The sequence below is a fragment of the Brachypodium distachyon genome, chromosome 1 (assembly GCF_000005505.3).
Source record: "Brachypodium distachyon strain Bd21 chromosome 1, Brachypodium_distachyon_v3.0, whole genome shotgun sequence".
In the NCBI taxonomy this organism is placed as follows: Eukaryota; Viridiplantae; Streptophyta; class Magnoliopsida; order Poales; family Poaceae; genus Brachypodium; species Brachypodium distachyon.
In genome coordinates this window covers 35,985,001-36,038,963 of record NC_016131.3, presented here as the reverse complement: position 1 = coordinate 36,038,963, position 53,963 = coordinate 35,985,001, and the positions used below count along the sequence as shown (strand labels likewise).

The 53,963-nt window shown below is 45.3% G+C and overlaps 2 protein-coding genes and 2 long non-coding RNA genes across 5 annotated transcripts; 2 read left to right on the top strand and 2 right to left on the bottom strand.

The window, feature by feature from the left end:
• Positions 1 to 289: 289 nt before the first annotated feature.
• LOC100833020 lies at positions 290 to 4,732 on the bottom strand. Its single transcript, XM_003560664.4, has 3 exons — positions 3,699 to 4,732; positions 2,726 to 2,851; positions 290 to 2,297 (listed from the first exon to the last, which is right to left on the bottom strand). Exons 1-3 carry the CDS (start codon positions 4,173 to 4,175, stop codon positions 612 to 614), a joined length of 2,289 nt encoding a protein of 762 aa, XP_003560712.3. The 5' UTR covers positions 4,176 to 4,732; the 3' UTR covers positions 290 to 611.
• Positions 4,733 to 8,153: 3,421 nt separating this feature from the next.
• Positions 8,154 to 8,666, top strand: LOC112270195. Its single transcript, XR_002962577.1, has 3 exons — positions 8,154 to 8,290; positions 8,381 to 8,479; positions 8,563 to 8,666. It is a non-coding gene; the product is annotated as an uncharacterized LOC112270195 (long non-coding RNA).
• A 19,383-nt stretch (positions 8,667 to 28,049) lies between these two features.
• On the bottom strand, positions 28,050 to 30,264 carry LOC112272496. Its single transcript, XR_002966402.1, has 2 exons — positions 29,814 to 30,264; positions 28,050 to 29,735 (listed from the first exon to the last, which is right to left on the bottom strand). It is a non-coding gene; the product is annotated as an uncharacterized LOC112272496 (long non-coding RNA).
• Positions 30,265 to 46,536: 16,272 nt separating this feature from the next.
• Positions 46,537 to 50,175, top strand: LOC100837459 (nitrate regulatory gene2 protein). 2 transcript variants are annotated; one of them, XM_024454931.1, is made up of 5 exons: positions 46,537 to 47,786; positions 47,899 to 47,967; positions 48,051 to 48,268; positions 48,645 to 48,868; positions 49,203 to 50,175. In XM_024454931.1, the coding sequence occupies exons 1-5, from the start codon at positions 46,829 to 46,831 to the stop codon at positions 49,903 to 49,905; spliced, it is 2,172 nt and encodes a 723-aa protein (XP_024310699.1). In that variant the 5' UTR covers positions 46,537 to 46,828; the 3' UTR covers positions 49,906 to 50,175. The 2 variants fall into 2 exon arrangements, with proteins under 2 accessions (XP_024310699.1, XP_003563814.1); XM_003563766.4 differs by having other exon boundaries at positions 47,890 to 47,967.
• Positions 50,176 to 53,963: the final 3,788 nt, after the last annotated feature.

Sequence of the window (53,963 nt, the reverse complement as noted above, 5' to 3'; positions counted from 1 at the left end):
AGATGCATTCAAATTTAGTCAAAATTGAGACATCCTTTGTTAGACGGAGGAAGTACAACATTTCCCCTTGGTACATACTAAATTCAAGTTTCTTTGAAGCTGGTTTTATCTTGTATAGGAGGGAGTGTCGGCTCAAAAACTCTTGTGCATGCATAGAGCAAGTTAAGAACTGACAACAGCATCAGTAATTTACGAAGGACTTCCTTGATTCAGAAGAAATTATTTCCTACTTCTCGCAGCACTTAAACTGTTTACCGTGAAAGGCTGTGAATCAAAGAAGCCTTCTCGATTGAGCATGCAAAATAAATTTATAATTAATTAGAGCTTAGCACTATACAAAATTACAACATGTGATTACCAAAACGCCATCTCCACATTCAATAGTTCAATTCTAGCTAGAGTGCTGGATAGCTAACATATGAAATCTACTTAAAAGAACTATTTCCCATGCAGCTTGAGTTCGCATATCCTGTGACCTGAGATGTGCATGAAAGCCTAACCATATTGCATCGAGTGAAGCACCATATGTATCGAGTCCGATATCTTACAATGCAACTCCATGTTGCGGGAAACAATATCATGGAAACAATCTCAGTGTGCCAGTCAGTGTCTCATTTCCTTCTTGTGCTGATTAAGGGATAACCTGAAGCCCTAATTCGGGCATGCTGCCCCTCTAACCTTGCTTGCAGTAATTTTGCCTTGAGGGTGTTGTCCTTTGTTCCTAGGGACTGCGTTGGCGAGGATTCAGATATTTCATGATCTAATGATGCGTGTTGACTCTTCAGTTCTTGAGATGGACTGTGCAGATTGTGTAGACCACCTGAATTAGCACATTCAGATAATTGATAATCTAGCAATGTGTGTTGGTTCTTCAGCTGATGGGCTGGACTTCGCAGATTGAACAGATCACCTGTAGTAGCACATTCAGATATTTGATAATTTAAACATGCACGTTGATTCTTCAGCTGCCGTGCTGGACTGTGCAGATTGTGTAGATCCCCTGAAGTAGCGCCTTCAAGAAATTGACTTGTTCGATGATGATGGTCATGGGATTTTCGGTCTAGAAATGCATGTTGAGGAGCCTCTATTTTGATCTTCAACAAGTCATCATGCAATCTTCGAGAAACTTGGGTCATAACTGTTTCATTCTGTTCATCTATGGGATAAATTTTGTCACCATTTCGGGAGCTGATTTCTGGTGTTGAAGCATTCCGCTGTGTTCTACTACTGCTTGACTTTACCTTGTCTTTTTTTGAACAAGGTCTTGCGCTTGAGATGCTTGAGCCCTCTACAGATACACCATTGGAGAAGTCCAATCTTCGCATTGGTGAATACATGGAGCTTGTGACCGTTCTCTGAGTTCCTGCAAGGTCATGATTCCTCACAGCACCTCCATGCATGTTCAATTCAAAGCAATGCAAGTCGCTAGAAACAGAATTGCCATCATCATCTTCGGGTAACCGAGGAGCACTAGTGGCTCCATTTAAATGAACAGATTCAAGGGACTGTCGACACAAGCTTGCATTTCCCTTCTCATTAGCAATATGTATGTTAACCCCATAGGAGTTACTTGATCTTCTACCATGCAGAAAACTCTGTATTTCACTGCTCAACCTCTCCGTGATTGAGGTTTTCCCTTCTGAATCTCCCCTGGCTTCAGCATTTTGCATCTGCATTCGTTCATCGAGCCATGCTTCCGAAATATGAACGACCAATTTATCAAACTTCTGTTCATATTGCTTTGCATGCCTTTGCTTTAACACCCTGACTTCTTCTTCATAGTTTCTGATTCCTAATGCAAACTCGTCACAAAGATCTTCCAACAGTCGAGTTGCTTTCTGCTGTTTCTCCAGGTCCTTTACAGCCTTGAGAAATGCTGTCTTCATCGCAGATAGCTCTTTGCCTAGCTTCCTGTGGATACTCTCGGAATGTTTCCTCAGATGTCTCTCAGCTTCAAGTTCGCCTTGCAGTGAATACAGGGATGCTCTAAGCTTTTCTTGCTCCTTATTTTTCCGAGCCATTTTGTCTTCGGTGACTTGTTTGACCAAAGAATTCGTTTCGTAGTGATATTGCTGCCTCTCTTGCATAAGCTCTTGAACATGTGCCTGCGTGTTCTGCAATTCCAATTTCAATCCTTTAACTGCTGACACATCAACCGCGTGTTGTTCTTCCAAGCTCCAAATGCGATTTAGAACTTTCAATAGCTCTGTTGACGTTTTAAGATTGCAACCTGTCTCCCTAGACCTATCTCTGAAATTCAATGAGCGAGTTGGACTGACGAGGTTTATGGTAGCAGCCTGTTCAATGAATGGACAAAAAAATACAGTTACGAAAAATATGATTTCTCCAAGTAATGTTTATCACCACGACATAGTTAACCAATAACATGCCATTGGGACATTAGCGACAGAAAAAAACATGCGTAATCAGCAGCATGCAAGCTTACAAAGATAAGGCCAGGGCAAACAAAAGGTTTGTTGCCAAAGTGCACCAAACCAATTTTTTGGCCATAGCAGAAAGTTTGATCTTTGTTTGGGTTGTTGCATATTTTTTGGCATGCCGATGCTACTTTGCCAACTCTACAACTTTGGACAAAAAGCCAACTCATGGGCAAGCAAAACCTTGACCAATATTTTGGCAGGCCAAATTTTTGGTAGGGAAAGCTCAAACCAAACAGGCCAAAATTACCGAGATGTGACTAAAGGGAGGAAATGTATGTGCATACCCCAATTGAGCTAGTGTAACTTGCGGGAGAAAGAGTCTGCCTTGAATGACATCTATCTTCATGTAACTTGTCATGTTCCATCAACGGTGTTGAAAGATTCCCAACACAACCACCTGAATTCTGTGGCTGAAATGTGAGACAAAGACGTAAGCTACAGATTTCAGAACGCATGGCTTCGTAAAATAATAAAGCATCAAGATGTGACAGTTCCAGTGGAAAGCATGACTCTCCATCAAAGTTTCATTAACAAAGTTCAAAATGCATAGCTTTGGAGAAATTGTCATGTGACACGGACAATTCTATCGCTGCTGCAATTGCTCAGAAGAAAACTTCAGGGCAGTTAGTCGCAAAATAGCCAATGTGTAGAGCCAAGGAACCACATGACACTAAACATGCAAAGGCCGTGTACTTCACCATCTACCACATGCCCAATTCATGTCAAAAGATGTACAAGCTAACCATCAGTTTAAAGGAGGGTCCAAGCATTACTGTCACAGCATTAGGACGAGCCTTTTAATTGCACACTGCTTTCAGTCTTCTTGACTTTGATATGATTCCACGAAACAAAAGTGAAAAGCAAGTCCATAGCATGTAGACAGGTTAAACGAATAGAAATCCTACAGTGGTGCTAATCAAACTACGTTGTGCTTCGGTGCTAATTTGATCTCTGCCTCGCGAAGAGCTAAACAAAGAGATTATTGTTCTTCATGTTGCTGTCACATAAAAGGTACTCCTACCATTTTAATTTCTATCTGCAGCACTGACAAGTGTATAAAAGAGTAATTTCAACATCTCAGAACAGTGATCCACTAAGAAATTCAATGGTAATGACGTTGGTCGCATAAATTATCCAAGCTTACATTATGCAACCAATGTATGAAGTTAGCAGAAAAGGATGGAAAGGAAAGGAAAAGAACAAAGCACGACAGGCTAGCATGTTGACCCGGAAAAGCAGAGAGCGTCGAGCACTCACCCGATCCGCGTCATCGTCGTGGCGGGGCGAGGCGGCGGCCCCCCTCGGCGCGCGCCGGCGGATCCGGCGCCCGGCGCCGGCGACCCTGATGACGTCCTGGATCTCCCAGAGAGTGGCGCCGAGCTGGCGCGCCGACGCTGCCGACGAGCTCCTCCTCCCCGCCGCCGCATCCACGCCGACCGCCGGCGACTCTTCCGGCCGCCGCGGCGACGGCTCCAGTTTCCACGACGGCGACGGCGTGGCGAGGCCCGCCCTCCGCCGCGCCCGCGCAGCGGCCAGCCCCCGCCGCAGCGAAGCCGGGGTGGTGGTGGTGGTGGTGGCGGCGGAGCCCGCGGCGTCCGGTTCTCGCGGCGGATGCGGAATCTCCGCAGCGTCAGCCGCGGCTTTCGGTGGTAGTAGCTCCCCACCGCCGCCACTCTTCATGCCGCATTTTAGTAGCAGCCCTGCCGCTGCTGACGCCGGTGGCTCCACTTCCATGGCTGCGAAGTTGTAATCTTCCTGTGCGCTGCCCCCTTCCTTCCCCTGCTTTTTCCTCGTTCTTCCTAGGACCCTCTGACTCTGGATGGCGGCCTCGTGCTCTGCTGCATCCTCAGCTTCCTTTTTTCTTCGTGCTGTCTCCCAATGTACAGTCCTTGCAGGAGTATCCAGTAGAGAGAGGAGAGGGGGAAAAAACGTTGTTTATTGCGGCAGTGTGAAGTGAAAAGTGAGTAGCAGCAAGAGAACCAACGGCGGTAGCCAGAGGAGAGAAATGATTTTACGCCGGTGCCCATGCTGACCCATTGATGATTGACCTTACCCTTGGCCCCGTTCCTTGGATCCGTGCCTGCCTGCACGCTGCACGGCTCCGATTGGGCCACCGGAAACTCATCTCAGGACTGGCTTGTAGCCAAGCGATCGATCACATCAAAATGCAACCCGGGTCGCTCGGGCCGGCGCACTTTGCCCAAAGGCGCACGGAACGTCTGTTCCATCCATCGCTTCTATGGCCTGCGTGAGGCCAAACCTCCGGTGCCGCGAACTCGCCCCACCGTGCTAGCCGTCCGTCATGGTGCTTCGGGCGAGCGGCCAGGAAAATACAGAGCTGGGAGAAGGCGGTGCCGTTGATGTGACAATTTATCTAGCCTGTACGGTTTTGAGTGGTTAGTGGAGCAGGATATTTTTTTCTCTCTCCTCTCTCGCTCGCTCGTCTCCACTTTAGCTCTTTATCGGAGCCATTGTGTTCGTGCACCCGGCTTCTCCTTGTTCTGGTCGCCGGCGGTCGTTCTGCTCATTGATCTGCTCCATCCTCGTTCTGATCGTCGGCTGCTAGTCCCAATGCTCCACCTTTTTGCTTCCTGCGGTTCCTGGGTTCGGTGAGGGTTCAGCTGCAAATCAGCTAGCGTTCGAGAAGATGAGTGAATCCAAGGTACGTCAAGTGCGTTCTTGCGAAAATCAAAATGTACCAACAATTTCAAGAAAACAAATGTCTTTCACATGTGTTATTGCTTCTTCGTTCTGCTCAACTGCAAGTTCATTTCGGATGAACTTAACGTACCTCCCCTCCGTTTCCCTTTATGTTTTGTGCTTCTTGTTCAATTTTGTTCTTCCTCGTACTGTACATTCCCCTTGTATATGGTACTTATGTACCTCCGCTCCGTTTCCCTTTACGGTATGTACTTCAGTACCTACATGGTCTGATTCATAAATTTGTTCCTTTCCCTTCTTCATTTTTGTTATTTTTCTTGCTGTACATTCCCACCGTATTTGGTACATACTGTACATCAAGTACCTTGCTCAACGGACATTCACATATGCCGTCACTTTGGTTACACCATGTATTTTCTGCAACTGTTCATGTACGTTCATGTACATTCAATTTCCCTGTGCTTTAGTATGATTGTTCTAACTCATGTTCTTCATCCTCTACAAGCTTCACAGCTCACTGCCATTAGTAGTAATCTTATGAAATAATGTTCCACAACTATTTCACAGGAAACTGAACTCTCGGATATGTACCAAATAATGCTCTTTCACGATGAATTATGTAACAATCTTCCTCTGCCTCGCAGGCGAGCGATGATGCCACCGAGTATGATAGCAACGAAGAAACTCAAATCTCTTTGAGCTCCAAGTCAGCTACCTCTAGGACATCAGCCAAGACTTTGTATTGGATTATCAAGAAATTTAATGACGTAAAGAGAGAGAGTGTACGGGAGATAGATTTGGTGGCACACTCAATGTGCCGCCGTGGAACTCTATTAGCAGAATCTTCAGCACTTGGTTACTTAAGAATGTTGATTGCACAAACTGTGCAATAGTTGTCGATGCCATACGTGCACTTCCATTTGGACCCATGGATGTGAACAGGGCATTTGGTATACCATGCGGAACACGTGATGTCCTAGGGCCAGAGACCAAGATATCTGAAACCGCTTTGGCATACATCCGTGAGCAAGCTGGCATGCCAGGAAACAAGATCAGCCTCAAGGAAGCTGAAAAAATCATACTCATGGAGCTTACGCCCGAGAGTACCAGATTGCAAAAGGATGCTTTCAAAATGGCTTATGTCATAATTCTCATGGTTCACATGCTGTCACCGTCTACTAAGTATGACCACGTTAACATTGATTTCCTTGGTGCATTGCGTTGTACTGATGAGATCGGAGAGTATAACTGGTGTGCATATGTCATCAAAGGTGTAATTGATGCGGCTAGGAGAGTGCAGGATGACATTGCCATGAAAAAAGTTGTGTCCAACATAGCTGGTTGCCACATTTTTCTCCAGGTATGATCATGTTGGTATTGTTATGTCATGCCGTCAATAATTCTTGCTCACATTCTGACATGAAAGCTAATATAACGAAGGTACACTATCTTGACAATCTGTTGCTTGGGGCACTTCAACCAACGAAGAATATTTTCCCTCGTTGCAAGGCATTTCCAACTGATGTAGTGAATAAACTTATAATGGCTGATACTAAACCCGAAGGCGGATTCGGTTTGAAGCAGGTACCATGGTCTAATCTATACATCTCATGTTCAACAAACATAAATATATATGTGCTCACATACCACTTTTCTTCCACAGTTCAATGCACGAGGTACATTCCGTCAACCATATGCACCAACTCCTGTGCCGGGAAAGACTCCGGGTATCACAACAAGTGCAACGACACCTCTTGCAATGCCTCATGCACCAGCAAATTCTTCCACCAGTGTTCCAATGAGTGCAGCAACATTGCCACGATTTCTTCGAGAAAAGTACCCAGCTCTGGTAACACTCATTTAAAAATGCATTACAGTATATATACAAAATATGATCTCACTAATGCATACATCCTGAAATCTATTATTTCTATACCACTGTAGAGCAATTCAGCACTTGCAACTTGTTTCAAGAAATACAATGCAAACATGACCAGATCAATGCATGAGAGGCATGCAGCTGAGAAAAACAGTACACTAGAGCAGAATTTGTAGCTTGCTGATCAAGTCTTTGGATTCATTACTTCTTCCCAGCCGGTACCTCAATCGTCTCTGTCCGGTGCTCGTAGTGAAGGTACGTGTCTTGTACTGCAATGTACATACTTCTGGTTAACCCTGACCGCAGGCACCTTCTCGTAGCTTCTGTGCATAGTTCCATCAAGAGCCCGAAGAATGAACAACATGTACCCTCTCAAAGTGAAGGTACAACACATCTCTCTCTCAATATCTATCTGTTCGTTACGTACGGCCTAACGTACCCGCGTTCTCAATTAGGTGACAGCAAGGATTGTGGAGCTGAATCAACCAAGAGGTGCCCCACTGAAATAAATGATCCAACCATGAAGAAAGCTAAATCGAACGCGTCAGGTACATGAAGAACTGCATTCATGTACTTTGTGCTCGCAATTTAGTATTTAACGACAATAGCTTCGACGTTAGATACTACAAGATCCTCCTTCGAGCACATGGATTTTGATCCGCCTACATTTGATCTTGGGATCGACACAAAGCAAACTCTGGCTGAACGAAATGTGACATCACTTGCAGCTTCAAATGATGCAGGTCTCCGAACTCCAGCACCGACCACTCTGACCCCATGTTCACCCGCTGCTACAAAAATGGTCAATGAAACTGTCATGGCAGATTTGATATTTAGGACAGACTACTTAGACTGCCCCGAGAGCAGAGTCTTGTTTGGCCAGTGCTCTATTTCTCCACCAGACAGACGCCGAACTAAAGTTGGACAATTTGCCCAATCTCCTTGGTCAGATGGGTACATACATCCGAAACCAGACAATGATTTAATGGTTGCTCTCATGGACTGGTGTACAGACGCAGGTCCACAGTACATGAACATGTAAGGACTACCTACATTACTTTTCTCACACCTGTTCTCCTGACATTATCTAACCTATAATACGTACATGTTTCTTTCAGCAAATGGTTGACAGTTGAATTACCTCGATTCATTACTCTCACGGGTAGTCATGTGAGGGATCAGCTTGTCCATTCCCACATGTTAGACTTTGAGATGTGTGATCTACTTGTCAGACGGTTAACTCAGCTAGACAAACATGATGTACAGCTGCAAAATGCATTGGCGTCATATGCTGGAAAGTGATTTCTCGGTACGTTCAGTTCTGTTCCCATTTCTATTCCCTTCCCAAATAAAAATTCGAACATGCCGTAACAGTACGATACGTCCTTCTACATATCAGGTCTCTGTTCTTGCAGCAGCTGATGTCACGTCTGCGTTGTCTATCCGAGAACAATTCATTGGTCAGAGTATTCAGTACAACATGTCATCCACTCGAATGGTACAGATTCTATCAACTCAAATGCTGACCAAACACATGGGACCAATTACTGATACTCCTTTTTCTTTTCAAATAATTTCCAGTTCGCAGTTCCTTCATTTGTTAACGAATATTGATCAGCCTATATGTTCGACATGAAGGAGGAAATTATCCATGTGCTCGACCCATTCTTGCAATAGGATTTTACTGGAAAAATGAAAGATCTGCATGTACATACATCAAGTCTCCTTCGTACAAGTTGTTTGACTGTTTCAACAGCTTCTTCGAGAATTGGAATCCTAGGAAGACAGACTGGCCTCTTGTTTTCCCTATCTTGACAAACGACAAATTCGACAAGTATGGTCAACCTTATACACCTACTTCCATATGATGTACCAACAAGGATTTTATATGCACTAACTGCATGATATATGATTCCTGCAGGAATCAGAGTGGGCTTTGTATGCTGCACTGTGTTAGGAATTACAACGGTGATGAGCTAGAACAGGCACTCACGTTGGTAAGAAAACCTGGAGCAACCAACCGTACTTATCTCTATACTGAAGTACTTCACTATTAACTATGGCTTGTGCTAATGTAAAAAGGGTACGCGAGGATGAAGCACTCCTTCCTTTTTGAACTCCTAAATATGGAGAAGAACAAGACACGACTTCCAGTACTTGTGTTGAAGATCATCTTTGAACCAAAAGAGTTCTAATGTCACTATCAAAGCCAGCGGTGCGTTATGTTCTCTCATATTAGTGTCATATATGTCATGGCAGTCAGCACTTTTTAACATGTTTTGTACACGATTGGCAGTTCGATACTTCGTATCACTATGGTTGATGGATGTAGTAGAACTAGAACCTACCATCACTTGGTACTTCGCCACTCTCTACCTGTACTACTAAATCTACAGCTTCCGTTCCTGATGTGCATAGATTTGGTCTAGTTCAGTTGTACCATACAAGACCCAGGGGTTTGTAAGATGAAGGTACCTCTTACTTAATGCAAACGAACTGGTTATTTCGTTTTCTCCATACAGGGCTGCATGGCACTGATCTGTTTATGTTTTGTTTCATAAAAGTCTGACTGATTTAGCACAACGTTCATATGGTGGTACTATGTACCTTCCAAGAACTTACACATGGATAGACTTCTCTCGCGTCTTCCATGTACCTAAATCGGCATTACTTTCGAAATGATATCATGTCATCTGGTTAATAAGTACATCATAATCTAGCCCACTTAATTCTACTCGCCTTAAGACATTATGAAGTGGCCCATGTTTACAGTACCGTAAAACATTTAGTGCATACATAGAGTACCTGGCAGATTGCCATCATCCATACCAACAGTACCATACAGACTACCATTATGCATAGGCTACAAAATAAGTTGCCACTCATGAACCATCAGTACCATACAGAATTCAAGGCTTCAGATGGTACTAGCTCCTTCACTCCTCGCCGGTTCTTCCATTTCTGCTCGTTTCTTCAATGCCTTGCTCATGTACATTTTCTTGGAGTACTTCTGTCTCTGGCACACCCTCACACCCAGAATTTCAACAGAAGAATCTACAGGTACATGCAGAATTATATTTCTGAAGATATAATAGCACAATAGTCCTTCAGTATGTCAATTTCTAAACCTGATAATTCTATGTTTCCTGCCGCCTCAGTGTTATTTTTGCCTTTGTTGTTCTCCGCAGCATTCATGTTATCTTTCCTGGCGCCTGCATCGTTCCAATCTTACGTTCACGACTTTTCATGTGTTTACAGTGTTCAATAAATTCTAACTACCGCCATAAAAAAAACTTACAGTGTGGGGTGTTGTCAAATATAGGTGCTTCAGCTTCACCTTGGTTATCCATGCCCCCTAGTTCACCTGGGTTACGTTCAAATACGATGTAAAATGGTGGGTACCAACATTTCTGAACTTAAATTCTGTGTACCAGTACTGTTCGAACCAATATTTGTGAATTTACCTGAAAGTGTCTCAACTCCAGGAGGTGTGCTGAAGAAGGTATTGATTAAATCATTGACATCTGCAGAATTAGCACTTCCAGAACCTGCGTCCACACTTGGTGCCCCACCAGGTAACTTCTCATCCATAACCTCTGCGGTGCCGTATCTGTTGGAAATATGCCCTAGAGGCAATAATAAATTTGTTATTATCATATTTCATTGTTCTTGATAAATGTTTATTGCTCATGCTATAATTGTATTGATTGGAAACTCAAATACATGTGTGGATAAATAAACAAATACCGTGTCCCTAATACGCCTCTACTAGATTAGCTCGTTGATTAAAGATGGTTAAGGTTTCCTAACCATAGACATGTGTTGTCATTTAATAACGAGGTAATATCATTAGGAGAATGATGTGATGGACAGACCCAAACCTAAACATAGCTTTTGATCGTGTCACTTAAGTTTAAGTTGCTTATGTTTTATTATGTCAAGTATTATTTCTTTAGACCATGAGATCATGCCACTCCCTAGTACCGGAAGAATACTTTGTGGGCATCAACCGTCATCTCGTAACTGGATGATCATAAAGGTGTTTTTCAGGTATCCCAGAAGGTGCTTGTTGGGTTGTATGGATCAAGACTGGGATTTGTCACTCCTTGTGACGGAGAGATATCTCTGGGCCCTCTCGGTAATATAACATCCTAATGAGCTTGCAAGCATGTGACTAATGTGTTTAGTTGCGGGGGTATTATATTACGGAACGAGTAAAGAGAACTTGCCGGTAACGAGATTAAACTAGGTATGGCGATACCGACGATCAAATCTCGGGCAAGTAATATATCGCGAGACAAAGAGAATTGGATACTGGAGTAATTGAATCCTCGACATAGTGGTTCAACCGATGAGATCTTCGTGGAATATGTGGGAACTATTATGGACATCCAGGTCCCGCTATTGGTTATTGATATTTGATCATGTCCACATGTTCTCGAACCCGTAGGGTCACACACTTAACGTTTCATGTTGCTTGGGTTAGATGAGATAAATGATGATGATATCGAATTATGATTCGGAGTCTTGGATGGGATCCTAGACGCAACGAGGAGCTCCGGAATGTTCCGCAGATAAAGATTTATATATGGAAAGTTGTTTTCAGGGTTCTGGAAAGTTTGGAATATTTCCCGGTTTTGACCGGGAAACTTCTAGAAGGTTCCGGAGGGATCCGGAGGGTTCCACCTTGAGGCCCACCTATCCCTGGGCTAAATGGGCCTGTGAGGGAGCACCCTGGCCTTAATGGGCCGAGGGGCTAGCCCACAGGGCCCATGCGCCCAGGAGGAGAGTCCTGGCCGCGGGAGAGTCCTGGCCGCATGAGAGTCCTGGCCGCCGGAGAGTCCTGGCCACGGGATAGTCCTGGCCGGCCACGCCTCCTCTACCCCTATATAAATAGAAGGGGGGGCAAGGGAGAGAGACACCCCAAGCTTTCAGTTGGATCTCTCTCCCTTGAGCCCTCCTCTCCTCCTCTTCTCACGCGCACGGCGTAGCCCTGCCCGTGAGAATATTCACCATAGTCACCACGCCGTCGTGCTGCCGGGATCTCGTCTACCTCTCCCTCTCGCTTGCTGGATCGAGGAAGGAGGAGACAACGTGAAGCTGAACGTGTGGATACCAAGGAGGTGCTGTCCGTTCGGCACTGAGATTGATCTCATTGAAAGTTCCACTACACCAACAACGATCTCGTGATCGTAACGCTTAGCGGTCTACGAGGGTATGGTGTTCATGATCCCTCTCGTTACATACATCTAGTATATATATTCTTGGGTTTTCTTCTCCACTTCTCGTAGGAAATTTTTTGTTTCCTATGCAACGTACCTAACAGTGGTATCAGAGCTAGATCTATGCGTAGATGTTTTGTACGAGTAGAACACAATTTAGTTGTGGGCGTTGATGTTCATATTGCTACCTCCTTTGTGCACTATCGGATTTTGCGGGATAGTGGGATGAAGCGGCTCGGACCAACCTTACTTGTCTTCGCACAAGAGACCGGTTCCGCAATTAACATGCAACTTGTATTGCATAAGGCGGCTGGCGGGTGTCTGTCTCTCCCACTATAGTTGAAATCTGATTTGCAATGGGAGGCCTATATGGTTAATAAGCAATTTGTATATCACCGTTGTGGCTTTTGCGTAAGTAAGAACGGTTCTTTTAGTGCAGCCCCTAAAGCCACGTAAAACATGCAACAACAAAGTAGAAGCGTCTAACTTGTTTTTGCAGGGGCATGTGATGTGGTATGGCCAAGATATGATATAATATATTTGATGTATGAGATGATCATGTTTTGTAATATTTCACGACTTGCATGTCGATGAGTTTGGCAACTGGCAGGAGCCGTATGGTTGTCTCATTAATTATTGTATGACTTTCGTGTCAATGATTTAATCGCCATGTAATTGCTTTACTTTATCGCTAGTAGTAGCAATAGTCGTAGTAGCAATAGTTGGTGGAGGCAACTATACATGACGCCCGAGGACCTAGGCGCCATGCTGGTGATGATGGAGATCATGCCCGTGCTTTGGAGATGGAGATCAAAGGCACACGAAGAGAAGGCCATATCATGTCACATTATTTATGCATGTGATGTTTATCCCTTTTATGCATCTTATTTTGCTTAGTTGACGGTAGCATTATAAGATGATCCCTCATTGTTAATATCAAGATAATAATGTGTTCTCCCTTAGTATGCACCGTTGCAAAACTTCGTCGTTTTGAAGCACCACGTGATGATCGGGTGTTATAAACTCTACGTTCGCATACAACGGGTGTAAGCCAGTTTTACACATGCAGGAATACTTTGGTTAACTTGACGAGCCTAGCATGTACAGACATGGCCTCGGAACACAAGGAACCGAAAGGTTAAACATGAGTCATATGAATGATGTGATCAACATGCTGATGTTTACCATTGAAGCTACTCCATCTCACGTGATGATCGGACTTGGTGTAGTGGATTTGGATCATGTGTCACTAAACAACCTGAGGGATGTTGATTTTAGTGGGAGTTCATTAGTAATTTGATTAGCTTGAACTTATTATCATGAACTTAGTCTAATTGCCTTTGCAAATATGCTGTAGATCAATGGCTCGTACTACGTTCAATATGAATACTCTCCTAGAGAAAGATAAACTGAAGTTCAATGGAAGCAACTTTACGGACTGGTTCCGGAATGTGAGGATTATCCTCGAAGCTGCCAAAAAGGCTTACGTTTTTGATGCAGCACTTGGTGCAGAACCCGCAGCAACTGAGTCTGCTGACGTTAGGAACGTTTGGCTGACTCAATCTGAGGACCACAATGTAGTTAGGTGCGGCCTCTTGCTTGGTATGGAACCTGAGCTCCAAAAGCGTTTTGAGCACCACTCGGCATATGCTATGATTGGGGAACTGAATACTTTATTTCAGACCCAAGCCCGTGCGGAGAGGTATGATGCCTCCGAAAGGTTCTTTAACTGCAAGATGGAGGAGAACAGCTCCGTTAGCGAGCACGTGCTCAGAATGTCTGGGTACGCCGACCGCCTGAGACAACTGGGAATTGAGATTCCTAATGAATTAGGCATTGACCGGGTTCTTCAGTCACTACCACCTAGCTATAAAAGTTTTGTGGTGAACTACAATATGCAAGGGATGGATAGGACACTTCCTCAGCTCCTCGCGATGTTAAAAACCGCGGAGGTGGAAATCGAAAAGGAGCATCAAGTGTTGATGGTCAATAAGACCACCAGTTTCAAGAAGGCAAAGGGTAAGAAGGGAAATTTCAAGAAGGGTGGCAAAACTGTTGCCACTCCCGCGAAGAAGCCCAAATCTGGACCTAAGCCGGATACTGAGTGCTTCTACTGCAAGGGGACTGGCCACTGGAAGCGTAACTGCCCCAAGTACTTGGCAGATAAGAAGGCTGGCAACGTCAAAGGTATATTTGATATACATGTTATTGATGTGTACCTTACTAGTACTCATAGTAGCACCTGGGTATTTGATACTGGTTCAGTTGCTCACATTTGTAACTCGAAACAGGAGCTACAGAATAAACGAAGACTAGCAAGAGATGAGGTGACTATGCGCGTCGGGAATGGATCAAAAGTTGATGTGATCGCCGTCGGCACACTCCCTCTACATTTATCTTCGGGATTAGTTTTAAACCTTAGTAATTGTTATTTGGTGCCTGCGTTGAGCATGAACATTATATCAGGATCTTGTTTAATGCAAGACGGTTATTCATTTAAATCAGAGAATAATGGTTGTTCGATTTATATGAGTAATATCTTTTATGGTCATGCACCACTTGTGAATGGTTTATTTCTATTAAGTCTCGATAGTAGTGACACACATATTCATAATGTTAATGCCAAAAGGTGCAAAGTGGATAATGATAGTTCAACATATTTGTGGCACTGCCGTCTAGGTCATATTGGTATAAAACGCATGAAGAAACTCCATTCTGATGGACTACTTGAATCACTTGATTTTGAATCATTTGATACATGTGAACCATGCCTCATGGGTAAGATGACTAGAACCCCGTTTTCAGGCATAATGGAACGGGCCAGTGACTTGTTGGAGATCATACATACTGATGTGTGCGGACCAATGAGTGTTACAACGTGCGGTGGATATCGTTACTTCCTAACCTTCACAGATGACTTGAGTAGATATGGGTATATTTACTTAATGAAAAACAAGTCTGAGACATTTGAAAAATTCAAGGAATTTCAGAATGAAGTGGAGAATCATCGTAACAAGAAAATTAAATTTCTACGATCGGATCGTGGAGGTGAATATTTGAGTTACGAGTTTGGCACGCATTTAAGACAATGTGGAATTGTTTCACAACTTACGCCGCCTGGAACACCACAACGCAATGGTGTGTCCGAACGTCGTAATCGTACTTTATTGGATATGGTACGGTCTATGATGTCTCTTACTGATTTGCCACTGTCGTTTTGGGGTTATGCATTAGAGACAGCCGCATTCACTTTAAATAGGGCACCATCTAAATCCGTTGAAACGACACCGTATGAATTATGGTTTGGCAAGAAACCTAAGCTGTCCTTTCTTAAAGTTTGGGATGCGAAGCTTATGTAAAAAGGCTACAACCTGATAAGCTCGAACCCAAGTCGGAAAAATGCGTCTTCATAGGATACCCTAAAGAAACAATTGGGTACACCTTCTATCACAGATCCGAAGGAAAAGTGTTTGTCGCTAAGAACGGGTCCTTTCTAGAGAAGGAGTTTCTCTCGAAAGAAGTGAGTGGGAGGAAGGTAGAGCTCGATGAGGTTATTGAACCTTCTCTCGAATTTGAGTGTAGCGCAGCACCAGAAACTGTTCCCGTGCATCCTGCATCAGCTAGAGAGGAAGCTAATGATAATGATCATGAAGTTTTGAATGAGACAACTACTGAACTTCGCAGGTCGACGAGAACACGTAATACTCCTGAGTGGTACAATGTTCGTGTCATGAATGTCATGTTGTTGGACAACGATGAACCTGCGAATTATGAGGAAGCGATGATGAGCCCAGACTCCGAAAAATGGTTAGAAGGCATGAAATCCGAAATGGGATCCATGTATGAAAACCAAGTATGGACTTTGGTAGACTTACCGAATGACCGAAAGGCCGTTGAGAACAAATGGATTTTCAAGAAGAAAACAGATGCTGATGGAAATGTTACCGTCTATAAAGCTCGACTTGTCGCAAAAGGTTTTCGACAAATTCAAGGAGTTGACTACGATGAGACTTTCTCACCCGTAGCGATGCTAAAGTCTGTTCGGATTATGTTAGCAATTGCTGCATTTTTCGATTACGAAATCTGGCAGATGGATGTCAAAACCGCGTTCCTTAATGGTCACATTGAGGAAGAGTTATACATGGTTCAGCCCAAAGGTTTTGTCAATCCTAAGGATGCTAATAAGGTATGCAAACTTCAGCGTTCCATTTATGGGCTGAAGCAAGCATCTCGGAGTTGGAATCTCCGTTTTGATAAGGTGATCAAAGGGTTTGGATTTGTCCAAACTCACGGAGAAGCTTGTATTTACAAGAAATTGAGTGGGAGCTCTGTAGCATTTCTAATACTGTATGTGGATGACATATTGCTGATTGGGAATGATATAGAACTTCTTAAAAGTGTTAAAGGCTATTTGAATAAAAGTTTTTCAATGAAAGACCTTGGTGAAGCAGCTTACATATTAGGCATCAAGATTTATAGAGATAGATCAAGACGCCTGATAGGACTTACACAAAGTACATACCTTGACAAAGTTTTGAAAAGGTTCAAAATGGATCAAGCAAAGAAAGGGTTCTTGCCCATGTTGCAAGGTAAGATATTGAGTAAGACTCAGTGTCCAGCTTCGGCAGAAGATAGAGAAAAGATGAATAGTATCCCCTATGCCTCAGCCATAGGCTCTATTATGTATGCCATGCTGTGTACTAGACCAGACGTGTGTCATGCTGTTAGTTTGACTAGCGGGTACCAAAGTGATCCAGGAGTGGAACACTGGACAGCAGTTAAGAATATCCTTAAGTACCTAAAAAGGACAAAAGAAATGTTTCTCGTTTATGGAGGTGACGAACAGCTCGTCGTAAAGGGTTACGTCGATGCTAGTTTTGACACTGATCCGGATGACTCTAAGTCTCAATCCGGATACGTATTTATTTTGAATGGTGGTGCAGTTAGCTGGAGGAGTTCCAAGCAGAGCGTTGTGGCAGCATCAACAACTGAAGCGGAATATGTGGCTGCTTCAGAAGCGGCACAGGAAGGAGTTTGGATGAAGGAGTTCATATCTGAACTTGGTGTGGTTCCGAGTGTGTTGGATCCCATGGACATCTATTGTGACAACACTGGTGCCATAGCCAACGCCAAGGAGCCGAGGTCTCACAAGAATTCCAAGCATATTAAACGCCGGTTTCACACTATTCGTGAATATGTCAAGGATGGTGACATAAAGATTTGCAAAGTACATACGGATCTGAATGTCGCAGACCCGTTGACTAAACCTCTTCCACGAGCAAAACATGATCAAAACCAAGACTCCATGGGTGTTAGATTTATTACAATGTAAACTAGATTATTGACTCTAGTGCAAGTGGGAGACTGTTGGAAATATGCCCTAGAGGCAATAATAAATTTGTTATTATCATATTTCATTGTTCTTGATAAATGTTTATTGCCCATGCTATAATTGTATTGATTGGAAACTCAAATACATGTGTGGATAAATAAACAAATACCGTGTCCCTAATACGCCTCTACTAGATTAGCTCGTTGATTAAAGATGGTTAAGGTTTCCTAACCATAGACATGTGTTGTCATTTAATAACGAGGTCATATCATTAGGAGAATGATGTGATGGACAGACCCAAACCTAAACATAGCTTTTGATCGTGTCACTTAAGTTTAAGTTGCTTATGTTTTATTATGTCAAGTATTATTTCTTTAGACCATGAGATCATGCCACTCCCTAGTACCGGAAGAATACTTTGTGGGCATCAACCGTCATCTCGTAACTAGGTGATCATAAAGGTGTTTTTCAGGTATCCCAGAAGGTGCTTGTTGGGTTGTATGGATCAAGACTGGGATTTGTCACTCCTTGTGACGGAGAGATATCTTTGGGCCCTCTCGGTAATATAACATCCTAATGAGCTTGCAAGCATGCGACTAATGTGTTTAGTTGCGGGGGTATTATATTACGGAACGAGTAAAGAGAACTTGCCGGTAACGAGATTAAACTAGGTATGGCGATACCGACGATCAAATCTCGGGCAAGTAATATATCGCGAGACAAAGAGAATTGGATACTGGATTAATTGAATCCTCGACATAGTGGTTCAACCGATGAGATCTTCGTGGAATATGTGGGAACTATTATGGACATCCAGGTCCCGCTATTGGTTATTGATATTTGATCATGTCCACATGTTCTCGAACCCGTAGGGTCACACACTTAACGTTTCATGTTGCTTGGGTTAGATGAGATAAATGATGATGATATCGAATTATGATTCGGAGTCTTGGATGGGATCCTAGACGCAACGAGGAGCTCCGGAATGTTCCGGAGATAAAGATTTATATATGGAAAGTTGTTTTCAGGGTTCTGGAAAGTTTGGAATATTTCCCGGTTTTGACCGGGAAGCTTCTAGAAGGTTCCGGAGGGATCCGGAGGGTTCCACCTTGAGGCCCACCTATCCCTGGGCTAAATGGGCCTGTGAGGGAGCACCCTGGCCTTAATGGGCCGAGGGGCTAGCCCACAGGGCCCATGCGGCCAGGAGGAGAGTCCTGGCCGCGGGAGAGTCCTGGCCGCATGAGAGTCCTGGCCACGGGATAGTCCTGGCCGGCCACGCCTCCTCTACCCCTATATAAATAGAAGGGGGGACAAGGGAGAGAGACACCCCAAGCTTTCAGTTGGATCTCTCTCCCTTGAGCCCTCCTCTCCTCCTCTTCTCACGCGCACGGCGTAGCCCTGCCCGTGAGAATATTCACCATAGTCACCACGCCGTTGTGCTGCCGGGATCTCGTCTACCTCTCCCTCTCGCTTGCTGGATCGAGGAAGGAGGAGACAACGTGAAGCTGAACGTGTGGATACCAAGGAGGTGCTGTCCGTTCGGCACTGAGATTGATCTCATTGAAAGTTCCACTACACCAACAACGATCTCGTGATCGTAACGCTTAGCGGTCTACGAGGGTATGGTGTTCATGATCCCTCTCGTTACATACATCTAGTATATATATTCTTGGGTTTTCTTCCGCACTTCTCGTAGGAAATTTTTTGTTTCCTATGCAACGAACCTAACAGTATCAGACGCACAATCATGAACGTGTACTACATTTAATTCATCATAAAGATCAAGAAGACACATGCCTTTCCTTTCCGGTACTTCATTCCCCGAAATACATTTGGTGCTCGTTAGATATACATTATCCGTAAAAAGGAGTCCTAACGAACAAACATTAAATATTACCTCACAACCACAAACAATTGTCTACATTTTCCTATAGATAACATCATTCTTTGGACCAGATTTACATTTGTAGTTGTGGCTTCTTCTGTAACGTATGCCAAACCCAATTTCAGGGCATAAAATATTATATGTGGTCCTGTGCGTGAAACCCCTGAGTGAGTTCTCAAGAGGGCTAGCTCTACCAGGTAACGCAGAATGTGCTGATGGTCCAGCTTCAAACTTTCTCGTAAGGTATGAGGTTCAAAAGTATAAATTGTCAGTACAGCATTATCGTTCAAGGATTCATAATATGTACCAAAATGATAAACAAGTATAATTCATACATACATAGCATGCACCCAATATAGAATCGAACTACAAGTTACTCCTAGAATTCGTACATGCATAGTATGTACTCCCTCCGTTCATAAATACTTGTCATGCTTTTACTGTAAATTTGCAATAAAACCACGACAACTATTTAGGAACGTAGGGAGTACGAAATATAAAGTCCATGTCAGAAGTATAGTTGTTTGTAATGTGTACTAATCGTCATCACCATATAGATATTCATATAATTCGTACGTACATAGCACAATATAGAATCGAAGTACAAGAAACTCGTAAAGTTTGACTTCAAAAAAAATTAATAAAGCATAACTAGAATGGTTGATGTACCTACATGATTCTTCATAGCACTCCTAAGTACATCACGTGCCAAAGTTAATTATATGTACAAGGGAGCATAAAAAATAGTCTAGCGGACGTTATTCTACATACCAGTCCTAAACTTGAATACATGTACAAGGGAGCATAATAAACCTCTGACTGGTACGTGCTAAACATAATAAATAGTACTCCTTCTTAAAGACATCAGGGCCAACAATGTAAGGTACATCACCTTACTACCCAAACGATGCAATGAAACAAGCACGTACCCAAAAAAAATATGCAAAAGCTGTTAAGCTCACCTTCTTGAAGATGCCGAGACGCCGCTCTCATCCACGGATGCCCCAACCTCGCTCCACTCTTCGTAAGAACCTTCGAAAAATGGTGGAGGATGAGCGTCACCTTCCGTGACATCTGTTCGTCCACCGCAAATGTTCACGTGACGAGGATGAGCAGCACTGCAGGAGGAAGACTCTTCCTCCGGCGGATCCATGAACCTGAATAACATGAATGTCAGTGAGCTCGTACCAATATTTCGTCATGAAGCTTACACTTATAAATTATGTACCACAAAGTACGCTACCAAGTTTAGAAAAGAAAAACTAGAAGTTCATGGAACAGATCTTCAATGGGGGGCGGCACAAATGGCTTCCAGTCTCGGGACCGGGAGAACTTGGGATGAAGAAGAGAACTAGAAATTTCTTTCTCCCTCCTCTCTCCGTTCGGTCAAGTCAAGTCAGGCAAGGACAGTGCAGGACAGGGGTGGGCCACCTAGTCTAGTACTTCTGCTCTCCCCACATGTGCTGACAGCCTAGGACGTGACATATTAATCCTTTTCTGTTTTATCCCATCGTTTAAAAACATCTAGGCACGAATCTCAACGCAGGATCGTGGGGTTCTGAACATACGGCGAGATGGCGTTATCGGTACCACCTCCGCGTTCCTGCGTGAGTGAGGTGAGAAAAAGACTATAGAGGGGCAGGCATGCAGTGGTGCTCCACGCGACCTATCGCTTCCTTTCTTTCTGAGACAGTACCAAGTCTGCCTGTGTCCGGCTCAAATCCGAAACCCTATGGCAGCTGTAGTGTATAACCTATTCGTTTCCTCTTTTCCCTAGGGGAATAGAATAAGATTCTTAGGTTCAAATCGTCGATGCAAACAGAGGCATATGACACGGATGAAGACAGTTCTCTCGAACCGCAGAGTTTCAAATTGTTTGCCTCTTAAAATATTTCTCATACTAATACAATAGGGGTCTCTTTGATTCAAAAGATTTTAGAGAAATTTTTAGAGATTTTTTGGTCTTAAGAATTTTTCTTATGGGACTCATTTGATTTTTATGAATGCAAATACTCTTTCCGTTCCTCAGAAGATGACATATTAGCTTTTATTAAGATAAAGGTTTGATCACAAATTACTACGTTAAGATGTGAGTTATATGACATGAAATTAGTATCGTTAGATTCGTTATTAAAAATATTTCATAATACTTGCGGTTTCATATCTTACAAGTCACAAGATTGGAGGCTCCTTCCCGAATCCACAAGCACCACCTCACAAGATTAGTCGCCTTGAGTAGACACCTTCTGGCTAGGGATCCCAAAATCTCAAGAGTAACAAAATCCACAAAGAAAATAAGGAGAATCAACGTTTTGGCTTGGTGAAACCCTAAATCTCAATCTTCTCCTCCAAATCTCAAAGTATAGGCTTGGGGGATTAACTATGGAGGGAGATCGAGGGAAATGAAGTTTTTGTTCTTGGGGAGAGAGAAATTGCCTGTTCTTGGCTTTTGCTCAGGCAAAAGACCAGGGGACGAAGGGGTATTTATAAGGGGTCCCCAAAATCGAACCGTTATGTAATGCGCAGAGTCAGGCCAAAACTTCCGGTCATTCACCGGAACTTCCGCATATTACCGGAAGTTCCGCTGAATCACCGGAACTTCCGCATTTTTTCTCGTAATCACCCGAGAGCAACCGGAAGTTGGACCGGAATTTCCTCCCTTGAAGTTGGACCGGAAGTTCCTCCCATCGGACCGGAACTTCCACCCCTGAAATTCTGGCAGCCTAAAAACTGATCTTTGGAGATTGGTTTCTTCTCCCACTTTTTGGGTAGGCTTTTTAGTGGGTGCAAAATAAGGTAGATATGTGTACGTGAAGTTGATTCACCCATTACCTTCTCATGTGGACTCACTCTTTATAGTACGGAGTTCTTACGACTCAATATAATTAAAAACCCCGCTAAACACCGCTACGCTTCTTTCCTTTTTGAGGGCAACGAACCGTCTTGTGCCATTTGATCTCAAATCTGAAATACTCAAGCACACGATTAGTCCACATGTCATGTTGTCATTAACACCAAAACACTTAGGGATCGAAATGCCTTTTCAGACACGTACACATTTCAAGATTTTGCTTTGACCACCAATTAGACCGACAAAATTTGAATTATGTATTATAAAAATTATACCGTCGGAAACTTATTTTAGACATGAATCTAGTGGTATAATTTTTATAACACATAATTTACATTTTGTTAGTCTAATTGATGGTCAAAGTTGGATCTCGAAATGTGTGGGCGTCTTATATTATGGAATGGAGGGAGTATTTCGCAGGAAATTTTCATCCAGACCAAGCTCTTAGTAGGATTACTATTTTTTCATGCACAATCAAACATTCATTTAATTATGTAGTACTCCGTCCTATACAAATTAATGATAATAATTTTGTCTAGATAAGCATGTACTCCGTATTCAGAATTGGATGGAGTATTCATGATCGCATGGCACTTTAATCCTATATTTCTTCTGTTTTGAAAATCCCACCGATCTAAGAGGCCTGTAAAGCATTCAGAACCTAGCTGCCATAAATTTTGGTTAGGGAACCTTCAAAAGTCTTAACCTCCTAAAAGAAGGATTTAAATGCTGCACTAGGAATTCCCGTGTGATGAGAAAAGCCCCCGTCATTCACACATCGTTCGGGGACAAGCCCAGGCGTGGTGTCTGAACTTATCAATGCATCAGACAAGATCACTAGCTCGGATCAATAAGTGTATGGATACTACACAAGAAAAACACAGAAATGTAAGATTAGATGATACTTAATTGGAGCAAGAGAGAACATGCATTGAAACTTCCAAAAGAAAATTTCCACGAGGTTAGACCTCACGCTTAAATTCCACCGAAATTTGGAGGAAATATTCCTATCCTATGTAATATGATCCAAAGGCCATGTATATATAGGAATTATTCCTTAGGTCCAGAATCCTCTATTTTCATGCAGAATTCATATGATCCAAAGAGGGCCTCAACGACGATGGCTTCTTCAACTTCCGATATCAAGTTTGGATTTGTCAGAAAGGTTGGTTCCATGTGCTCTTCTCCTTTGCGAGGCCAGACCTAAAAACTTGTCGATGGTGCCCTAGTCAGCAACTGAGCAACGCCTTGGACATATTGCAAGGGTTTTATGTGGTGTAACGTGGGTCCCATCCTTACACAATTTATCATCACCTGCGCTGGAGAGGAAAGACACATTGAACACCGGTGCTAAATTGAACTACGTGGCAAATTTGGCTTTGGCACATTGCGAAAGACATAAATGGGACGCTTTCTTTTCCTGCCTGTGGACAGACACGTAGTGTTATGTGGTAACGTCTTGATTTTATCATTTTTGCTTTGCTCTTTTTTTTTTTATTGTGGCTCTTTTTTGCCTTTGGCTCCACTTTAAGGCTAGTGATAGCAGGGTGTGTTCAAAAAGAAAAGAAAAAAAAAATCAGATTTCAGGACGAAGGGCTTACCGTGGAATTAGGTCCCCGCATGAAACGAAGGCTGGAGCGCTGCTTGGCAGTGAAATTCCATTCTGCACGGCGTTGGAACCTTCGTTCATGCCGGCACACGGAGGGAGTTAATTTATACCGGTCGCTATAAATATAGTTGTTGTACTCCACTTACTACCACACCTATGGCATTCCAAAGGTTGGACGTAGTACTATGCATTCAATCTGGTTGCGTGTCGTCGGTGGCGCTACTCTTTCATTCGGACCAGGCCAACACTGTGGCCTACATAATCGCTTGCTGCAAGGACGGACATCTGCGTGGACGGACGCCTCAGCTGGCTACACAAACTATCAATTGCTGCTGCCTCCGTACAAAAAGGAGTGGAACTGTAGGATAGAAGAAGACGCATCACGCTCCTCCTCCTCCCCCTCCTCCTGATCACTCTCTGGCACGTTATCCCAACTCCAACTTCGTTGGCACCTGCAGCCTCAATTCATAGCACCTGCCCTCGAACTTCAACTAGCGATGGTACCAACAAGTCGTAGAGGGTCACCGGTCAGGTATGTGCTTTGGAGAGGCCGCCCATAATCGGCCACCAGAGGCAACAGCTGCGCTTTGGGAAGGCAATCACTGTCACAGCACCATCACGTCATGGTTGAGTTGGCTCTATATCGACGGATCCACCGCTACCTTCCATGCCGGGTCTCCAGGGAGAGAGAAAAGATAGCCCGCGACTTGCGAGGATCCTCATATGGCCAGCGGGGTCAACAGTGTCGAAATGGTGACTCATCGTCACGGCCGTGATCAGGAGAGTTGACTGAAGGAATATCGCTAGGACGCAATGCATAAATGAGGGAGTATTTGATTCGAAGGATATATTTCTTTAAAAATATGACACTTTGATTTTGTATTTTATTATTCTTGTGATTGAGAATTCTGAGCATCAAAGCGTCACCTAGGAATAAATAACAAGATGATGGAAGGGTGCACGAATTTGAGGCTGTACAACTACAATTATACATTGCAGCTCCGATCGACTAGCTGCCGCCTGCCGCCACTACAATTTGGGGTGTTCAAGTACAATTATGATCTCTCCACGTTTCAGGTGCAATAGCATCTCCAGCCGTGTCCCCCGCCGCAAACGGTTCCCATATACCAAATTTTATAAATATTTCAAATTCAAACAAGCACATTATTTATTAAGTTTTTGATTCAACAATTTTATTTTTTGAAGAATGCAACCCAGCAGGTGCATATCATCGATTAAAGACAAGAGCCAGAAAGCTAGTACAACGCCGAAACAGCAAGAACAACGCCTACAAGTGGCAAAAGGAAAGACCACACCACCGACCATAACTAGTTTGAACCAGAACCTAGCCATAACCACCACAAAGAACTGCGCAACAACAAGCCGAAGAGACGATGAAGTCGCACACCGGACCTCAACAACTGCTTCACGCCCGCCGCCAAGCCTCTTGAAGAATAACTGCAACATCAGGACCACCCCGGCCGGACAAGCCCACCAAAACGTCAAGAGAGAGATCGGCAAGTGGGGTAGCAGCAGGCCAAAACTGAGGAAGGAGACACTACTACAGAATCACTTATTTCTGACGTGTCGAAAAACCTCTACGCTGACGCAAAACGGACGCGTCTCTAATCAAGTGTCGGAGATAACCAAAATACTACTGACACCTCGAGACACGTCAGAGAGATGGATTGCGTTCTGACGCTTCTTACGAGCGAAGTGTCATAGCTGAACAAGTGCGAGCCGGTTACTTGCTCGTAGAGGTTACTCTTCTGACACTTGCTCATCGGCGAAGTGTCAGAGAAGACATTTCCTCTGACACGTTTTAACAATACAAGCGTTAGAGAGATTTCTCCGCTGACATATAATTTGCGAAGATGCGTCAGAGAACGTTCGTGCAGTTTCAAAAAAAATTGCACCCACTTACGCTTTTTCTTCACGTGGTCAGCAGCCAGTTTTGATCAAATGCAGGATCAAAGATTTTCATTGCATAGATCCAGGCATACATTGCATTACACAAGATCCAAATTAACATACACTGCATATTGCACAAGATCTAACACTAAGAAATTGAAACATCTAACACAACCGTGCCATAGAGGGTGGTGATGGGCATTCTGCATTGGCGATGGTTATCGTGGCATTGTATGCCGTCGGAGGAAGACGCGCTGAAGTAGAGACAATAATGGTGAACGGCGGCGCAACGACAAAGAGCAGCAACATGGGGGACGATGAGAAGGGAGAGCCGGAGCACAAGAATCGTGGAGGAGGCGATGGGCACGGGAATGGTGGTGGACGGAAGTGAAGCGCCTGTGGGCACGTCAAGGCCGGCATCATTGCCGCATCCTTTCATCCACGGCATCATCGCAGGTCCGGATGGGGAGCCTTGACGGGCGCAACCTGTTGTCCACCGTTTCGTTCTCCGAAGACACCGCATATGATGGAGCTGACCTCAGAAGAGCCGTGAGGGGTGTCCGAGTTGGAGGAGAGTGCGATGTAGTCCTCCGTCTATGAAGGAACTGGCAGCAGAGGTGTAGCCGACGGATGAAGCGGAGGCGCCAATGGACGCCACATGAGCGGCCTCGCCAACGACGGCGGAGCAGCCGTCGGTGGAGCAATCGGACGAAGCGGATCTACAAACCCTCTCAAGACAAAACCTTCTAGACGAACCATGGCGAGGTTGATGGAGGTAAAATATATGAGGAGCTCGCAGTGTATCGTCTTCCTCCGTTTGAGAGTATTTATAGGCAGGGGGCAAGGCTGGGAAACGGACCGGAGGCGGAGGCCATGGACCGGATAAAGAGGTGTATGTGTGTACTTCAGAGGCAGGTCGCCAGGAGCGCCATGGCTATAGGCTCATACTCTGCTCGATTCAACTGAAACACGCTACGTCTCTGCAACGAGTGGCACCCCGTGAACCTCTTTATAAGATTCGAAAACTCCTCTGACGCTTCCGAAAACAGAAGTGTCACTATATAGGTCACTTCTGACACGTCCAAATAAATAACTCCTCTGACGTTGTTTGTGTGCCACACATCAGAGGTGTCATTTTTAAATGCGGTGAGCTCCCGTGCACCCTTTGTCCTTCATCATTTCGTCTTCCCATGCAAACTCAATGCCTTAATCGTTTCGATTTCCCAAGCAATAACTCTATATATGCATATATATATATATATATATATATATATATATATATATATATATATTCCGGCCTGTGCATCCTACAAAGATCATTCAGGCGGCCTTGCGATCGAAAAATATGGCATCCTTCTACATGCAGACGTGGTCTGGGCGACTCGTTCCAGACCTCCTCCATTGAGCCAGAGAGGAGGGAGTTAGACGGCGAAAGCCCTTACCGGAGGCGGCCAGAGCCGGTCACATCAGACGATGAGGAGGTTCGTTGGAGGAAGCGGCGCCGGAAAAACCATAAATTAGCTAGCCGACGCCGTTCTGTACCACGGCGAACTCCGCCGCCGCCTCCCAAACCCGCCACCGACGACAACGCCACCACCGACGCCACCGCCAGCGGCCAGGACGACCTGCCGCCACCGCCGCCGCCACCTCCACCGCCACCGCCTGCATCTCCTCCAGCTCCATCTCCGCCTGAAGCTCCGGCGCTTCCACCACCGCCTCCTTCATCTCCTGCGGCACCGCCTCCGGGATCTCCAACGCTTCCGGTATCACTTCAAGCGCTCCGATCCTTGATCGGTGCACTTGAGAAATGTAACAAGGCCTTGGGGAAGATAACCGGAAGCGTGCAAGAATAATTTTTTTTGTCCCTAGTTGTTTATTTTTATGTTTCTATATGTAATGTTGGAGATGAACTATATTATATATGGGTCGCCCTCTGTACCCCACCCAACTCCCCGCGCCCCTGACAAGCCGAGCGCCCGAGCCTGCTTCCGCCCCGCTCCACCCACTTTCTCTGCATGCAACGTAACCTACATGCAGCTTTTTTTGCAGCTTCATAGGTAGGGATCTCGTAAGATTATGTTTTTGTTAGGTTTGCCCGCCCCTGAGCCTCATGATCTGCAGTTGCCGGGAGCTCACCACGAGTAGTCGAGTACTACCTTGAACACGCAAAAATCATTTACGTGTTTGACTTAACCCACACAAGCTAATTTCATTACATCCTGTACGAGCTGCTAACAGACCATTGCTAGCTCATGACGTCGGGCAAAAGCACACGATCATAACATTGCACATTCATACAAATGCTTAGCAAAATCACCAACAATCAGATTTCCAAATGGCAAGACAATGGCCACAAGCTCTTGAGCAGCCACAATACATAAGGTAAAGAAGAACTCATGCAGTTGGCCCCTCCTAGGCATCAACACAAATATCAATTGTTTGGCAAAAAAACTGGTCGCGCAAGCACAGAATAAATCTCTGTGGCTGCTTGCTTCCCTTTTGGCACTTTATGAAGCTTCATAATTTCGATGTGTTTATTGTCAGAAATTCGAAGATCCCAGAATGGTGTATCAAGCTCGCCAATGCCGCCTCCCAAGCAAAATTGGACAAGAACAAGATCCAAGCAAAATTGAAGCAAATCTTGGCAATCGATGCCAATGCCATCGAGTAGTTCAGTGCCTGGTCCAACTACAACCTTAAACATAGGAATGGACTATTGGGCCAATACAGGAAGCTCTCCTCCTGTAGTTCATGGTAAAGCGACCCCAACTGCAGTTCCAGGGGCTGCGGTCCCAACAGAGCCATGGATGCAGGTTTCTTCTTAGATCTTAGCTTCAGAATTATAATTATAATTGTACCCTTACTTTGGTATCAGTACATGGTTAGAAAAAAATCTGGAACCAAAATTCAGTACAGCAAACCCCTATCAAATAATTTTAATTTATTGCTCTATTGTGCCTGAATCTGAATAAACTGTACGGCGAACGGTACTGAATAAACTGAATTTATAGGAGCTTGCTGTACTCAGATAATTGGAACTTACGTTATAGGAATTTAGCCTGATCTTAGATTACATGAAGTATGCTGAAAGTACATAGTTAGCCTCAATAAACTGAATCTTACATTACAAGATCTTACATTGTAGGATCCTATAAAAAAACTGACACTGAAACTATACATAGTTAGCCTGAATTAACTGAATTGATAGTGGCTTGCTATATTCAGATTTATTCACATAGGTATAGAATTTTCCCCTATCAAATACTTCAGATTTTGCAAGGGATTTTACCGTTCTGTACAGCGAGCTGTACCGCAGTCAGATTTTACAAGCCCAAGTAATTGTAGAAACAATCAAGAATAAACTGATAAACAAAATTGCTAGCGGCAGATGAATAAATTTCAGTAATTGATGTTTCTACTTGTGAGACGATGATTAGATCATGGAAAAACGAGCTTCTCAGGTCATCGTAAAACAAATTATAAATCAGCAAATTTATCCTAACAGTGGGTACCACAGTCAGCAGAATAACGCCTACACGAATCTACCACAAAGGAACATTGTTTTAACAAAAAAAACATTTGTTATCCATCTAATGCATCAAAGCTTTCCAGGGAACTGCAGCTACTGCTGCTGGTGAAACAGATGGCAAGTCCTCAAGGAAAAGAGAAGTCCCATGAAAAGATCCAAACTTCCAAAGGAAGTGTTGCAGGCATTCATTTTGGGAATTGCTTGAAGGTAATCAAATCACAAATGAAAAGAGTAAATTAAAACAACTTCGTTTTCATCTTCACAAGAACTAAAGGAAACTTGATTAATAAACAAATATTCCTCACAGGCATTCTGCCGAACAGGTTAGGTACACGTGTTTCTCACCGTGACAGTAGATGAGGGCGGGCATTCGTGCAGCTCGTCGAACCCGCGGTGAGGGGCGGATGAGGACCGGCTGCCGTGGAAATCGTTGCAGAACTAGCTAGCATCAACACGGTCAATTTCGTCTCAGAAAAATATTCATGGAGCTAACCTTAATGGAAGGCAGGGCTGCGGCTCAGGGAGGTCAGTGCTCGTGTTGCCGGTGCGGGAGGGACCTCCTAGCCCTCGACGGTCGAGCTGTGCCAAGGGGCGCCGCCGTCCGTGGTGAAGTGGAGGGAGAGCTGAGACGAGCTTCGCCGGAGGAGAGAGAGCCACACGGGAAGCTCTTGGCCTGAGGGAGGGAGAGAGGCGGGCGCCGCAGCCGGTGGATGCCTGGGGGTGCACGACGAGAACCCGTACTCGATCTATCAGTTGGGGAAGTTTGACTCCATCAAAGCCTAGGAATGGCGCAGGAATTTGGGGTGTAAAAGTACAATTATACGTTGCAGCTCCGATCAGCTGCCGCCACGTGCAATTTGGGGTGTAGAAGTACAATTATGCTCTCTCCAAGTTTTAGGTGTAAGACGTGGTCGGTGTGCGCCATGGGCCTGGCCACATACAGGCACACACCCTGCATGCCGTCCGCAAAAGAAGTTCCTTTGGCTCGACAGTTTTTCCGCAAAAGACCGTACGTTTGGATGCAATTTTTCATTCACACCCTTCCTTCCCGTCCGGTCTATGCCTTGAATTCAGCTGAGCCCAATCCCCTCCGGTCTCCCCGACGACCCGCCCCAACCCCTAATCCCCATCTTCTCCCCCAACTTCCTCCCTTCCCGATCCAATCGCTGATTCCCGTCGCCCCAGCCTCCAATTGAAGCCCGTCGCCGTCGTCCCGGAGTAATGGCAGCCGGTTCTTATAAGCTTCCGGTGAGCCCTCGTGCGTCCCACGGAATCAGCCATGGCGGACGGAGGGGCGGGCCAGTTCGCCAAGGCCGTCGCGGGCCTCGCGGCTGCCGGCGGCGCAGCATGCGGCCGCGGATCTGGAGGTCCTGTCAGTGCTCGTCCCTCCAGGCCTCGTCCGCCTGTGTTCCTGCCGCGGAGGTTCTTTCGGCCGAGGCAACGCGGGGCCAAGCTCGTAGACCTAGATGAAGACGAGGATGGCGGTGGCGGTGGAGTACCCGGCGATGGCGGCGGCGGTGCTGTAGCCGGCGATGGCGCTGGTCAAGGTGCTGTGCAGGACGGCGCTGGGCATGTCAGCGAGAAGAAATGCAAGTAGCGAGTAAGCTCATCATCTGAACGCATGATTTGTGGATGTTGAATCAATAATCGAGTCTTGGTTTATGCAATAAAGTGGTGATTTATCTTTTGTCTAAAGCTATTTTGAGTGCCCGGTGCACAATTTAGTGAGGATGCTTCTTTCTTTTTCTTGAGAGATGTTGTGCTAAATACGATTGACAATTGACGAACCGTGGATTAAAATTACTCATGCTATTTGTAAATCAAAAAGGAGAAGCTAAATGGCAGATTACATACTGTTCTTATAATCAGACACAACCAGCAGAATACAGAACAAATGTGGACAAATCTGAACCATTACATATAAGAGATTATATAGAAAAGGGTTGCTAGCTGATGGATAATATCAAAAGGGTTGCAGCATTTGTGTTACTCCAATCTTTTGTGTGTGATCAATAAAAAGTGTACAAATCTGGGAACAAAGCATCTAGATGTATAACCCGGTTTACCAGATCTGGGAACAAAGCATAAACTTTATTTTTGGTGGTTTTTTGGGTTCTAGCTGCACTACACCGAAAAACTGACGATATTCTACAGGAACTTGCTATTTCTTTACCAAGGAGCTACAACCTACATCTTCTTGCTCTCTGATATCAAGCTAGGTTCAGTTTATTGTTATTTTGTGCTACCAGAAATAAGTCTGCACTGTACTGATACAAGTAATTGTCAGGCCTATTGCTGATCATAGAAAGTTAAATCTAGTTCTCTCTGTTATACCTGCAGCACTTGAATACGCCAAAAATAATCTTCTTGTTGCATGGCTTGTTGCATCTGAAATAACCAAATGTCCAGCATTACAAAAGTCCAGCATTACAAAATGTTACCACATCTACCATTACAACCTTTAGTCGGCTAAGGTTTGTAAAACGCTCTCATAGAGCTCGCGATCAAAACCTAGAACATTAGGAAGATTTCCTGTACGCTCTAGGCCATCCTTGTACATGAGGAATCTTGTAGCGATTGCCTCCTCCAATCTTCATGGCCTCAATTAGGCAGCTTTGTAGTGTAAGGAAAACCCTGTTGATCTTATCGGCATCATAGGCATCATATTCTTGCTTCACATTGTTGATTAGCTCATCTAAATTGTTAGAGACGAGTCTAGCTGACATGGACTGTAGTGAAGAAAATAGGCCAAGGTCTAAGATATTCATGTCCGGTGAGTTTGCAGGCTGCTGCACGAGGCGAATATCAAGTCCTGTTTGGGCATCGGCATTAGCGAAATCCGGGTCATCACTTGGGATATGTGAGGGCGCATTGTCTTGCTGGATTCATATGGTCTCACCGGCGAGCTCTTGAGGCCAAACCGCCTGAATAGCACGTAGTACTTTCTGGATCAAAAACTGCCTTCACGTTTCCCTTTTAACTTTGAGAGTTCTGATGATTAGTGTCCCTCTTGGACGGTTATCACTGCTCCTTGGTGCTGGCTCCTAAAATAAACAAACAAACGGTTGAGCGAACCAAAAACAAACAAATAAATAAACGTTATGATCAAGTTAGAGTAAATGCTGATGTGCACAATAATTACAAAGAGTTAAAGTTGGAATTCACCTTTTTAATAAAGGGCCAAATGCCTATCTTCCCATCAAAAATGCAAATACCTTCTGCACTATATCTAGGCCTTGCTATTAAAACCAGAAACATTACTTTGCCAATGGAGTTTTTATTTTGCACAGTCCTATGTGGGTCCTCTTCCATTGGCGGCTTGTAGAATTTCATGGTCTTTTGTGTGCCGTTAAACCACTTCTCATCTAAATGGATTATGTTACGCATGTCCTTGAATGTCGGCCTAGTTTGCAAGCTCTGTTGGTCAAACATAGAGATGCAAAACCGAAGCCTAGCCTTCTTGTTTGCTTCCCTCAAATATGGCTTGAGCGAACTTGAATGCCTATCCAGCAAGCCTTCTGTAAAAATCTTATGAAGTGTGGTTTTCTTCACACCCAAAGCTATGGCAAGACTACGTATAGTTCTCCGTTGATTCCGAGGAATGTTAGGAACATCATTGAGGTCAACTAAAATCCTTTTATGCCCACAGTTTTTTTGCTTCCTTGATCTTCATCAACGGGTATGCCTTGTTGACGACACTCCTTCACTCTCCTCCAAAGACGTCTGACCTTGTACACTGAAACATTGAAGAGGTTTGCAACTTCTTTGGTTGTGTTCTTCTTTAATTTCCAATCAACACTTCTTGCTAGCAATTCTGCATAAATGCTGGACCTTTGCAACTCTGTCAAATTCTTGTATTTGCCTTCATCATGAACTTGCTCATTATGGGATTGCTCTTGCTGCACTTCAACATCTTCTTCTGATCCTGTATCATTGAGCTCTTCTTCATCAAATTCAACCTCTACATCACCTGCATACACACCATAGTCTTCCTCGTCAACTTGAAGATCTTCTAGAGCATTATCCATTTCTTGTAGTTCCTCTTCCATGGTCTGGAAAGCACCAGCTTGGTCTTCAAGCTCATTGTCTAAAAGGTGAGGTTATGCGAGTATTTTAATAAGATTGTAATGAAATGTTCAAATACAAATGTGAGTACTTGTTTTACTAACCTGATTCATCTGATTCATGCAGATCCTCTTCTCCATGGTCAACATAATCTGTGTAGCCAACAATTTGAATATTTGAGAACTTATTTCCTATTTCAGGTACTAGAGTTCATCTGATGTTGTTTGTCTTCCCTGTTTCTATACCGCAAAACACTTGCAGTTTAGAAATGGATTTTAGTTTAGAAATGGATTTTGGTATGCCACTGGATTTTTGTAGCTACAACAAAAGAAATTTAAGGTCCAAGATTGTAACGAAACATTCAATTTGGCTAGTTGTTGTACTAACCTGATTCATCTAAATCATGCAGATCCTCTTCTCCATGGTCAACATTGGCCTGATTTTCATCTTCTACGGTTGGGTGATGACCGGCCTGGAGCTCTTCTTGGTGCATGGCAGCCTCGTGTTCATCTTCTACGGCAACAAAAGACACCATCAGTATGTGAAGGAGTAAAAAATCCTTGCATGATCAGCAAGCACCTTACCTGGGTTCGTGTTCAAATCAAAGTGATGACCGGCCTAGAGCTCTTCTTCATGCAAGGGAGGCTCATCTTCATCTTCTACCTCAACCTGTGCTATGTTCAGATCAATTGCCATGGAGAGAGAGAGAGAGAGAGAGAATGTGTGTCTGCGGGATTATTCAGTTGGGTGCAAGTGTGTGGCTTCATAGCTGGTTAAGTCCTTTGGACTTCCAAATTGATATCTGGCGGCTATTCAAATTTTTTGCTAATTGTGATCCGGCGGGCACTGCTAATTCTAATATGGTGGGAGTACTTTGCTTAGGTGTTGGCGGGAAGTAGTTTTGTTGTTTATTTTCTGCCTCATAATAGTTGTGGCATGCGCTGCATTTATTGTGGTTTTAGTGATGCGTGAGAGTAATGGAGGGGGAGGAGGGAAGGAGGGGGTTTCTGCAAAGTGCTTAGTTTTCTTGGGAATCACCAAACGAACAGTTTTTTGCGGAGGAGTAGACCTCACAAGGCAGCGCAGGAGGTTTAGGGTTATGGGACGCGCACCGGTCGGTGCAGCTCATTACGCGGGCGCCCCTCACTTAAGGATCACACTTCACCCTAAAAAAAATGTTTTAGGTGTAAGTGCGCTGTAGTAACATTTTTGCCTCGTCTTTTCTCAAATTTGGTTGGTGTAAAATGTGTTCGCCAGTAATCATCTTTTTATCAATGAAGTACGTGCGTCCCACTGGAACCCGACCACAATACTCACAGTACTCGGTTGAAAGTGTTGTTATCTGAACATAACAGGCTTAACCGTAATACTACCTCCGTCTCATATTAAGTGCCAAAATATTTCATGTATTTAGACGTATTTTATTATATTCCATTTTAGACACATCTGAGTCACTTAATATGTGACCGAGGGAGTAGATACTCCTCGTTCTTCGGTTCATGGCCTCTTCGATTCAAAAAAAAATTAATAGGAAATTTGAAGGATTTTATTCCTTTATAGCTCATTCTATTTGCATGTTTTAAAACCATAGGAATATTTCCCATTGACTAATTTGCATTCTATTCTGAAGGAAAATTTAAAATTTCTTTCGTCTCTATGACAACTATGAGTAACACGTAATACTTTAAACAAATCTTGCATTTTTTCTGTGCTGCAATCAAACAACTTCCGCTACACATTTTTATATTTTGAGTTTCTGTAGGATTTAACATACCGTGATATTCAAATCCTACCTTTTGTTTTCATATTCCTATGTTTTTGAAATCCCGCGAATGGGTTTCTTTGGATCGTAGGATTTTCAAAAGCAAATTTGCGGGATTTTAATCCTTAGGATTTGTTTTCCTGAAAGAGCCATTTAAATCACAGGAATGAAGGGAAAAATCCTATGAAATCCATTCCTTTGGCCTTTCCATAGAAATTCTAACATGAGCTCAAGATTCATTTTTTTTCCTTTTGAGAAGTCTAATGCATTTTATCTCTTCATCTCTCTACTCTCTCTCCTAATTCTATGCGCCATTCAAAAACACCACTACCCAAATTTATGAGTTTTTAAATCCAATAAGAATTCAATGTACATGACATTCAATGCTAAGTTTATTAGGGTGTACTAGGACGGTGCCATGCGTTGCTACGGAACTTTAAAATCAAGCTTGTAAGCACCGATAAAAAAACGACTATAATTCACACATGTGTCTTATGACTGGATGTAATCAATATCATCTTGCATTTGCTTCCCATACGGTGATTACTACACATAATACATGTGAAAATTCATGGTGTATACAAAACATAGTATGGTTATATTCCAAAACATTGAAACTCGTGTCGACTTGAAATGACTCGGCGACGACCTCCAAGCTCAAAGGCTATAGTTAGCCCCGAACAGATAAAAGCAATAGCAACACCCTGACAAGACAAAGACTTGCCACAACAACACCTTGTAGATATCAGAAAACAAAAGCAGTAAAGCACTGAAATATCGGTGCCCACTTGTTCCATATGGCCTGCCGCTAAGATATAAGTGCCCACCTATCTTCCAGAAGTCCAGTGCGTTTTCCTGCCGCTACAATAAAATCCAGCCAAAAATCCATCTAAAAACAGAGAGAACAATCCCAACTGGTCTTTACATTATTTACATCTTTATTATAGCGGATATCCCTGGATAAACTGTTATTGTGCAAAAATCCTCAAAATAAAATAGTGCATCAGGCCTGAACAGAGGTAAATTTTGCAAACTACGATCCCAGATTTGCATCCCCTTAAACAAAAATACGAAAAGCAACACACTAATTTAGAAAAATCCCATTAACAGAAATGTTAACAACAACTGCTTCTATATGTTCTTCTAATTAATGAAAATGAACCGATTCCAGATATATCTTTGGACCGCAATATGTTCTTACGTTTTAAGATATAAAGTATGTGCACCAATAGGCACATAATGTTGAAACAAATGCTAAGTTGAAAGGGTATATACATTCGACATAGCATAGTTGGCAGGTCATAGCAAGAAATTAGAACATGACGGGAAAGAATGAGAAATTGACATGGCACCTGAGTTTCTTTACTTGCCCAGCAATAAAAGTTTCACTACTTCATACAGTTGGAGGAGGGTCTTTCTGATCGGGCATATTTTATGGATCTTTCATCTTTAGTAACTTGAATAGGCCGTCGACCAAACACTAATTCACCAGGCCGCAAAATTAACAAAATGAAGTGAGGGCACCAATGAATGCAGTGATCCAGCTGTAGCAAGTGTCATTGTGGATCTAAAAAGTAAGCCCATGTTTTGTTTTGGTAAATGCAGACAACATTTTTTTTGTAAGAATGGACAAGATGTCTATGTCCAGACAGGAAAAGGAAGAAATCGATCATTTACACGAAGCAGGCTCACAATTCACAAGTGCAGCTCCAGTCAGGATATTCATTAAGCATGTATAGGTAGGGTAGTTCGATTAATTCCTGTAGCACCATTGTTATCAAAATCAGAGGGCTGCCAATTTTCCCCAAAAAATAGTGTAGATAGCATAAGATGGCTTCTGCTGAAGACCCTTTTTATTTATCATAGCAACATTCCATCAATTTTTTTTCATGCTTCTTTCATAGCCAAGACACGCCGTCAGATCTAAAATGAGGTTGTCTAACCAACCTCATTCCTCAAATGATTCAACATGGTATAGGTACGATAAAGCAGTGCAATGTCAAGCAATGCATGAACATGACATCTTTTTAAACTGTCTACCTCAATCAACAATTGGCATACAGACAGATTGCCAGTTTAGCTCCTTTAAGTTGACTCTATAACTGCATCACAAAGTTCAATTTTGCTTTCCCCAAATAAATGGGCATAATGATCAGTTATCTTTCAGGGAAAAAAAAGTCCCTCACAATATTCAATTCTACTTTCCCCAAATGGACATAAAGATCAGTTTTCATTCAGAAAATTCAACTCTGCTGGTATAATTTGCATGCGATGCAAGAACAGGGAAAAATTAGCTCCAAATCTGCTAGAACTTGTTGGTTAGGACTAACTTTATTCTCCAATCATAGCCCAGGAATCATGAAACAAACATGTATGCCAACCAAAATACTCTTAGAGTCCTCTAAAAAATAAAACCTCAGGCCGGCTGCGCTTTCTGCTTGGGAGGGAAGGGATGCGCTTGGCCTGCATCCACCTGACTGCACCATTCACTGCAGAAGTGCAGAATCTGATTGCCTGCTGGTGATCAATGCGTTAAATAAAATTTCCAAATCCAGATTGAGTTGGATTTGATGTAACTGAGGAAACCAAGCGCCTTCCTGTTGATTCACAGTTGCTAGGTTTTAAGAAAGCAGATCGGTCTGAGATCTTTTGCAACCGGCGGCCGGGGGCAGAGGAGCACGGCGCGGGGCTCGGTTGGGGGGCTTAGAGCATCTCCAGTCGCACCCCCCATTTGGCGTCCGGCCTGCCACTTTTTTAGGCCGTATGGGGGGGCGCTGGCGGGTTTTTGTTTTTAAAGTCAAGCTGTTTCCCAGCCGGCGCCCCCAAACGCATCCCCAAAGCAAATTTTACAAATATTGCAAATTGAAACAACCACGCTATTTGATAAGTTTTGAATCACATTTCAAACAAATTTAATCAAATTCAAGCAAATAAATAAGAAAAACTACACGTTTCCTCGGAGCCTCCACAAATGCTCGACCAGATCATCTTGAAGCTGCTGATGAGTACCGGCGTCTCGAATTTCTTGCCGCCGGCCGAGGAAAGCAGCAAAGGCGGCCGGCACCTGGTGATTGACATTGGCTAGAGGACCCATCTGTTCATACAGTTCAGTGTCAAACACCGGACATTCCCGCTCGCTCTCAATGATCATGTTGTGCATGATCACACAGGACAGTCATGACCTCCCACATCTGATCTGTCGACCAAGTGAGAGCAGGGTACCGGACGATGGCAAATCGAGCCTGCAACACACCAAATGCCCGCTCGACATCCTTTCTGCATGCTTCCTGTTGCATCGCAAACCAAGATCTTGCTCCTCCTGCGGGTGCGTTTGAGATTGTCTTCACAAAGGTCGACCATCTTGGATAGATGCCATCTGCCAGGTAGTATCCCTTATTGTACACATGGCCATTGATCTCATAGTTCACCGGAGGAGTAGTGCCTTCAACAAGCTTGGCAAACACATTCGAGCATTGCAGCACATTGATGTCATTGTGCGATCCTGCCATACCGAAGAAGGCATGCCAAATCCACAGATCCTGATCGGCCACCGCCTCAAGCACCACACTGCATGATCCTTTGTGGCTTTTATACATGCCCTGGTGTGCAAATGGACAGTTCTTCCATGACCAATGCATACAGTCGATGCTGCCAAGCATACCTGGGAATCCTCTTTCTGCATTCTGTGCCATGATCCGAGCTATGTCTTCTGCGGTGGGTGTCCTCAAGTACTGCTCTCCAAACACCGCCACAATTGCCCTACAGAACCCTTACATGCAATCGATGGCCGTGGACTCGGCCATGCAGAGGTAGTCGTCCTGTGTATCGGCAGGAATTCCATAAGAAAGCAACCGGAGGGATACCGTGCATTTTTGAATTGATGTGAAACCGAGTGTGCCGACGGCGTCCCTCTTCAATTTGAAGTAATCGTCGTAGTCCCGGAGGTACTCGGTAATCTTCAAAAAAAAGCTTCTGAGACATTCTGAATTGGCGCCGAAAGATCACATCGTAGTGCAATGGATCATCGGCGAAGTAGTCGGCGTACAGCATGCAGTAGCCTTCCATCCTTTGCCTCGCCTTGCTCTTGCGGAGGCCCTTCCTCGATCCTCCCCTTCCCGGCGGCTCTGCATCTTCGGTGATGAGGGCGAGAAGCTACGAGACGATGAGTTGATGCTCCTGTTCGCCGCCGGAGGTAGCATCATCGGCGGCGGCGACTTCCTCGTCAAAAAGCGCGGCGAGCATCTCTTCGTCGTCCGAATCCATGGCCTTGGCAAATCGCCGAACACCTTGACGGCAAGAAGCGAGGAGGTGGCCACTGGGTGGGCACCGAGGTGGTGCTGGAACTGGCCGGCGGTGGACGGCGGAATTGGAACTGCGGCGGCAAGGTTAGATCTATGCGGTGGCAGGTTCGGGGGTGGAAGTCGCCGGTGAGAGGCGTGGTTCCGGTGGCGATTCGGGGGTGGAAGTCAGCGATTCAGGGCAAATCGGGGCAACAGGGTGCGTTTTTGGGGTTGTGCCGCTGACAGTGCTGGCCCGCGTGGTTTTGCGCCTCAGCCGGCGCCTCCGCTCGCCCCCCCGTGGGTTGGGTTCGGCCTGGGGGCGTCGGATAAATTTCTGGGCCGCACCGGATGAAAAAACAAATTGGGGAGGCCGGCTGGGTCGGATTTTAGGCTCCGGCGCCCCCCAAACCCATTTAGGGGGCCTTTAGGGGGCGCGGCTGGAGATGCTCTTAGGGAGAAACAGACATCGGTGATGAGAGGCGAAGGACGACGACGTTCGTGGAGGCGGTGATGGAGTCTGATGCGCGTTGGCAGGGGGTGGCGGTGATGATGGAGGGTAGATGCATCGTTGGCGACTGGCAACGAAACCACGAGGCGGCGGGTAGCGGCGGCGAAGGGGGGCGGATCGTGGCGGCGGCGCAGAGGCGGACGGTACGGGTATCCTAGGTAGGAGATGAGAAGGGTGACGACGACCGCCACCACCAATTACTTTTTCTTTTCTAGAATACGACTAGTCAGGCGTATTAAAATTACTAGAAGGTGTGCCCACGTGTTGCTACGGGTCAATAAAATCACAAACTATTTATTTTTATTTTTTGTGTAGGCAACTCATGGCGCTGTCGAGGTCGGCATGCGGGTGTGGTAGCGTCGGTTGTAAGATGGAGTAGGAAAAATCGTGAAAAAAACTGGAGGAAAAGAAAATAACGGGCAGTGGCATGTTGGTTGTAATTTTAACTGGAGGAAAAGAAAATAACGAGTAGTGGCATATTGGTTGTAATTTTAACGAAGTTAACCTACGGCGACCGCGACCGTACCATCACCACCAACTCCAATTTAATAGATAGTAATAGATAAGAAGAAAACCGCGATGCGGTTACATGCCCGGAGGCCTAAACGTCAGAGATTACTCGCTTACATTTCACGACTCACGCACCCTGACAAAAGGTTCTAGGGTTCTATCCTTAAACAGTCCCGCGCTCTCACAAGCGTTCTTGCTCAATAGAGCGAGCCACCATCGACACGCACGGACGAACCCCCTCGAAAACAATCGCATTCCGGTGCCTCCAAAGGCACCAGCAAATGAGGACGATTCTCGTAGCAAAGTCCCGGCGTGTTCTTCGGTCGCCAAAATGTAGGCCGGACAAAATGTAGGCCAGACCACCACTGCAACAAGCCAAGCTGACCACCCGGCATCAAATCCAGCCGCCTCCATCTCCTGAGGAAGATGTCCCAAATTTGTCTGGCGAAGACACACCCGACCAAAAGGTGGGAGATGGTCTTAGGTTCCTGGTTGCAGAAGGGACAATGCGCCGGATGCGGCATACCACGACGACTCAAATGGTCCGCCGTCCAACAACGGCCTCTAAGAGCAAGCCAAACAAACACCTTACAACGGCTTGGTGCCCTAGAACTCCAGAGATCGTCGGCACAAGGGGCAGCCTCTCTCCCAGAGAAGAAAGCACCGTAGGCCGAGGACGCCGTGTATAAACCGGAACGGTCCAGGTTCCACCTGAAGACGTCGTCGTCCGGCGACAGCTCCACCGTCTGAACAAGCTCCCAAACCGCAAAGAACTCGTCAAACTCCTGGCCGGCAAGAGAGGCACCCACGCCATGCACCCAAGCATTATCGTCCGAGGCATCAGCAACCGAGATCTTCCGTGCGCCAGGAGTCAAACGAGCAGACAAGGTAGGAGCGATCATCTCGAGGCTCACACCATCCAACCAACGGTCAATCCAAAACAGTGTGCGCTGTCCATTACCCACCGAGACCGTGACAGCCGCATGAAACAAGTCAAGCGACTGATCCGTGATTTGCAGATTAAGGTCAGCCCACGGTTTCGCACTGTCCGTCCTTTGGAGCTAGCACCATCTAGTTCTCAATGCTACATTAAGTAGCCGTAGGTTCGGAAGACCTAGGCCACCCATTGGCTTCGGAGAGCAGACCGACTCCCACGCGACCAAGCAATGTCCACCACGAACATCACGACGACCTTTCCAAAAGAAAACCATGGCAGATCTTCTGGATGTTCTCGATGAGCTTCATCGGAAGGTCCAAGGATAGCATGGCATAGACCGGCATGGCACAAAGTGTCGATTGCACCAAAGTCAACCTGCCCCGGGAAGAGATCAAGGGCGCCGACCACATCTTCAGCTTGCCAGCCACTTTATCAATGAGAGTGTGAAGTTGCGTCACCAACGGTCTTCTCAACCCGAGGGGAATGCCAAGGTAGCAACAAGGAAAAGGTTGAACCACACATCCCAGCTTGTGTCCCACCATGGCCTCCTGCTCAACGGTGCAACGAATAAGGTGCGCCGAGGTTTTCCCGAAATTAATTCGGAGCCCCGAAGCACAACCGAAGTCCTCCAGGATGGCAACACAAGCCTCCAGCTCCTCCTCCACAGGCTTCAGGAAGATCACCGCATCGTCCGCGAAGAACGAGGAACGTTGCCTAAGACCGCAACGAGCCAGAGGAGACAACAGACCACGTCGTTCAGCGCTCACCATCATAGCATGAAGCGCATCCATGGCAAGGATGAATAACATAGGAGAGAGCGGGTCTCCCTGCTGCAACCCACGACGGTGCAGAATGTCCCTACCAGGGATGCCATTCACCAACACCCTAGTCGAGGAGAAGCCAAGCAAGGCACCGATCCAACCAATCCACCTTCGGCCGAAACCAAGCCAACACAAGGCGTAAAAAAGAAAGGACCAATTCAATGAGTCGAAAGCCTTGGTGATGTCCAACTTCAGAAGCACCGCAGGCTGCCTCAACTGATGTAACCGCCGGGCGGTGCCTTGTACCAACTAGAAGTTATCATGGAGACAACGACCATGCACAAAAGCACCCTGGTGGGGCCCCACAAGACGAGGTAACTCCGGGCCAAGGCGGTTGGCCAGCACCTTGGAGATCAGCTTACCGATAGCGTGAATAAGGCTAATCGGCCGAAAATCACGGATGGACTCCGCCACTTGCAACTTAGGGAGGAGACAGATAAGGGCCTGGTTAGCCGCCTCCAGACCACGCACATCAAGAGAGGCAAAGGCCCTGAAACAGGCCAAAGTGTCCTCCTTAATGATGGACCAACACGAAGAGAAGAACAGCCCCGTGAAGCCGTCAGGCCCCAGGCACTTGTCCGGCAGGAGATTCCGCACCGCCATCCACACCTCCTCCTATGAGAAGTCGCCGTCCAGGCCCAAGGGAGGAGCCGAAGGCAGGCCCAAGAACTGGGGGTCCAAAGCAAAAGGACGGTCCTCGATGGAGCCCAACAAAGCACGGAAGAAATATCCGCAACTGAGGAGATCCCATCATGGTCTGGAATCAGCCTCCCATCCACACGGAGAGAAGCAATGTAGTTCTTCCGTTTGCGCTGACTAGCATGAAGATGAAAGAACTTGGTGTTAGCATCCCCCTCGTTGAGCCACAGAAGGCGGGAGCGTTGACGGGCGATTGTTCTTACAAGAGAGCAAAGGCCTAAAAGCTTCTTCTTCAGAAGAGAGCGAAGGCGTCTCTCAGGATCAGACAAGGCCCGTCTCTCCATAGCCACATCAAACCGCAAAATCACCTCCGTGGCCACCAAGATTTGCAACTTAGTATTGCCCATGAATTTATCACTCCAGCTTCTAAGCCGTCTAGCCAACACCTGCAACCTTGCGGCCGTCCGCTGGAATGGATTGAGAATATGAGCCATCTCGCACCAAGCCATGGCCACCACCTCATGAAAACCCGGCACCTTCGGCCAAAAGGTTTCAAAATGAAAACGACGCCCCACTCTCTAGTCAGCCGCCACATCAAGGATCAGAGGAGAATGATCCGAAGTGGCGGAAATAAAGGCCGAAAGGTAAGAGTTGGGCAACAGAGTCTCCCAATCCACCGTCGAAAAAACACGATCCAAGCGCTCCAAGGTGGGCCGATTGCGCTCACTTGACCAAGTGAAACGCTGCCCGCCAAGTACAACTCCTTCAACTCAAGATCAGCAAGAAGCCGTCTGAACCTACTCATGAGCCCACGATGTAGCCAACCATTGCTCTTGTCTTCCGGGTTGACGATTTGGTTAAAGCCCCCAACGACCGCCCAAGGCCCAGCATGGAGGTCCCTAACGTCCCGTAGCTCTTGAAGGAACCCAGGTTTGTCGGCATCCCTATGTGGGCCGTAGACGCCCGTGAGCCACCAAACGCGATCCCCCGAAGAGACACGAGCCGTAATCGTATGATCGGTGAAATAAGGGTTGGACAAAATCACACTAGCCTTCCAGACCAGTAAAATGCCCCCACCCGTCCCCAAAGTCAGCAAGAAGTAAAAATCATTAAAATCATTCCTCAAGTACTGAGAAACAATCGCCGGTGTGACCACTTAAAGCTTAGTTTCTTGCAGGCAAACAACACAAGCACCTGAAGCAACAACCACCTGATACACAACACTACGCTTAGCCGGCGCGTTAAGACCACGCGCGTTCCACACAAGGATCTTTGGGTCGGCAGTAGACATGACCGAGACCCACAGACCACAACATAGCAGGCCGAAAGCTCAGCACAGCCCATCCTGCGCCTCGCCGGCCATAAGGGGCAAGGTATCAGGCGTCCACCCAAAGATGGCCAAGATGGCGTTCAGATGCTCCTGAGAAAGGGGTTGCTCAAACAGCCTAATGTAGTTCTCCAGATCACCCTCAGAGATCTGCTCCCCTTCACATGCCAAGCCCAGACGCGAGATCAGCAACTTCTGCTGCCGCTTCACAGAGGAGCCAGGAGCACGCCTACTGGCCACCCGAACGCTGCGCCGCAGCTGGCCAGTAGCCTGAGGACGCCGGCGCCGCAAGACCGACGAACGCGGGGGAGGCGCCGGAAGCACCGCGTCAACAGCACGCCTGCACCCAGAACGGAAACGAGCCAGCATCTCGTTGGGAGGGGGAGCAACCGGGCGGACCGACGTCGGCGTGAAGGGCTCGGCCAGAGCAGACAACCTGGAGTCCGCCGACGCCACGCTGACACAGAAAGTGTCCATCTCCGGCTGAGAGACCGCAGGCTTAGACAACCGCAGAGAGGAAGCCACAAGAGAGGAGAGGGATAGAGAGGATGGTGCCGGCTCCGCCGCAACTAGTTCCGCCTCCTCCAGCACCGTAGGATCGACCAACGGCGGCTCCCAACCACAACGAACAGCGGTGCGCGGCCCATAAACCACCAGCGGGACAAGCGATGCTTCCAGCATCATTGGATCAAAAGAAGCAGGGACAGAAGGGTCGGGTGATGAGTCCAAGCAATCGACAACCAAATCCTGCTCCACAGGAACTGGCGCCGGTGAGCCCACCAACCCGTCGCGCCCCGCCGCGCAAGTCGTCGAGGGAGGTGCCCGGGCCCCAGGACCAGAGGCACCACCTCCAGCCCCCAGACCAGACCCACGGCCGGCACCATCAACCACCCCACGCCTGCAAGCAAAAGTGTGCGAGCGAGAGCGGCGGGACGAATCAAACCGTCGGCGGTCGTCACTGTCCTGCCCCGAGGAGTGGAACCCGTTGTCCACGGAGGAGTCGTCAGAAGCAGCCTCGCGATCCTCCAATTACCTTTTTTTTAAAATAGTAAAGATTTGGTTGCTGGAATATTGTGAAATGTAATGGAACCATTTCAGAATTTTAAGTGGTTCCTGTGTTTGATTCGTAATGGAACCAGTTGGTTCATTAAAGAAGCATTCACGACCTAGTTGATCGTGCCCGATGTGTTTGGTCGTCCGTTCATGTCAAAATTTGTCCTACCAAAATTTTAGCAACCAATATTAATTTAGTCTTTGTTGTTTCGGTAGCCAAAATTTTAGTTGCCAAAGGAATTTGCCAACTATCTCACACCTCTCTTCACATTTTTGGCAAATTATGGACTAATAAATTATTGACCAATTTTTTGTTAGCCAATGAATATAAAAAACTGATAGGACAGAGATTTGCAAGAAACAAACACACCCGGAATCCAAACAAGCATTCACCACCTACTTGATTCGTCTGTAAAGTCCTGAACTCGCGTGCACGTGACCTACTTGAAGCCTGCCCACTTTGCTGCCACGACAAGGAGTCCTAGCAAAAGCTCTCGCATCTTTTGGAGCCGGTGCATGCCTACGGCCATAGATTGACCAGCAGTCTGGCTACGTTCTTGTCCTGAAGATTTGTAGCGTCGCGATAGGGGCATTAACGAAATGGTGGTAAAGCTAAGCGCGTGGCGCCACAACAGATCGCATTTGTATCATTGTATGCCAAGAGGATGCCGGATACCCAAGATCTTGGCAATTCAGATGCTCAAAGAAAGTCGGGCCTGGACTGCATGCAGATGCAGCCAGGGAGAAGAAGTGCCCGGACATCGATTTTTCCGACGATTCACAAGTTCAACTCGTGTACAATTCCGGTTACTAGCCGCAGACTTGAGTTCGACTTACGCCAACTGCTATCCGGAGTTCCGGACATGGATTCTGCGGGCTTTCGATATCTAAGCCGGTCAAGTCGCAAGCTTTTAGACGTGTTTAGCTGCATGTACTAGGTGGAATTGGGTGTAACCGAAGAAAAGAAAAGGTGGAATTGGGTGATTAGCCGTACTCCAGTGAAATCTGAGTTGTTTACATTGACCATATGATGTGCATAGCATGATTGGACTCCAGATAGAAAAAAAAAAGATGCCGTAGTAAGATGTCATGTCTTGCTGATTTCTTCACAACAAGGACCACAGACGATCTTTTTTTTTTTTTGAGAGGCACACACGATCCTTATGGAGCAGTACGTGCCTCAATATGTTCATGGGCTCCGTGTAGCCCATCTTCGTTTCTCAGCCTCCCAAAAGACAGATTCTATATCCCTGGGCCCTGGCCCATCTCGCTGCCGAGCGCCCCAACCCCGTCGCTCGTCTTCCTCCTCGCGCGAGCGCCGCCACCCCTCACTCCCCATCCCGCTGCCGAGCGCCCCAGCCCCCTCGCTCCGTTCGCTCGTCTTCCTCCTCCCGCGAGCGCCGCCACCAGGTTGATCTCTCCTTCGATTCTCTCGCTCCCGGCCGTTTCTCTTCCCATCACCTCACGAATGGATTTACGCCCTTTAGCCTCCCATTTCATCTCCTTAATCTCCCCCAATTCGTAACTGAGGCAAAAATCAAGGTAGGGCCCTACTGGGTCCTCCGCCCGTGGTTGTACGAGGAGGTCTCTGAACTTGTACGACTCAATGGGTTCCTCACCCTCCAAAGCTGGTGGTGAAGATGCCCTAGTCCTATGCAAGGAGCGGCTACGTCGTATCAAGCGAGCCATCGAATCCAGGGATGCGCTATCGGCGGCACACCTGTCATATACTCAGTCCCTGCGAGGTGTGGGGACTGGATTGCGGCGGTATGCGGAGTCCAACATCACACCCGAGTCATCGCTCTCCATTTCAGAAGTGGACAAGTCGCCATCGCATTCCTCTATGGCATCGCCGTCTCCGTCTCGTGCAGCAGAGAACATTGGCTCCCCGGTGCATCGAGCAAATCAATCGACTCCTCCCACGACAAGAATCCATTACATGAAAGCTGCGGGAACTGCTCCTTTGACATTCACAATAGATCCATCTGCTGCTGAGTTTGTGGAGCAAGAATCCCCAGTCTCTGCCTTTGTTCCGCCGCCACCACCCTTGCCCCCGGAATTATGCACCTCATGGGATTTCTTTGATCCTATTGATGCCGCTGGTAGTGCTACCTCGAACAATGAGGATGGGGTGACCTTGAACTTCAGTAGATTGAAGGGTTTGAGGGAGTCAAGGCAAGCTGCACTAGTTCCATTGAATGAAGAACAGGGAAAACAATCTGACAGAATGCATTCAGATCTTGTTGATGATAATGAAGTTTCTAAGCAGGAAACAAAAGCAACGCAAAGAGGGATGAGCAAACTAAGTCGATTGGCTGATGCCTCAACTGAAGGCACTTCGTCTGAGAAGGTTGTAGCAAAGGTAGAAGAAGGTGACATGAAAAAGGAATCGTGCACAGAGACAGAAGATCCTTCAGATTTCATCACCCAGAGAGCGAAAGATTTTGTGTCAAGCATGAAGGACATTGAACTCCGCTTTATACGTGCAGCTGAAGCTGGGAATGAGGTTTCAAGAATGCTTGAGACAAAGAAGATCCGACTTGATATATGTGCTAAAACATCAGGTGATAATCATGAGGGCAACATTATCTTGTCTGTTTTTAATCTGGATTATATTAAGTTTGTGTGGTGAACCCTTGTTGTTTTTGTGTATTCCTTAAATCCTAGGTTCTCCAGGCAAGCCTACTGCACGATTTGTATCGGCATTTCGTGTGTGCTGCAATCGCGACATTCTTCTCAGCCAAGGCAAGCATAATATTTCAACTTGTATCTTCTCATTATCCTTAAGACACTATTTGCCTAAAGTACTAATTCTTTTGTTTCTGCAGAAACTGCACAGCATGTTGCAAACGTTGTTACCTGGAAACGTTCAGTCTCATCCTTGTCATCGTCATCTAAAAGTCCACTTGCAACTTCTATGATTCAAGATGATGTGGATGATAGTAATAATGATTTTGTTGAGCAATTCGCCATGGTGTCTGGAAGCCATTCTTCTACATTGGATAGGTTGCATGCATGGGAAAGAAAACTATATGATGAAATCAAGGTGCATTTACGATAGTAAGCAAGCTCTTCTAGCATGATTTGCCAATCTGAATTCTTGACTAGCTATGATGAAGTCATCATTTCCCTACACAAAAATGTCTGTTGTTTTGTAGATCTGTTGTGAAAACCGGTGCATTTTTAAATTTGCAGTCCTGAAGACTATGTTTATGAGGCAAATGGTGTCTCTTGCAATAAGGGTTGATAATATGAAACATACATACTACTTGATTTGTACTAATCATAAAATTTAATGTTCTTAGTAGAGTGAGTGTAGGAGATCACGTGTTTGCCAATAGCTATTATCAAATCTCTCCCTGGTAAATATGTCTGTTGTTGGCATTATTAGTCACTGAAACTGCATTACTCTGTTTATTTAGGCAAGTGAAAATGTCAGAAAGACTTATGACGAGAAATGTAGTCTTCTACGGCATCAATTTGCTCGAGGTCTAAATGCAGAGCTTATTGATAAGACTCGAGCTGTTGTGAAGGAGCTGCATTCCAGGGTATCTGTTGCAATCCAGGCTGTTGATGCAATCTCAAGAAGGATTGAGAAAATAAGGGATGGAGAACTTCAGCCTCAACTTGTCGAGCTCATTCAAGGGTATCAATTTGCTCTTCTACATTGATCCAGATTTTAACAGATTTCTTGACCCTGCTTAATATTACCTTTATAGTATAAATCATGCAAATTTTGAGCTTTCAATGTTATTCCAAATCTCGCTTGGCAGTACAATGCTGAATACTGAACATCAGGAGATTACCATTTACTAATTATTCTCTGAGCCCCTATTTTGCTGAGCAGAGATGTCTCATTTCTTTTTTACTTCAGTCTGCTAATTAAAATATGTTTTAGACATGTTGGTTTGCATATGATGTACAGGTTTTCTTGTAAATGTTAACCTTGAAAGTTAAATGTCCATACATACCTCTTGCAGGTTAATCAGAATGTGGAAAGCAATGCTGGAGTGCCACCTCAAGCAATTCATTACAATCTCACTGGCATACCATGTCAAAAGTTCAACCTCAGTGCAGCAAGGTGAGCATCACCGCCAGGCAGCACAGTACCTGTGGAACGAGATGGACTGTTTTTTGTCCAGTTTCAAGATCTGGGTCACTGCTCAGAAGTCATATGTTGAGGCCCTCAATGCATGGCTCCAGAAGTGCATCCTGCAGCCACCCCAGGACCGACGTCGGCGGAAGAGGAAGGTCTCATTTCCTCCCCGCCAAGCACTTTCCCCTCCGATATTTGTCCTCTGCGCTGACTGGCTTTCCAGGATGGAGTCACTCCCCACCGATGAGCTATGCAAGTCCATTAAAGACGTAATGCTGCTCCTGCGTGACTCGTTCGAGTATCAGCCTGATCAGCACAAACCGAGAAGTGAGCCCCATTCCAGGAGCGAGTCTCAGGAATGTGGGATGCTGGAAAACAACGAACAGGAAACGTGCGGAGGGGTAGCATCACTGGAAGGATTACAGTCAAAACTGACTACAGTTCTCAATTGCCTGACAGAGTTCGCCAAGGCTTCACTGAAGGACCATGAAGAGCTCAAGCAGAATTATGAGATGGCTCATGTGGCGTATAAGACAGTTGTGTCAAATGCTCATCCTGTTAAGCCGGATGTTCAATCTGGTGTGTAACATTCACCCCCTATAATCCTCTGGTTCAAGAACTGAGAGTAGTTTGGTAGACAGTTGATCACTGAATTGAGGGTACTATGTTTGGTAGGTATTGTTACTGTTGCAAATTACGCCTTTATGTTAGGCTAATTTTAGCTTTATTATGTCTTGTATTTACCAAAACATATGAAGGCCTTATCACAGTGACTGGTCAGGCAATCTATTAGGGCGCGTCTAGTGACTGCTGACGTGCTGGTATTAGTATAATTAGAGTCATGAAGTTGTGAGAAATCTTGGTCCTTTCTTACAGGAGACCTTTTTTGGGTGTAATCTATTGGCTATTGCTGGCGCAGCGTCGGGTTACCAAGCGATCGATGATTTGGTATTCCAGTTCATCTCCCAGCCGCCAGAGCCGATTGGCAAGCGCAATCCCTGGATCGTCGGCTGCCGGCCCTGACCTGCCTACTGAAGTGATGACACTTCATTGCTTAAGGAGTTCTTCTCGTTTTGTCTTACTGAGCATATAATTTATGTGACAAAATTGAGTCGTTTTAGATTTATAGTATACAAAGTTTAGGACCCAATTTTTAATTTGGCACGGGGTGATGAGTACATCCCAAGTAATGATACAATCACAGCTCCTACAGCACCTACACCTCAAGTACCGAAGATACATGGACCAATTACTAGAGCTCGTGCACGACAACTAAATTATTAGGTACTTTCGTTCCTCGGTACTTCATTTAATATTAATGAGAATATGCTGCTGCCTAAGATGGATTTTTTTATGTGTTTTAGGAATGAAGGACTTAGCTTGCACCTCAAGGATCAGCGTTGGACAGCAAACCATGGAGGTGGCAGCAAGGTGGCGGGAACTAGCTCAAGTGATGATTTCAGAACATTGAAACCGCCATAACGAGAGATGAGAAGAAGGCCGCATCCTCTTCATCAATGGGATTTCGGCCAAGTGGAGGATTGCCCCTCCAATGGGTATCTATGGGCCAAAGATGAGAGTTATAACCTTGCTTTATTAGGCCTAAGGCCATGTAATAGGGTCCAGCCAATTTTTAGATGTTTTCGTTGTGTTTTAGGAGGAGTCCTAGACCGTTTCGGAGTCCCTCAAGGGCCTGTCCGAAAACCACCTAGTTCCCCTCCTATTTATACCCCATGAGCCCCCCCATGGAGACTTGGGTTTTGATCAGATAAAGTTTAGCCTTTGCTACTTTCGTGTAATCGCGTGTGTCGGTTAGACCACCTGTTTTACCGTCATCAAGACTCCAACTATATTGAATATTCAGATTCGTGAACCTTCATATCTCCTATTCGCAATTTCAGATTGCTTTTCATCTTGTTCTTGCTTGTTCTTCGATTGCTTGCAGGAACAAAGACCTTCGTGGTCAGGTTGATCGTTCCCCCGCGGGATCAATAACCTTCTGAAGTTGGTGTATCGATCGTTAAGGCGTTGCCTCCTAGGTTGTAGTCGGATCGTCAACGTCACCTCCTACCAAATCGATAATTAGGTATCTCATCGAAAGATCGGGACACCCTCGAGGCTATCACGTGGTATCAGAGCTTAAGGTTGCTCGATGAGATTTTTCCAGTTTATCCGTGGTTTAGATCTGTTTTTACCTATCGTCTAGAAAAAGCCAAACAAAAATTAGAATTAGTTACCTTGTCCTAGAACCAATCTGAGCCTTGCAATTTTCACATTAGTATTTGCATTGTTGAATTTTTGCTGCATTAATCGTGTCGAGTTGCTGTATTAGATTGGATCGTTTTTCAGATTTTTTCTACTAGATCGAACTTGTTTTTGTCTTTTGATTTCGTGTGATGCAGGCTTTCCATCAAACTTCCGCCACCAAACATCCTGCCACACCACCGCCATAATCTTCCGCCACCACCATATCTTCCACCGAGTCCCTCTTCGAGTCCTACACCGAGTCCCTCGTCGAGTCCTACATCGAGTCGGCAAGTTATAGTTTTCAGCCGCGAGTTCGAGTCCGAGTCTAATCAAGAGTGCTTTTGGAAAGTGTTTCATAATAGATTGAATCAAGTTGTTCGGAAAGTTGTGAAAAAAAAAGAAAGGAAGTAAAAAAAAAGGAAAGAAAGAAAAAAAAAGGAAAAAAAGAGAGGAAGAGTTCGAGTCAGTTTCGGACCCGAGTCTAAGTAGAATTAGAGTTTCGGGTGGGTTTGACCCGTGTTTACTAAAACGGCCGTATCTTTTGCATACGAAGTCAGATTTGAACGTTCCAGGACTTTTCGGAAAGCTCTCGACGAGGCGCATCCTCTAAAATTAACGGCTCCTTGACCCTCAAATTCGGCCTCTAAGGTGGACTTTTCGTGCTTCGAAGTTTCTGCACCCGTTTTTGGCACCGGGGCAGTGCAGTATATCTCAGTTTTCTCCACCGTCCGACCTCCGTTTCGAGTGATCTTGCACTTGTTGGAAAGCTTGTTTTGGTACGCTTCTAACCCATATTTTCTCATATTTTTCTGAGTTTTCCTTACTACATCCTTTGCTATTCTCCTACAGACCGACGTGCAGCTTTCCGGTCTTAACTTCTTTCGTGAGTTTCTGGGGATAAAAAAAAAGAAAAAAAATAGAAAAAAATAAGAAGCCAAACAGAAGGCCACAAAAAGAAAAAAAAAGAGAAAAAATATTCCCCAGAGATTTACTTGTTTTACCTTTCATTTGATCTTTCCTTTCTACCTTTTTCAGTATCTAGGCTTAGTTAATTTCTGTAATTCGTTCTTATCGACTCCAGCAGCTAGGACTAGCATTTTTGAGCATATTTTCAACTTTGCATTGCTGATTTGATTATTCGCTTTTCCTTGCTACTCACATAAGCCTCCAAGCTCCACAGATTCTACACCTAGATTGGTTTGCCTCGAGGCATCGATACATTAATCTTCGGAGGGCTTGTTCTCGCCGCTGGCCATCACCTTCCTGTTTGCTGGGTAAGAACGAGTAAGAACTTGATTAAAAGTTGAGTGGAGTGATCTTTTGAACCCCACATCCTAGTAGTGCATAGGGACTTTTCCTTGTGATTTTTTTTTTCTTGTTTTCTCCTAACGATGGCAGGTTCTGACGATGATTTACAAGGCCACTCTCCATGCACAAAGGGCATTATTTCACATTTTGATCGCAAGCTTAGGCTTCGTAACGAGGAGCTGGATGAGGACGTTCGGGTTGCAAATGAGAGACTTGGAACCTTGGAGAGCGCGCACATTGAAACCAATACCAAGCTAACATCTTTACAGAATTCTGTTGCTACCATTAGTACTTCTCTGGCAGAAATCACGACGCAACTGGCGGCACTTGCTGCAACGACCATCGCTACACCGGGAGGAAACAATACACACAACCAGCGGACCGCTAATAACGGTACCTTCGCAAGCGAGGTTGAGGAGAACGACGACGACTACTCCGCGGATACGGAACACGACGGGGCCGTAAACCATCACAACGACCGTGATCGTCGCCGAACTCGTTTCAACCGCCGAGGTATGGGACCGATACGACCTCAAAGAGAGGAACATGACTCGCTGCATTCTATTAAACTTAAGGTTCCTCCTTTTGATGGAAAATATGACCCTGATGCTTACCTTACACGGGAATTAGAATTGAGTCAAAAATTTACTTGCCATGATTTTCCTGCTAATAAGAGGGTTAGGGCTGCTACTCGTGAGTTTACTGATTTTGCTTCTGTTTGGTGGCATGAGTATTGTATTGCACATCCTAACGCTATACCACCAACATGGGATGATTTGAAAAGAATTATGCGCGCTAGATATGTTCCTTCATACTATTCGCGTGACTTGTTAAAGAAACTACAACAATTAAGGCAAGGTAGTAATTCTGTCCAAGATTATTATCAAGAAATGCAAAAGAACATGTTAGGTTGTGGTTTAGTTGAGAATGAGGAAGCTGCTATGGCTAGATTCTTTGGTGGTTTAAATCGTGAAATTGCTGACATTGTTGATTATAAGGAGTATAATTCTATCAATCTATTGTTTCACATTGCTTGCAAAGCTGAAAGGGAAGTGCAGGGACGACATGCGAACGCGCGGACTAACTTTTC

Bases quoted from the DNA above. Each gene is read 5' to 3' on its own strand.
- LOC100833020 (XM_003560664.4), bottom strand. From the start codon at position 4,175: ATGGAAGTGGAGCCACCGGCGTCAGCAGCGGCAGGGCTGCTACTAAAA. The intron at 2,852-3,698 runs GTGAGTGCTCGA...CTCACATTTCAG, and splicing joins ACGACGATGACGCGGATCGG to CCACAGAATTCAGGTGGTTG. The intron at 2,298-2,725 runs GTATGCACATAC...TTCATTGAACAG, and splicing joins GTTACACTAGCTCAATTGGG to GCTGCTACCATAAACCTCGT.
- LOC100837459 (XM_003563766.4), top strand. From the start codon at position 46,829: ATGGGTTCCTCACCCTCCAAAGCTGGTGGTGAAGATGCCCTAGTCCTA. The intron at 47,968-48,050 runs GCAAGCATAATA...TTGTTTCTGCAG, and splicing joins CGACATTCTTCTCAGCCAAG to AAACTGCACAGCATGTTGCA. The intron at 48,269-48,644 runs GTGCATTTACGA...CTGTTTATTTAG, and splicing joins AACTATATGATGAAATCAAG to GCAAGTGAAAATGTCAGAAA.